Source organism: Babylonia areolata, chromosome 6 (genome assembly GCF_041734735.1).
Source record: "Babylonia areolata isolate BAREFJ2019XMU chromosome 6, ASM4173473v1, whole genome shotgun sequence".
In the NCBI taxonomy this organism is placed as follows: domain Eukaryota; kingdom Metazoa; phylum Mollusca; class Gastropoda; order Neogastropoda; family Buccinidae; genus Babylonia; species Babylonia areolata.
In genome coordinates, this window is record NC_134881.1 from 25,341,417 (window position 1) to 25,413,505 (window position 72,089).

The 72,089-nt window shown below is 39.7% G+C and overlaps 3 protein-coding genes across 6 annotated transcripts in view; 1 reads left to right on the forward strand and 2 right to left on the reverse strand.

The window, feature by feature from the left end:
- Positions 1-2,954: 2,954 nt before the first annotated feature.
- Positions 2,955-8,087, reverse strand: LOC143283333 (ubiquitin-like FUBI-ribosomal protein eS30 fusion protein). Its single transcript, XM_076589533.1, has 5 exons — positions 8,017-8,087; positions 6,690-6,775; positions 5,405-5,543; positions 3,987-4,042; positions 2,955-3,123 (listed from the first exon to the last, which is right to left on the reverse strand). Exons 2-5 carry the CDS (start codon positions 6,762-6,764, stop codon positions 2,998-3,000), a joined length of 396 nt encoding a protein of 131 aa, XP_076445648.1. The 5' UTR covers positions 6,765-6,775; positions 8,017-8,087; the 3' UTR covers positions 2,955-2,997.
- A 1,444-nt stretch (positions 8,088-9,531) lies between these two features.
- LOC143282868 (USP6 N-terminal-like protein) lies at positions 9,532-53,748 on the forward strand. 3 transcript variants are annotated; one of them, XM_076588728.1, is made up of 14 exons: positions 9,532-9,562; positions 11,384-11,448; positions 13,575-13,654; positions 28,452-28,537; positions 29,251-29,293; positions 30,161-30,241; positions 31,380-31,487; positions 33,068-33,177; positions 34,674-34,788; positions 35,913-35,967; positions 36,643-36,737; positions 38,076-38,141; positions 39,433-39,532; positions 40,205-53,748. In XM_076588728.1, exons 2-14 carry the CDS (start codon positions 11,445-11,447, stop codon positions 41,251-41,253), a joined length of 1,992 nt encoding a protein of 663 aa, XP_076444843.1. In that variant the 5' UTR covers positions 9,532-9,562; positions 11,384-11,444; the 3' UTR covers positions 41,254-53,748. The 3 variants fall into 3 exon arrangements, with proteins under 3 accessions (XP_076444843.1, XP_076444844.1, XP_076444845.1); XM_076588729.1 differs by lacking the exon at positions 9,532-9,562 and adding an exon at positions 9,642-9,724; XM_076588730.1 differs by lacking the exons at positions 9,532-9,562; positions 11,384-11,448; positions 13,575-13,654 and adding an exon at positions 26,362-26,494.
- Positions 53,749-60,141: 6,393 nt separating this feature from the next.
- Positions 60,142-72,089, reverse strand: part of LOC143282869 (SH3 domain-containing kinase-binding protein 1-like) — a 46,611-nt gene continuing 34,663 nt past the window's right edge. For both annotated transcript variants that reach the window (XM_076588732.1, XM_076588731.1), the window contains exon 14: positions 60,142-69,418. In XM_076588732.1, coding sequence (XP_076444847.1) covers positions 69,153-69,418 — 266 coding nt within the window. In that variant the 3' untranslated portion in view covers positions 60,142-69,152. The remainder of the gene's footprint in view (positions 69,419-72,089) is intronic.

Here is a 72,089-nt window from a genome sequence, read left to right on the forward strand (position 1 = left end):
TGAAATTAATCTTTTCACTTTTAAGTAGTTTTAGACAGATTGTAATAAAACGAGTGTAATTCTCATCGTTCACATAAGCGCTAAAAGTGTATGCACGATTGTTTGTTACTGTTAACAATCTTTTCATGCTGTAAAAATCATTATACACAGATAAAACTTTCATTTAGATATATATATATAATTACAAGAAAAATACTTAAAAAGAGTAAGTTTGGAACTTGGCTAATTAGACTGACATTCAAATTACAGTGTAAGTGTGTGTGTGTGTGAATGTTATATATATAAATATAATTACAAGAAAAATAATTAAAAAGAGTAAGTTTGGAACTTGGCTAATTAGACTGACATTCAAATTACAGTGTGTGTGTGTGTGTGTGTGTGTTGTATTCTTTTGTCATGGTATGACAATTATATACATAAGGGCTGATCAACAATAATTTAATTTCGAGTTTTGCTCCTTCCTACTCAGTCCAAAAGGGTATCAAATCATGTTCAATTTACATTGTCAATAGCCTATCTAAAAGCAATGCTTTGTTCACCACTTTGACTCTCTCTGTCCCTTCATCACACAGAGACACAATTTGTTTTTTTGTTGTCGTTTTTTTCTTATGTGCTTAATCGGTAAACAAGTTAAATCAAAGTGGAATAAAATCATTGAATTTTGTTCATCAACTAAACTGACACAGGAACAGTTTATAGTTCTAAGAGTTTTTAATCAATTTTGTTTTTGTTGTTGTTTGATCTTTTTTCATTGATGCATAATTTTGTTCCTTTGTAGACCTATATTAGTTAATTTGTTTGTTAGCCACAAGTCATTAACAAACTGCAATGGCATCACAGTCTCCGTTTACTTAAAGAAAATGCAGCAAATTACGTATACCTAAGACCGACAGAACAAGAAAACATGCTTTGATTTTGTCATTTCCACCTTATGTTTGCTAATTATATACAGTACGCTCCGCCAATACCGGCCACCGGTTGTGCCAGACATCGCTTGTACCGTTGTAGTAAAGAAAAAATGTCCAAAGGCCTTCGATGTGACTAAAAACTTATCGGATATACATCGCTTATACCGACCATGTTTTCATGTTTTTCCCGTTCCCAGGAGCACCAAACTCTGGATATACCGGACATCGTGTATACATAGATGCCTTCTCCGGGAGTCTTCTCTCTGGATATAGTGTCATTCATGTCAGACATCTCTGATGGCGTCTAGTTCCGTCCACAAGAGTACCTAATAATTCTGGAAGATTATCAAATACCACTTGCAGTGAAATTCCACTTCGTGATTTGTCAAAAACAACAACAAAAATGACAGACTACTCTCCGCAAAGCTCGCCGAATCATGACAAGGCCAAAACATAGGATACTCCTTCTACCCTCGCCCAACCCCTTCTCCCCCTCCTCTTATGATCTCATCCCCTTGCCATACTCCTTAAGGCCTTCACTTTCTCCTCCACCCTCTTCTCCTCTTCCTAATTTGTCTCGTTGCCATCCGACATCTTCCCCTTCACCTCCTATTCATCCCCACCCCACTTTCTACCCAAGATTTCGTATACCGGTGGCTTCTGTCCACTCAAACTCATGACTAGTGGAGAAGGTCCTGCGTACATGACTCTGTGCAACAGTTACACTAACGGCAACCATTTGTGACCGAATTCCATCAGTTGTCTCGTACAATTGCTAAATTCCCGCATCAGTTAGGACTGCATCGTTCTTGATCTCGGGCAAGATGTGCAAAGGATGAAGAATGAGGACAAAGGCGGCGGACTTCAGTTTTGACTGAGAAACTGGCCTGTTGCTCCATCTTATGTTCCGTGTTCAGGGCCCAAAGCCCTCTTCAGTTAGTGTAGTAGACCCAATTTCAATTAACTAAAATGGTGTGCATGCCCACAGCTCTCTTAACTATATCGGACCGAATTACCTTGTTCAGTAAATGTCACGAAAAATATACATGTCCGGAGCCCTCTTTACTGAGTATATTGGGCGGATAGGACCTAATTTATATTCCGTTTAATGACTAATTCAACAAAAATAGAGCCTACATGTCCAGAGGCCTCAACTGGTATTTGACCTAATTTGCATTTAGTTTTATGAATGACTTAACTAAACATACATGTCCAGAGCTCTCTTTACTGAGTATATTGAACCTAATCTGTTTCTTGTTTATCAATGTTGTTATAAATATGTACTGCACATATTCATCCCATCTTTTAGAACTTGTCTTTATAAACATAGAACTATACAAAATGCATGCAGGTCCAATGCTGAGTTAAGTATAAAGAACACTTTATAGCCAGTATTTATTATGACAAAAGAAAGAAACCACCTTAGTTACTTTCAATGACATTTTGATACTTATGTGCATCTTGTGACCCCTTGTGTCAATGTCACCTTAAAAGTGATAGTCAACAGAATGCCCATGCAAGGCCATGAAACATGTTGGTGTAAGTGAGGTTGAGGTGTCCCCAGCCAAGTATAAATTTTCTACACCACAACCTGTTTGTTCAGGACACTCAGATTTATCTGATCAGTTAACATTCCAGTTTCTTCTGCAGGCTTGATACTTTAATTTGTGGGAATCTGTATCAACAGGTGAGAAGCTGTAAACCTTACCTATCCAATTTTCCATTGGCCGTTTTATGAGTGACTGTGTGAGAAACTGTTAGCAAGATACCAACTGTTACCTGTCACCATATCAAGCAAGGACCAATGCCAGCCCTTGACACTACCCATTCCTTTGGTTTTTTTAATCAGCAGGAACCACATGTGAGATAACTAATGAAGGCTTTGCCTCTAAAGTTCAACCAAAGTCTACCATTTACAATGTTTATTCCATCACAACATATAAAATAAAATAAACATGACAATCAATCAAGATGGACACAAACACCACAACACATAATCAAAGTGGAAAGACAGTACCCAAACAAAATCAACTTAACGCCACAAGGCAGACTTCAATTCTTTATTGAAAATCCTACTGAGGAAATAAGTCTATGAGCGGGCATTGGGTCCCTTCTTGCGGCCAAAGGTGGCCACGACATTCACAAAGCGACGGTTGTACTGGATGCGTCGCTTGGCACGCCCGGTCTTCTTCTTCTTTTTCTCCTGGGCCTCCACCTGTTCATAAAAAAACAACAGATCATCATCAGTAACTCAGAAGTCTCATTTTGCTTTCCTCTCTCACAAACACACGAAGACTGAAGAACAAGAAAACAAAGGCCATAAGCATTGGGCATTTTAAGAGATCAACTTTGTTCCTTCACAAATGCACATATTATTATCTGATTTTAAAGCAATAATGCTAAATGTTCCCCCCTTGAACTTGCACACAGGTAAATCCTTTCGGACGGGGTGACAAATTAAGAAACTTTTAATGTTATTAAATTGAATGAGACCATGAAAATTACTTGTGCTGTGAACTGACCATTTGTATACATGCCATTCCACTCCTCTTTACAGAAATTAAAGTTAAAAAACAAGTAAGAAGTTGGCAGATTACAATATCACATATGGAAGGATTATCTGACTTGTTTCAGTTATGTGCCTCATGAAAACACACACACACACACCACAAGGAAGGGCTGTCACAAAATATGTACCGAAAAAAGACACTAAACACACACACAAATCCACAGAGGCTGAGTGGATTACAATAAACTAGCACTAAAAAACAGTAATCAAAAGTTTGTTGAAAAAAATCATATAAATTACCACCGAGACACAAGATAATAACAGTCTGTATTTTTTCTCTCTCCACATTTCCTAACCAGCATCAAACATAAATGGGTCTTCGGACATTGTCCAGCTGACCTGCTGTGATTCCACAAGAAGGCCTTATCACCAAAATTTATAAGGCTGAATATTTCAAAACATGCTGTTTTTCTATTTTGTTGTCACTGTTGTTATGCTTTTTTCAATAAAAGAAATTATTCATTACTTTCTTTCTTTTATCAAACACCTGTTCAACCTCATCAACATACCTTGGGTGTTTGGCCTCTCACTTTGCCGGCACGTGCCAGGGAACCGTGCACCTTGCCTGTAAGAGAAGACATTCTGTAACCACTGTTGCTTATCCAAACAAAACAAAAAAATCCTACTCTTTAGTTGAGCAGCATTCAGGGTCAAATGCCAGACATTCCCACCACGCACAACACCTGCCAGCGAATCAGATTTCGCAGTACTTCTGGCCCCATTGCAAATGCTGGGCACTGCCTTAGTTCCATGTTAGTGTGAGGCGTACATTTATTATACTGACCCTTCCCTTTTATCATGCTTTCATAGACTCCACACATTTCCTGCAGTGATCATATTTAGAGTACAGGAACTTAAATAAATAAATGGCTTTCCTGCTTATGGTCACTAAGTGCAGCTTGGAACTGTTTTACACATTTCTTATTTACTCTAAAAACATTAGCTTTTCCATAGAATGAAGGGGTGAGTGTCGTCTGTGTGCATGTGTGTGTGTGTATATCTTTTGATTAATGTGTGTTCATGTTTGTGTGTGTTTCCCATTCCCATCCTGCTCGCACTGCCAGTGTGCCAGAGTATATTCATTTGCTGACAATGTGCTGTCAGGAAAAATATTGCAACTCAGACATGCTAATTTTTCAGTAAAAATTGACAATTTTTTTGTAATAAGTCCCTGTTTTCTTTACGGGGAATTTAATTCAAATTTAATGATTTCCTGCGATCATGTTTCAGCCTACCCTTCCCTTTTTCTTTATAATTTAACCAATGCCGCAAAAAACGCCATGTAAGAAAGCATATTGTGTTTGGAGTCATTGCAAAGCTTATATTCCGCTCTTTAGAGTGAGCTACTTCTCATTTTGTTATTTCCAATCCACCAAGTAAAAATGATGTGCAAAAGCAGCATACCTCATTTAACGCTGAAAAAGTGAACAGCGATAGCTCTGAGCACTGCCTGCTCATCTGCCACATTCATTTATATCCATACCCTTTTTCCTGGGTTACAGAACTTCCACAGGGCAAATTAAACTGCCTGTGCTGAACACTTGTGTAACAGCTTGTTCTTGAATTAAGTAGGGGCACAAAGAAAACACTATTCAGTGGCAATCACTAAATCAGTGCAGGCAAGCTTAATTCATCACCAGTTTTGTACACTTCACTTTCATCAGCTGGGGCACTTATCCAAACAAATTTATTCACTGATTCAGTCATAAATTACTGATTTAAATATATATATTCTTTCTAAATCAATGACACATGAACATACTAAACTTCACCAAAAAAATGAAGATTTCTTTCTTTTCTATTAATAACACATTAACTATGTAGGCTTCCCCCCAAAAAAGAAAACCGGAAAGCATAACTGAATGCAGCAGGGTAAAACAAAAACAAAAATGCAGGTGTAATAAATGAAGAAGAAACGTTAACTGACCTCCCAGCATGCGGACCTCCACATGCAGAGAGTTGAGGCTGTCAAAGTCAGACAGACTGGTGGTGTCTTCCAGGGGCTGGCCTTGGAAATACACGGCCAGCTCCTCTGCTGACACATTCTCCTGCTCTTCAATCAGAGCCTGTCAGAAAACAAAAAAATTCCAAGTTTACATTAAAGCTTTAGCTAGCTGCCACATTCTCTAGCTCTGCAGTCAGAGCCTGTCAGTAAACAGAAAAAAAGTTACAATTAACATAAAAAAGCTTCAACTAATGAACAACAAATATCCACATTCTCCTGCTCTTCAATCATAGCCAGTAACAAAACAGAAATGGATAGAAGTTAACCTAACAGTTTTAACGAACACACACCAGGTTATCTACTACCTACCTTGTCAAGAGGAACATTAATATCATTCTTCATCTTCCGAATGAAACACTTGTTAACAGGCAGGAAACACACACATACACTTTCTTCCCACTCACCCTCTTAGTCTTACTCTACAAGTTCAGCCCCAGTAGTCAGAAAGTTTCAGAGTAAAAACCTTCATAAAAAAATCAATATGAATACACAGCTAACATTAAGTTATTGCAGAATTTGAGAAAAAACAGAAACAAAACCTGGTCTATCACTACTGTATGCCCTGCTGTATGTATAAGTATGACACTATCTGATTTTTCCCAGTTATTCATATCTTGAAGATAATGGGAAACAACTCAAGTTGGTGCAACACGCTAACACGACAATCCAAAGATATGAATTGTATCCCTTCAACTAGTTCAAATGCCTTCTCTCACCAGTTCATGCATGAGAGACTGAATGTTGTTAAACCTTTGTTCAGCTGGTTATTTGTCATTTCTACTTTGTAGCACTCATCACACAGAATGCTAGAAAGAAAATTCCACTTTGTTAATCACACACCTGTACCAGTTCTGTGAGCAAAACTGATAGTAATGTCCAAATTTTCATTTATAGTTTGTTCATAGCTACTGACACTTTAGTAAAGTAGAAATTACAAATTAACCTTATATTCAGGTATGTCTACCTAATCTAATTTCCTCCTATTCATCTGGGAGACTATCCTACCTTAAACTTCATTAAACCAGCTGAATTCAGACTAATCACAATCACTAGCAGTAGTACCCATACAAATTTTCATGATTTTTTTTAATTTTTATAAGAACATGTGACTGTCATAAGTTCTAAATATTAAACATGTCACCTTTTCCATACAGTGATTGACTATGATCGAGAAAAAAACCCAACAACAAGACAACACTTTACTGACCTTAACATCTTGAACAGTTTCTGTTCCTTCAAGGTTCAATGTATAAAGTTGCTGAGCTTGCACAAACAGCTGCATGATTGCTGGTTCTGAAAACAAAGTATACACACACACACAAACATATATTACATCAATACATGTCACAACTGAACTACAACCGAAATTTCACAGACAAGATGATTAACTCTAATAGCTTAAAGCAATGTCTCACTTCATTCCTTTCTTTTAAAAGTTTAACCAACCTCAGGAAATTTTCAAAGAAGGTTTGCATTTTATTCCCACTTCCAGCGATTTGAGCTTCTTAATTATCAAACAATAAGGCTAGGAGATGAAATGATTAACAAATAGTAAAGAGTGCTGACTCTCTCCATTGACAAAGTACACAACTTCAAGTCAGTACTGCTTATGCTACTGATTCAGCTAGCACACAGGTAATTAAAAGTACATTGGAACAAACCCAGACACTTCCTCAAAAAGGAAGCGTCGGGCTTGTCCTTATACCAATCATTTGACATGTGCACACAGCAGCAAAGACAGAAGAAATGTGCAAACACAAATATTGAAATAAGCTTTTATTCAAGACTGGCATAGCCTCTTTAATCCTGAACAAGCCACACAGAACACATGGACAATCCAGAACAAACACATGGTTGCCTAGTGGTTTTTCCAACTGGAAATCTGAGTTTGTTAACCTGCTATAATGGGACTGACATTGTGGGCTGAAGACCAGGACGAGGAGAATGTGGTTTTGAACCCCTATCACGACATTATATAAATTTACGTTCAGTAGCTATTGGTTGAGCGATTGTTATAAATTTGTGCCTGAAGTGAAGCACCCTTCCCCAATGATGCAGCCAGGCTGCGAGGGTTGCACAGGCTAAAGACCCAAAAGGACTGAGATTGTCTTATCATCAGCAATAAAGATTCGACAAAGTTACTATTTTGCAAATTAAAGAAAAAAAGAAAAGAAAAAATTTTCATTTGGTGTACACTTGTGGACAATATCCACATTTCTTCCCCTCCACTCCTCTATGTAACTAACGGAGTGAACGTCCACGCCTTGTTATATTGTGAACACTGTTCATTCCGTCTTGAGGGGGAAAACTGTGGATCTACTGGCAACAAGTGAATATGACGGTATAAATACTGCAGACAAGAACAAAATGGCACGGCTTACTGTGTTCCGATTCGGTTTCTTTTTTCCCGCTGCCTATTCAGTTTAGCCGCCCAAAACTTTTAACAAAACTATGAATTATGATGTCAAAAAAGTATGAAACATGCAATCAGTTAGCTTAACACAATCTATAACCACAAAAAACCACAAAAATACCTTAACACTTCGCACTGCACGTGTGGACCAACTGCACGGAAGTTCGTAAAGAAAGAAAGCGCATTGAACTATGGGTAGTCATTCGGCGCTCAAATGTATTTTTGCACAAATCCAATAAAAGAACAAATTGCAATGATAGGAAACAAATGTCCACGATCTCTGGTAGCAGTCATACTATAAGTGGTGTTGCTAGCAGCAGCAGCACCAGCTGTCTATGTGGTGGTAGTTGGAACTTTTTTGGCCAATGGTCAGCATGTTGACCCTGGACATGTCTCAAAAAAGAACTTGAATAGGCCCCACTGACCATTTCCAAGCTCGGTTTAGGCTGTACGAAGTGGACGTTATTGAACACAATATGCTATTAATCTTAGTTGCATTAGTAACGTATCCTAACTTATACAATGATATGCTTTGGACGAACACATTTCACCCGGTTAATTACGTTCAGTTACTCAAGGAGGCGTCACTGCGTCAGTCCACCGCGGGGACAACCTGAATCCCCGGATACCCCGGCAGTCAGTAATAGTCGCCGCGGCCGCCGGGCTACACTGACATAACTGAGTAGATGCCTGACCAACAGCGTAATGCAACGCGCTTAGTCAGGCCAGGAGGGAAAATACCGAAAAAGAAATGAAGTAAAATAAGACATAAAAGTAACTGAATAGATATGCCGTAATTAAATCAGATGAATTGTTGAAAAAGGTAAAAAAAAAAAAAAAGAAAAAAAAAAGGATAAATGACATAAAAATGCAATAATATTAATGACCATAATGAAGCAATTGATAAATAAATAAACATGAAAACAAGTGTAAATGAACTCAAGTTGACACACTGACTGGCACACTGGCACACTGACACCGTGACACACACACAGACACACCGGCACAGACACACACACACACACTGACACACACTGTGACACACGCGTGCGCCCACTCCCCCTCCACACACACACATTTCTACAAATCACAGCTTCCACAGAACATCAGCATAGTATAGTATACTGAGTATACTGTGCCGGAGTCACTAGTATAGTATAGTATAGTATAGTATAGTATAGTATAGTATAGTGAGTCAGTATTACACATTATCACAAATGTTCCTGTTCAGTAATGGGCAACCAACACACGTGCGCACCCCGCGCGCGTACACACAGACACAGACACACGCACACACCCACATCTACACACTCAGTCCGTATCACCGAGGATCATGGCACACGCGGGCACATTCCTACATCAGTTCCGTCGTTCCTACAATACCCACAAACCCACAACTTTGACATACACACACCCTACCCCCAACACACACACACACACACACACACACACACACACACACACACACACATAAAGACAGTCGCATGCGAACGTGTGCAATTGTCTCTGTTGTGGTCATAAGACATAAATTTTTGCTTCCGCTGTAAAGGGAAAGAATCGCGAAAATAAAGATAAAAAGTCCAGGGGAAATAACTGCGATATTGACATTTCTGTGGATAATGCCCCACATTTGGTCACGTGACCTGTAGGTGTTCGCTGGAGTACAGGTGGGTCTGATATTGGGTTATTTCTTTCACATCTTTCTTTAGCTGTCACGAAGGTGTCGGTAGTTAGATAGTGTAGACTTTCTACAGCAGTGTTTTGCCAGTCATGCTGGTATTTGCTTATCCAAAAACCTTTGTTAGTTGTCATTCCAATGGCAGTTTTTTGTAAGTTTGCATGAAAAATCTTTTTCAAAACAATGTTACAGTATCACGATTGCGATGCTTTGTGAGGTTGTAACCTGTGTTTCCCGTGAATATGCTGTTGATCTCGAACGGTAGGAAATTTTAATTTGCAGATAACACAAACTGAGCGCTGTGATGTACTGCAGACTCTAACAAAAAGACTGTTAAACGTACGCACTCAGTTTTTAGAACACTACTGCTTGTTTCAGCCGAACTCAGACCTCACCTGAAAGTGAAATTGTCTCACCGATTAAACGTTCTTCGGAATATTACATTCTATTTCTTTGATGCTGTACTGACAGAATAAAATTCGAGGCTAAGTATTGTTTTTTTTTTATTCTCATGTTGTAGTGTGGGATGTAGGTTGCAAGAATAACTTTCTCAACTCCCCGCCATTCGCTTTACAGTTAAATTGTTGGTCATGTTGGCATTTTCTCGAAGGTCTCAAACTCAAAGTATTTTAGTTATTTCAACCGTTAGATTTGTTACATTTGACTTTCCGAGAGTATTTTATAGATGTGGAAGAAAAGTTTTGATTTGTATAACTTTCACACAAACCATAAATTGCTTTGATGCAGTATAGTGGATAGACTGACTCACTGAGTGTGACAGTGGTATGGTTTGTCATTATGCAGTATTTTAGTTTTTGCTATTTTGAATCTGGTACAGTGCTTTTTTCAGCTGAACTCAGACATCCCATGAAAGTGAATTATGTTGCATTGATTAAACACTGTATTGTTATAATCTTGCATTCTCATTATTTAATTCTATAAAACTTCACCAAATTAACTTTGGGGTTCAGTCTGGTTTGTTGTAACTTTTATTGATGTGCTGATTTGAGGGTAATACTAGTACTAGTAGCCAAGAATAAAGAACTTTCTTTGTTCATTTCTTACTAGTCTGTCATTGCAACATAATACATCTTCAGATTTTAGATGAAATCTATACTGACTTATTGTCAAGTTGATAGTTGACAGTCAACTACCTGTAGTGTAAAAACATGTGATAGTAATCTAGTTTTTCTACTAGTAGTACAGTAGTATACAGCGGAGGACACATGGTTATGAGGCTATGAGTAAGTCTGAAAGATGATGTTCCTGCTTCATCTCCAAACGTACCTAATAGTGTAATATATTTATAAACTATGAGGCTACGAGTAAGTCTGAAAGATGATGTTCCTGCTTCATCTCCAAACATACCTAATATATGTAATGTAATATATTTAATAATTTATAAATCTCATTATCAAGATCCAGATTAGGTCTGCCTTCAAAGTTGATCATCATATTAACTTACTCTGGTCTGGATGACCAGATTTCTCCCCTTTTCATCCAAAAAAGATCGCCATCTGATGTAGAGTGGGTGTGTTTGAATGGCTCATGCCAAAGCTTTTGTAGTTTGAGTTCACGTGTTCTTTGTCTTCATTGAGCTTTTCAATGTGAGAACTTCATAATATTTTTTTGATGATGTCAGCAGTGGTGAAGCCCTTCCACCCCTGACCTTCCATACCAACCTTTCCAACCTCCCCTCCCACCAAGCAGCCTCCCCGCACCCCCTCTAAATAAAAGCCAAATAATTGTATAGATACAATTGAATTGCATGAAACATGAGTGATATTTATGATGTAATTTTTATTTCCAGCATTATGGTGTGAAGATACACTCTTGAAGAACGTGGGAGAGAATGTCACTGCAAATTCAACATGAGTGAGTATATTTATTATTTTAAACTTGAATGGATGTGAGCAGCCAGTGCAAATTAATTCATGGTGCAATGTACATAATTTTTCCTGTAACAGTATCAGTTCTGCGGACTTCTTCCTAATGTCGAGAAATGAATTGAATATAAACTGTCTCTGCTGTGTTTTAAATCCCTGAATGGTCTTGCTTCTTCCTATCTTAATGATCTTCTACATCTGTACACTCCATCGTGACAGTTGCGCTCCTCATCTGACATTCACCTTCTCTGTATCCCACACTTTAATACCAAGACTGCGGGCCAACACTCATTCTCTTTCCAGGCCCTGTCCTCATGGAATAAGCTCCCTCTTTCCCTGTGCAGTTCGGTTTCTCTGTCATCCTTCAGATCTTCTCTTAAAACTACTCTTCACATCCTGATTGGCATCTCTATTTCATTCCTCTCCAGTTTGTGTGTCTCTTCTGCATGTGCGTCTGCTGTGTGCGTGATAAGAGAATGGCAAAATCGTGGTGGAAGTGGTGACTGTCCCTTGATCATTGATGCCTGTGCTGTTTCGTCCCAGTATACTTGTCCTATATGTATTTTTGTTTTTGTGAGCACTTAGGGCTTTGGTAAGATAAAGCGCCATAAAAAATGATAAATGCCCATTATTATTATGTATCACCAATACTTTTTCCAGTCGATTACTGTAAGTTGGTCTGGATAGACAGCAGTTCCTGACACATTTCTGGATTGGTATCGGTGCATCTTGCGTAAGTCAGTGATGCTGCATTTAAAAATCCATCGAAAATGATGTGTCTCAAGGTACAAGAATACTTTATCTCTAAAGGAGAAATTATCGACATGTTTGCAGACAAAAAGGCGACATATGTAGATCACAGTGTGGAACGAATGGGTTGTCAGATTTGTGTTTGTGCTTGTGACTGTTGACCGATTTTTAGTGAAATTATATGCACAGATGTCGCACTAAGAAGCCTTCAGTTGTCAGAAGATTGGTAGATGTGTGGGTTCCAGTTGAGCCAGAAGCCAAGTTGGTAGTGTGTAGGTCAGCTGCCTGGGAATTGCATTGTATCATTTTCATCACATGAGATATATATTGTGAAATTTAGGCTGTTCTCCCTGGGGAGAGTGTCACTATAGTGCTTCCACCTTCTTTCAATTTTTGTTTTCCTGTCTTTATGTTTGTTTAATTTACCATCAAAGTGGATTTTTCTAGGTGATTTTGCCAGGGACAACTGTTTTGTTGCCTTGGGTTCTTTTACATGTGTGAGCATAAGCACACACACACACACTCACACTCATGTGAGCACATGCATGCACACAGAACACACACACACATAATAATGTACACACACACACACATGTACACACACACAGACACACACACACACACAGACACACACACACAAACACACACACACACACACACACACAGAGTGCATCTCTAAAATCACTACATTTCTTCAAAGACACTTTTAAGTCTCTTGGTCTCTTTTCTTTTCTCACTGCTGTCCAACATCAGTTTTGCTGCACCTCTGACTCAACTGCCATTAGTGCTGCTAGCAAATTGGTGTTACAGGTACCAGCGCCACCAGAATTGCTACTATTGCTACTACTTCTGTTTCATTCAGAATTGATGAGGAGACATCATACATTTACAGTATGAAGAAAAAGTTTGGTTGATGAAAAAACTAATTTACAGCCAGCTTGGCCCAGAGCTTGGATTCTTATGTTTTCAGGACATCCTTCAGTATCACTACTTTGTTGCAAGCATATATATAGCATTGGATTTTATATGAAATTTTAGAATGGACAAAAGTTAACATGAAACTGAATTATTCTGCTGTTTGATTGGTTTTCCATTAAATTAATAAGAATTGAAAGAATTTCTAATAACAGTTTTGAAACTTCTGTGTAAATTGTGATATGTTCTCATCAGTTTGTACACCTTACTTATTTAAGACAAATTTTGTTTTGAAACATCTGATTACAGTGTTGGAATTTTTGTGTAAATAATGAAACGTTTTCAGCAGTTTGTACATCTTATTTAAAAAACGAAAACAAAAAAAAACTTGATATTTTGTTTGAGATCAGTATTCTGATAAGAATTTTGTTTTGTTCCATGGGGTATCAGCCAGCAGTACATTGACAGAATTGGAAGAAATTCAGAGAGCAGCCAAAGAGAGGGCGGACATTGTTGCCAAATACGACAAGGTCAGTAATGCTGCATTCAGTGACCTTTTCCTCTGTGTGTGTCTGCATGGAACCTGTGTGCAAATGTTGCAGTGTATATCAAACACTAGAGGGTGGAGAGCAGCAGGACAATGACACTGACAGTTACAATAAAAACAAATGTACAACGCTGTTCAGTACAACAGAACATGGCAAAATGTTGAGTGTTGTATAAACCAGTTTCGGTTTGGTTTTTTGTATGCTTGTTTTCGTTTGTTTTGTTAATGTTTTTTTTTTTATTGATTGTATTAATTTCCATTAAGATTTAAATCTATACAATTGATTATCAACACAAAACTGGTTGCATAGTGATGCCTTATTTATATCTTTTTAATTGGTATTATTTTTTGCAGTCAGTTCTAAAGCAGTTGCTGATGTTAGAAATCCCTACTGCTTCATTTAAATCCATATCATATGTCTGAAAAACTCAAGTAAACACATTATTTTTTGTTACACGTAACTGCCAAACTGTACAGAATGGTTACTCACTTACTGGATAAAGACAGTGAGAAGGAATTATTGTGATAAAGCACACAAGATGGGTAGGTGTTCCTGTAATGTAAGTTATTGGTTTCTGTGGCATAGTTTGTTCTTGCAGTGTAAGTTATTGCTTTCTGTGGCATAGTTTTTTCTTACAGGACACTTTTTTTTGCTTTTTGGTGTGTTTTTTTGTGGCGTTGTGTGTTCTTGCAGTGTAATTTACTGGTTTCTGTGGTGAAGTGTGTTTTTACAGTGTAAGGTATTGGTTTCCGTGGCGAAGTGTAGTCTTACACTGTAAGTTACTGGTTTCTGTGGTGAAGCGTGTTCTTTCTTCTTTGTGATTTGCAGTCTTGACATGATTCTATGACCTAACATTTAAATTAATCATGTTTTGCAGAAAAAATACAGAGAATATGCAACTGATACAAGATTTTTATGCATGGTTTTAATTATTAAAACTGAGCTTTGGTTCCTGAATCAGCTAATGTTTTCAACCTTTGACAAACCTTTATTAAGTTCCTGATGTTGCACTATGTCTGAAATTTGGAACCCATAATTTATATTTGTCGTTGTGTTCAACTTAAAGGAAATGAGATCAGAAAAAGGAGATGTGTGGAGCTTTTAGAGCTATGCCAAGCATCTGTCCCATGTTTTTTACACCTGTGAAGACATGTTTCTCATATGACAAGCATCTATCCTGTTTTTTTGTTTTTTTCTTACACCTGTGGGTGACATATTTCTCATATGCCAAGCATCTATCCTGTGGGTTTTTTTTTTTTTTTTTTTTTTTTTTTTTTTTTTATACACCAATTGGTGACATGTTTCACATATGCCAAGCATCTATCCTGTGGTTGTTGGTTGTTGTTTTTTTACACCTGTTGGTGACAACTTTCTCATATGCCATGCATCTGTCCTGTGGGTTTGGTGTTTTTTTTTACACCCGTTGGTGACATGTTTCTCATATGCCAAGCATCTGTCCTGTGGTTGTTGGTTGTTGTTTTTTTACACCCGTTGGTGACATGTTTCTCATATGCCAAGCATCTATCCTGTGGGTTTGTTGTTTTTTTTACACCCGTTGGTGACATGTTTCTCATATGCCAAGCATCTATCCTGTGGGTTTTTTTGTTTTTTTTTTACACCTGTTGGTGACATGTTTCTCATATGCCAAGCATCTGTCCTGTGGTTGTTGGTTGTTTTTTTTTTTACACCCGTTGGTGACATGTTTCTCATATGCCATGCATCTATCCTGTGGGTTTTTTGGTTTTTGACACTTGTGGGTGACATGTTTCTAAGCTGCCATGCATCTGTCCCATGCGTTTGTTACACCTGTGGGTGACACACTCCTCTGTTGGTCCACTCATACACATATTATCTTGCAGGTGCTTGGCACAGTCATCTTGTTTGTCACTCTGGTTGGTATTTTTAGTCACCATTAGTCATTACTATGAAACACAAAATATGAAGCACATGTATGATGTGACAAAGCATACTTTTACATTGTGTATCCTGATCATATGAAAATAATTCATAATGTTATTATTGTGCATCAGTGCTTTTTTAAATCAGTTAAATGCTGTGAAATTATTGCAGGTCTGAAATTACACAATACTAATAAGTTCACAGTAACAAGTAACATACTTTATATTACTTTCCAAGCATTGATATATGGCAAAATAATACTCCTCTGCAGCAAATCAGCCTATTCCATATCTTAATACCTGTTCTGATATTGCCTTCACTCTCTCCCTTTCTCTCAGTTTCCCATCTTTCTTTCTCTCAGCCACTTTTGTGTATCTGGGTGCATGCGAGCATACATGTGTGTGTGTGTGTGTGTGTGTGTGTGTGTGTGTGTGTGTGTGTAGCTTGAAATATGTTGGGGGATGGGACAATCTGGAATTGACACTTTTGTACCAGTGAGAAATGCACAAAGTCTTGGACACTAACCCCCTCAAACACCCCTACCTCCTATTAATGCAACGGTTTAAGAAAAGCATGTTGTTTTTCACATTGAAATTGCAGTCATGGACAGCCAAAGCTGAAAACAAGGTTTTGTTAAATTAAAAAAGAAAAAAAAAGGAAGAATAGGTGGGAAAGGTTTTGCAAAGTGAGTAAGTGTTTCCAAACACATTGTTTGGAAAGTCAGTGATTGTTGTTAAACGTCATCTCATGCATTACAGAAAAAAGAAGAAGAATACAATGAGAATATTTGTTGACCTCGGATGTGTGTTTAAATAAGGATGTATCAAGTGGTTTCTTTCCTTCCTGCTGTCACAACAGATACAATATGAACACTAAAGTATAAAGTATCTGTTCAATGTTTCTTCTCTTGCTTTTTGTTCTGTTTATTAGAAATCAGCTTGTTTAAATATATTAACTTACTTTAACTGGCTTAAATATGTTAACTGAAATTTTAACTAATTTTTTCATATTTGATTGATACTATGAAAAAAGCAGTTTGTAAGTTTGTATACACCAAAATTGTGACAAGAGAATAATTTGTGTATGAATAGTGTGTGTAGGAGTTGCACATTGAAAGTGCAAATCGAAAGTAAACTTTAGTAAATGAATGATTATAAACAGAGGTTTCATACTGATGTTGATGGTGAAAAAAAAGAAGAAAAAAGCCTTTGACCATATTTGCAAGCAAAAAGTTCTGTCATGCTGAGCAAGTTGGTGTACAGCAGTCATGCTAAAGGGGAGAAGCACTGCTATTTTCTAAGGCAGGCTGCACCACTTGCATGCCCTTTAGAGTCCTGGTCTTCTGTCATGAGGATGTTGGACATGGTAATGAGCCAAATGAATTGAATACACCATGATACAGGATGTTAAATTCAGGCTGTGCAAATCTCTACAACAATGTTTGTGAACGTCAGCCAAATGAATTTTTCACACAGTGCAGTAGGATGTAACATTCAGGCTGTACAGATCAAAACAACAATGTCTGTGAACAACTTGCATCCTACCAAACATGACTTGATAAAATCTGAACAGTTGTGGATTTTAAAACCTGTGACCAGCCCCCACAATGACTGGTCATGAGAGGACAATTCAAGACTCTTCAAATAAATGTTCAGTGACTGATTTTTTAATATATTTCAAGACAGTACCTGTCATTCAGATGAGACGATAAACCAAGGTCCCGTGCATAGCATGCACTTTGCACACATAAAAGAACTCGTGGTAACAAAGGACTTTCCCTGACAAAACTATATAGAAAAATCCTCTTTGATAGAAAACAAATACATTTGCAGGCAGAAAAAAAAGGGGTGGCGCTGCATTGCAGCCACACACTCTCCCTGTGGAGGTGGAGAACAGCCCAAATTTCACATAGAAACCTGTTGTGACAAAGGAGTAAAACAATACACTACAATACTTCCAGTGTGGTGGAAGGGAAAGGGTGCCAGATATGTCTGGCTGCTTAAGTGTTGCTCCTGCCTTATCTACATTCCTTGCTCAAACAGAACAAACCTGCTTGTGTTCAGACTTTTTAATGAAAGCATGAATGAAGAATCACAGAAAAAAGATGGCATCTATTATCTGTTTTTGGGTGGTTAAGGGTACATACCCTCTTCTTCACACCAGATTTAATGGTATGTAGAGCTGCCTCAGATGTTTCTGATTTATAACCACCTTGAATGAACCATTCATTGGGTAACAAGACATAGATTCAGATGTCAATGGACAGTGAATGGACCACTGCTCAGATGTTTCTGATTAATTTATCTCCCATTTGCAGCACACTCTTTGCACTCTGAAAAAGAACTTATGGCAACATAAATGCCAAAATTCAGTTTAAGAAAATCACTCTGACAGGTACACAAATGTATATGCATGCACTCAAGGCCAGACTATCATGTTGGGTATTGCTAATGGCCAGGCTTCCGCCCAGCAGATGTGCTGTAGGGTAATGGATTTGTCCAAATGCAGAGATTTCTCCTTTAAACTGGCACATGGAAGGCCTTCTCTCCAGCACCCAGAATATAATATGATACAATACAATACAATACAATACAATACAATACAATACAATACAATACATCTTTATTCATCCATCATTCATCAGCGGGTACATTTACAGCTATATATTGAAAGATACAGTGCTTTGTAAATGCACAGCAGACTGATACTTCCATTATCTGGTAAAGGTGCTCACATCTTAGCAGTCTGGCTGAGATATCATCTAAAGCAATTCTGCACAAATGCTCAGATTTAAATATAATGTCCAGTGCAATAATGTTTCACACTTGAGGGGCTCTGATTTAAAGGTACATGTCCAGTGCAATGATGTTTCACACTTGAGGGGCAAACCTTCCTTTCACAAGTGCATAAAACAGTATTACAACCACTAGCCACATGCTTCTTTCTAAATGGAGCTTTGCCAGAAGGCCCTCTTCATCTGCCAAGAGAACACCATTGCAGGCAGGTTGGCGGAAAGTGGTGCAATCAGGGGTTAAGTGTTGTCAAGACAGAGGGTTCATCACCTTATCACAAGTAGGGGCCCCAAGTAGGGCGCCCTGTCATGGGAGAGAGAATGTCAAAAGGCTACAGAGATCACTGCCTGAGAGAGTGGGGGAAGGGGAAGTGGGTGTGGAGGGTGGGGTTGGAGAGAGTCTGTACTATACCCTCTGTGTGTTTGTGGGCAGAGGGGAGGGTGTGTGTGTGTGTGTGGGGGGGGGGATGTTCACACATATATGTATACTTGTGTGTGTTCATGTATGAACTGTATGTACATTATTTAAGAACAGTTCTTGTGCATGTGTGTATCTGCTTCAGTGCATACTGCACGGTGTATGTGTAGACAAGAGTGTGTGTACATTGTGTGTGAGGGGGAGAGGTGAGTGGAGGAGAGAGTTGTCACACACACACTCAGTATTGGCTGTGATAATGTGAGGACTGTAAAGCATTCTGTCTGTGGTGTTATCCACAAACGCGTGTTGCCATTACATGGACCAGAGACAGGTGGTGCCATTGGTGATGGGCCATGTACCATTGATTGCCCACCAGATCTTTGGCTGGCTGTGTGGAGCCCTTGGTGCCTGGTGTACCTTCACACATTTGGTGGCAATTTGAGAGTTAAGACAGTGAATGGGGGCAGAATGGCTTGAGGTTCTGATGTTCTGTAGTGTATAACCTTAGACTTTTAATTTTGTGAGCTTAAGTGCCTTGATAAGACTGTGGTACTTAAAAAAAAATTATAGTAGTAGTTTCGTAGGTCAGGGCCTTAGGACAGATGGTTCTCGTGTTTGAAATATTACATTGTGAAATAATGAGTATAATGAGTATAATATAGGGGGCAGATATCCCTTTCTGTGGAAAAAAAAAATATTAGTAGAGCATTACATTTACAGTTCAGACTTGCCTTGAAATTGGAAGGTAGGCTGTGTTTATAGTGCTTGTATTTCAGGCTTGAGGTTTGCAATTAATTCATGGAAATGAGTAGGGGAATGGTGGAACTATCACTTACACAGAGCTATCCTTTACTTTTAAGGTGTTTGGTCAAGGTTGGGGCCTTTGACATTTGTTCACACTGTGTGCACATACAAAGACATTGCAGTTCATTGCCTGCACAAATGCTGAAATGCATGCACACATGTGCGCGCGCGCGCGCGCGCGCACACACACACACACACACACACACTCTGTCTCTGTCTCTCTTCTAATTTATTTCCCCCTCTTTCTCCCCATTTTTACTGTAGAAAAAAGAAAAAAAAGTGAAATGCAAACTTCAAATTATTTAGTAATTTACAGAGTAGTGAGCTGTTGATTGACACAGAATGTTCTTCTTTTATGGGTGCTGTGCATGCTCTGTGAAATAATAACTGAATCAGAATCTCAGGACTTCTGATATGATAGATCACCAAGAAACAGTGTGAGGTTATTTCACCATTTATTTTTGTGCTAAGAATAACATAGCTTACAATTACAGTGTATCCTTGTTTCCCTTTCATGTAGTTTTACACTGAACAGTTAGTCAGTTATTTTTCCTGTTTTTTGTAACACAAAGTGCAAAGCCATAATTTCTTTATGAATTATAGCTCTGAGATTAAAAGGGGAAGGGAAATACCCTAAAGTGTATTGCTTGTATTGCTTCACACACATATGCACATGAGGATTGAGTACATGTATGCACAATACTCGGATACAAGCACATGTACAGGCACACACATGCATGCACATATGTGCGCATATGCATACACAGAGACACAGACACACTTACATTCATGCACCGACACATACCCAGAAACACACCCACCATCCCCTTCCCAGTGCATGCTCATTTTGACACAAATGTGTGTGCAGACAGATACCGGTAACCCAGACACACCCACACACACTGACACACACACACACACACACACACACACACACACACACCCATCCACACACACTCACCCACATCCACACACACATACAGTCCTCAACACACACACACACACACACACACACACACACACACACACACACAACAGAACAATAAAATCACAAACAAATTGCTTCCTTCCGTGGGCTGTCCAGCGTTTTGTGTAGCAGGACGATAGAAATGTCAACATAGTGATGTGAATGTCGAAACAAGTGTTTTCCGATTGAGTCATGTTCAGTGCTTCACCCATTAGGGATACCGCCTATCATCATAGGCCCCGCAGACAGTGACCCTGAAATGTCAGAGGATGGGGATAAACAGACACGCTCCTGGCTGTCTCTCCCGTCCCTTGGATGTTTGTGGTGTCACTTTCCATAGTTTCCTGTGCTTTGTTCTCTCTCTGTCTCTGTCTCTGTCTCTCTCTCTCTCTCTGTCTTTCTCTGTCTTTGACTCTCTCTGTCCATCTCTGTCCATCTCTCTCTCTTTTCTCTCTCTCACTCTCTGTCCATCTCCTCTCTCTGTCTGTCCATCTCTCTCTCTCTCTCATTCTTTCTGATATTTTTTCTTTGTTTCTTTTTGAATTCCCCCCTCACCCCCCTCTCTCTCTTCTCATGTCTGTCTTCCTTTTTTTATTTATTTATTTTTTTATTCATGTCTTTCTGCCTATCTGTTTTGTTTTTGAAACTAGGATATCAGAATTTGAAAGATTAGGTAGAAGGAGATATCAGAATTCAAGAGATAAGGTCTCAGAATATGAAAGATAAGGTAGATCTCCAAAGAGATAAGTATATGGTCTGTGGGTGTGGATGTGTGTGGGGGATGGGAAGTGTGTGTGTGTGTGTGTGTGTGTGTGTGTGTGTGTGTGAGAGAGAGAGAACTCAGAACTGTTTTAATGTCAATAGCTTATCAGCCCTAATGACATGGGGGTACAATCAAAACAACAACAAAATAGTTCTAAAAAAATATGGAACGACTATTCTAAAAAAAAAAGATGGAATGGCTATTTAAAACATACCATTTTTGAACGACAATTCAAAACATACCATTTTTGAAATCCATTGATAAGGAATCTACATAATTTCGACCATCCAGTTTACGAAGTCAGTTTCTTAAAGAACAACAGTGAGTGATGTTTTTTTTTTCTCGAAAATTATATGCTTCGGCAATATACTTTGCCAAAGACTGGATTGAATTTTCCTGATGTATGTTAAGTACACTGTGAGAGAGAGAGACAGAGACAGACACACAGAGAGAGAGGTGACTCAGCAAAGCATTGGGGAAGGAAAAGGCATAGTAGCATTTTGATGGTATCAGGGTCAGCTTTACAGCTGAGTGGAATATGGAAACCTCATTATTTTGTTTACATATCCCGATATATAAATATGTTGTTTTGGTTTGTTTGGGTCAGAAAATTGTGGTCAGATGAGGGCTGCTGATCATAGTGTGTGTGTGTGTGTGTGTGTGTGTGTGTGTGTGTGTGTGTTCTTTCTTTAATTTAACGTCTTTTCACTTTGAGTGATATTAGATGTGTGTGTGTGTGTGCGTGTGTGTGTGTGTGTGAATGCATGTACATTCTCATAGTAACACAATATTCTTAGAAGTGACAACTGTGTAAATGGAAGGGAGTGCTGCGCCCTCTTTATGGGTAGGACATTTTTTCGGTCCCCACCTGTGAAGTTTGGAATGTGGTGTGCGTTTGTGTGGCAAGTCTTTGTTTACCCCCCCGGACTACAGTTTGCTTGACTTCATGTTGACTGCACTTTGCTTGACTTCATGTTGACAACACTTTGCTTGACTTCATGTTGACTGTGACTTCATGTTGACTGCACTTCGCTTGACTTCATGTTGACTGCACTTTGCTTGACTTCATGTTGACTTTGACTTCATGCTGACTACACTTTGCTTGACTTCGTGTTGACTACACTTTGCTTGACTTCATGTTGACTTTGACTTCATGTTGACTACACTTTGCTTGACTTCATGTTGACTACACTTTGCTTGACTTCATGTTGACTATGATTTCATGTTTACTACACTTTGCTTGACTTCATGTTGACTACACTTTGCTTGACTTCATGTTGACTATGACTTCATGTTGACTGCACTTTGCTTGACTTCATGTTGACTGCACTTTGCTTGACTTCATGTTGACTGCACTTTGCTTGACTTCATGTTGACTGTTGACTGCACTTTGCTTGACTTCATGTTGACTGCACTTTGCTTGACTTCATCAGTTCATGTTGACTGCACTTTGCTTCCAACCTTTTCTTCAACCGCGTGACGGTTGTTCATGAGAATGACTGCTGTCAGTGAAGGGCTTGTCACCTCACTGAGATGAGGCTTGAGCTATAGGTCACTATGTCACTCACATTTCTGTATTTGGATTTAATCCTCTCATGATTGTATACTTTTGTTCAGTAAAAAAAAAAAAAAAAAAAAAAAAAAAAAAAAAAAAATCAAGAACACCACCCATTTGAAAGTACAGGACAAATTGTAAATACACCTAAGAGTTATATCACGCTGATTTCATTTCATCAAAGATCAGCATTGAAGTGGTTAATTACCTAAGGTATGCCCACTCTTCTCTGCTGTGATCAAGCTGTGAGGTGTTTCAGGGATAGCTGATTAATCTGATTAAAAAGATTTAATCTCCACCTTTTGGTGTTTTGAGCGTGCTTATTCATGTGTGTGTGTTTTTTTCCTCCCTGCTGGTTGGGTTCTGTGGATGTTTTTTACTTTGGGTCAGGCTGGGTTTGTTTGGCTTGGATAAGAAACACAGTTCAACAAGAGGAAAAAGAGAGACTAAAATAGTAAAAAAAGAGAGCTTGCACATCCATATAGACAGATACACACATAAAAAAAACCACACAAACACACAAGCACACACACACACGCGCGCACACACTCACAGAAATTACGATTTCAAAATGCCTCTGCGATGTGTGTGTGTGTGTGTGTGTGTGTGTACACAGATAGATAGATAGATAGATAGATAGAGGGAGAGAGAGGTGCGGGATGAAAAAGATACAAATATAAAGAGATGAAGAAAGAAAGAAGCATATGAATTATAACAGTATTCAATCGAGACATTCAGCCTTCACAAACCAAACACATGAGACTGTTTTAAGCTGAAAAGCAGAAACCAAAGCATGTTTTGTTAATGATGTGTCAAGGAAGGCTGATATAATAACCGGTGTGCAGTGACACCTTTTGCCTTTGATTATCATTAGCTAGAAGACTGCAGTGTTCTGGTGGACAGAATGTTCCACTCGTTTCCCTTACTTCATTATGACATTCTTGCTTGTGACTCAACATTCCATAACAGATTCACTTACTTATTGTTGTTTCTTTTCTTTTTCCTTTGCAAGCATTTTCACTTTTCCTCAGCTCCTAATCTCTCCTGCTTGTCCTATCACATAATTGTAATTATGCTGAGAAGGCGTTCGGTTACACTGCTGGTCAGGCATCTGCATAGCAGATGTGGTATAGTGTATATATGGATTTGTCCGAATACAGTGACACCTCTTTGAATAACTGAAATGAACTATGCTAAGACACTTCACACCATTTTCTTTCCTCAGAAAGAAAAAAAAAAAAGAAAAGAAAAGTGGAACATGGTCTACATCAGTCTTTCATTTTTAGATCTGCTTCTGAAAGCAAGAACAGTTCAGCCAACAGAAATATAAGCACAAATGGGGTTTGCTAAGGATTTACTATGGGCTCGCGCGCGCGCGCGCACACACACACACACACACACACACACACACACACCGGCGCGCGCACCACATCACACATCAATGTCTGTGTACACCAGATGTTCACATTTCTGATCAGTCAGATACAGCACTTTCACTGATTCTGACGTCATCTTTGTTTTGATGCTGTTGGGGCCAGATCTGTTCTAGTTTAATCAAGTAAATAAAGCAAACTAAAACAGTCAACAAAACCTGTGTCATGCAGCATGGGGCGTGTGTGTGTGTGTTTGTGTGTGTGTGTGCGTGGTTATTCTTCTGGACATGTGTATGCAGTTGATGTTGTTGTGTATGTGTTATTCTGTGTGTGTGTGTGTGTGTGTGTGTGTGTGTGTGTGTGTGTGTGTGTGTGTGTTTGAAGGTTATTCATCAAAGAACTATGCATGCAGTTTGTGGTGCGTGAGGTTGCACGAAGTGGTTGGAGCATGTCATTACTGTCACCATGTAGGATAAGCTGACAGCATCTTGATGACATGTTTTACGAAACGATCCCATCTGCCATCCAACCACCATATCGTTAGCTGGCTGACATACCACACTATAACCAGCCAGTGAACCCTCCAGTTAACCAGCTAACGATATTTCTTGCAAAGAGAGAGTGATAAGTCTCTTCTCATTATACTGACAAATAGAATCAATTGGGGAAAAAAAGTAGGATCAATTGGAAAAGAATAGGATCAATTGGAAAAGCAGCCGTTTGGGTCTGATTGATCAATGATTTACAGACTCACTGGTGTGTGTGTGTGTGTGTGTGTTTGTGTGTGTGTGTTCTGGAAAAAAAATAGTATAATTAGACAACTTTTTTCCAGTCTTTTGTTGTTATATTTACTGTACTTTATTCACCTCTTATTGTTTGAAACTGGGTGTGGTTATGTGCCAGTTGTTGGTAATCTGTTTTGCATCACATTTGCTTGCTCCTCTGTGTGTGTGTGTGTGTGTGTGTGTGTGTGTGTGTGTGTGTGTGTGTTGGATGAGGATGTGTGCATGTGTGTGTGTTGGTTCATGTGTGTTCAATTCTAAGTTGTGTGACTGCAAGAAAGGGCATTCCAGTGTGTGTGTGGGATAATTAAATGGAAGGGAAGTCTACTGCCTAGTCCTTCATGATGATAGGAAATGGGTGGTGATGTGTTTCTCAGTGTTAGTCACTTGGCCTCTTGACAATGACTAGTCCTTACTGAAGCTTCCCCATGTCAGAGTGAGTAAAACGGAGAGAAGAAGGATCTGAATAATCCCATTAAAGGCGGATTCTTAACTGGGGTCTTATCCTGTTTGGATGTGATTACATTTCCGCAATGTCATTTTCACATCATTCGCTGTTCACGCTTGAGATCTCTTGTTGTATTGATATTGATGCTCACACCTCATCATAATTATTATCAGTGGATGATACCACTTTCTTTCTTATATTGTTTTGCTATAAGGAAACAAATGTGTGAATGATATTGTTTAACAGAGTGTACTTGTTTGTTTTTCATTGTTTTTTGTGTTTTGTGATTGTTTAAACCTTTGGGGATTTCTGTCTAATGTAGAATGGAGAGTGAGGGATAGAAGAAGAGAGTTGACATTGTATTTGACAATATTCCAACTTCATTGAAAGATTATTGAAAGATTCAGTGAATAATAGTACTAATAATGATAATAGATATTGGTGATCATATTGGTAATAGTGATGATAATAGGAATAAAGATATTTAAAGAAGAAGATCAAGGTTAATGATGAACACATGGATGCATTGTGATCCCATTTCCCAGGCGTTGTATATTTATGCATATGTGTAACATTATTTTCTTTTGATCATGCAGTGAATACTGTGTGCTCAACTAATAAGCAAAGCCAATGATAACACATGCATATCTTTGGAATGTGTTGTCTGAAGTAATTTGTTGCTCTCATGGACACACACACATAGAGAGATGAACTTGGGCACATGCACTTGACAAACACAGCCACTTGCACTCAAGCATGCATGGATTTGTGTACATTTTTATCCTGAAAACTTTCCTGTTGTTTACACAATGGCACACTTCCAGTTCATTGTTCTTCTTCTTCGTTTGTGGGCTGCAGCTCCCACATTCACTCTTATGTACACGAGTGGGCTTTTACATGTATGACCGTTTTTACCTAGCCATGTAAGCAGCCTTACTCCGTTTTTTGGGGTGTGCGCATACTGGGTATGTTCTTGTTTTCATAACCCACCGAACACTGACATGGATTACAGGATCTTAAATGTGAGTATTTGATCATCTGCTTGCGTATACACACGAAGGGGGTTCAGGCATAAGCAGATTTGCACATATGTTGACCAGGGAGATGGGAAAAATCTTCACCCTTTACCTGCCAAGCGCCGTTAACGAGATTTGAACCCGGGACTCTCAGATTGAAAGTCCAAAGCTTTAACCACTCAGCTAATTTGTCTGTATGTTCATTGTTCAGTGTGTTTGGTTTTCAAAACACAGTTCAGTGACACATCATATGGTTTAGTTTATTGACCGCCTGAGAAAAGTTTCGCCACACCATAAAACGAAACTTGAGGTAGCCGACAATGTGCTGCTGACAGATCTGTGGAAAAACAGCTCACTCATGCACACTTTGTTAACACAGGCACATGGGAGCAACAGACACAGAGGAGGTGTTTATTGTACTGTACCTTTTTAAAGATTACATTGTGTAATTTTGTTTTCTCTGTTCCTGCGCCAAGCTAGGGTTTGTCAGCCTGGGTGTTGTGGCCTTGTGTGCCTGGTGGGCTGTAGACAGTAAAGTAATGTGTGGTGATAATGCATTGTGTGACATTGTATTATATTTTGCATTGCATTAGTCTTAGTCGTAACATTTTCCTATGAGAAATTCAGGCTGTTCAGGAAGAATATGTGGCTATTGTGTAGTGACACTCATCTTTTTCCCTTTTTTTTCTTCTGCCTGCAAATTTAATTTTCTTATCAACCGTTTTTTTTTGTACTGAATTTTGCCAGGGACAACCCTTTTGTTGTGATGGGTTGATTTACATGCACTAAATGCATGCTACATTCGTGACCTCGCGTATTTAAAATGACTAGCTTCCAGACCACCATTCGGAGGTCTAGTGGAGGGGGAGAAATTGCTGGTGAGTGTGGGATTTGTTCCGGTGTACTTAGATTCTCTCTCTTCCTAGGTGGACACTTTACCACTAGGCTGTCACTCCATAGTGATGCACACATACACTTGCGCTCTGTCGCACACACAGATTATCATTCTCATGGTTGTGCACGTGTGCGTAATCACCACCACATATACAATACAGTAGATACAGTATGATATAGTACAACATAATTCAATACAATGTGTATGCAAAATTACTTTATTATCACAGCAGAGAATGGGAGTATTTGTGTGTTCTCATGAATGTATATTAAGAATCGTGTGTGAACAAGAGCATACAAAACACACACATTATGAAAAAGAAAAGAGAAGATATGGGCATCGTAGAAGAAAACGTACTTCACTTTTGAATAGCTATATTCAGTAGATTCACACAGTTCCTTTCTGTCTCTCACAACACACATGCACGCACACGCACGTATACACATGTGTATGCACGTGCACGCTCTCACACACATACACAAACACACATTTTTATTGTGTGTTGTTTGAAAAAGATAACTAAAACTTGAGGCAGTAGTACTGTCAGAGGTTCATTCAGCATTGGGTGTGGAGGGCGGGAATTCACGTGGGGTAACTTACAGTGTGGGAAGGAAGGAATGGGAGGTATGCAGTGGTGGGCACTGGGAGGATAGGGGAGGGGTTGGAGCATTGGCAAAAGGGGGTGCAGGAAGTGGGGAATGGGGGGTGGGGGGACAGTGAGGACATGTATATGATATCATTATGATATGAATACTTAAGTTATAATTTATATTGTGCTTATCCTTTGTCGCAGTCCAAGCTCTAAGCACTTTACAAATACGGGGTCATTTGCATAACAGGCTGCCTACCTGGGTAGAGATGACTGATGGCTGTCATTGGGCACTCATTCATTTATGGCTGTAGTGATTTGTCCAGATGATTTCAGATTTCCTTTAAAAAAAAATTTGAAAATTTTTTTTTTTTTGGTTAGCTTTGTAAATTCATGTCAGTTAATGTTAATGACCAGCTGCTGTGATAGTAAATATTCTTTAACATTAAGATGATAACATTGATTGTTCTTTGTCACAGGGTCGAGAGGAAGGGGCGCAGATAGACCCATGGGAGGACCCTGGCTTTGAGGTCTATCATGTCACCGACAGATATGGCTTTATCCAGTAAGTGATGATCTTCTTCTTCTTCTTCTCATTGGGTTATTTTCAGTTCACAACTAAGTGATTTAGATACATGTGTAATGATATATAATGCATTCATTCATTCCCATCACATGTTAATTGTGTCTGACTGTCTTTCTGCTTTGCTTCTTTCTTTCCTGGTCAGTCTTATGATTGATTTTGCCCTGCTTAATGAATTTATTGTTCATTGTATTAATACTATAGTGATAGCACTGTTAGCAGAATTGTGAGGAAAGTTTCACGAAAGGCAAATTTCTGTGCATTTACAGACAATAAAGTTATATATTTATTGTTGCTGTAGTGTCGGGAAAGGTGACAGTGATACAGAAAGTAACAGCTAAGATAGAATGTGTAGTTCATATATATATATATATTCAAATATATATATATTCAAATATTCAAATTACATTATCTGTGTGGGAGCTTAATCATGGATATAATCTTGTATGCTTCAATGTTGTGTGATTGTGATGAAATAACAGACTCTCACTCACTCATTTGTAACTTACAACAACTTGATAAATATTCAAACACACATCTTTCAAGGCTGTGGTGCTTGCTTGTGTGATGTAAATATTTTCTTCTAATTCTTACGTCACATGCACAGGGTCTGGAAGATGTTAGGAGTGTGTGTGTTGGGAGGGGGGGTTGGACGGGGGGAGGCATTGACAGTGAGGTGTGTGGTGGTGTTGCAGTGATCAGCCCCTGCCTGCCGTGCCGGATGCTGTGGAGGCCAAGGTAAGTCGTTCTGTTGACATCTTACACCCACCCCCTCCCTCTTTCCACCCTGTAGTTTCTCCAGTCTTCTGCTTCCAAGCATATGCAGAATTTAAGGATTCCCTTATTAACCCACTTGCTTCAAAATGTCAACAGCATTGTGACAAGAGATGTAGCAATGTTTATGTTTTTTTTATGCCTTACGACAAAGAGGAGAAAGCTGTCAGTCCTGGATCAAAGACATGTTTCTAAATTACGCTTAGCTTGTCATTTAGTTTGGTTGTATTAGCTGTTTATTCTTTCTGGATTTTGTTGTTCATCCAACTCCAGGTTTGATTTTCACATGTGTGTGTGCACAACACTTGCAACCATATGTATGCGGGTTGGTGGCCTTACATTAAAACAGTTCTGAGTTCTGCTTACATGTATGTACAAGGTTTGTCTTTCATCCCTAGTTTGGTTCAGAGCTATGCTTGCGTGTGAAAATTGTGAGTGAAAGTGTTTTGGTTTGTCTCTGCACAGGATTCAGTGCTGTTTAAATAGATGGAATACATTTTAACATATAAATGCATACAATTTTTTTTTTTTTATCATTATGATACATGTGCAGCTTACATTTTGCGTGAGTCTCTATCATACTTGAGAATCATACACTGAGCTATATCACACACACACACACACACACACACACACACACACACACAGAGTTGACCCCAGATAAGTTGACCCCCGGAGGACCTCCCCAAAAAGATTCGACTTACGCTGCGGTCAACTTATCCGATGTGTGGAAAGTCAATCTTTGTTAACATAAGACAACCTTTTAGTTACTTGAAAAAAAGATGTGATAAATTTCACTGTTTTGCATTGGTGTGTGTGTGTGTGTTACAGCAAAATGCACTGGAGCTGGAGCGGACAAAAAAATGGGTTAAGATGACAAAGAGTTGGGACAAGTATTACCCAGGGGAAAAGGTAGGATGGCTTTGTTGGTTTGTGCATTTCAAGAAAGAATTTTCTTTTTTTCATCTTTATATTTATTTATTTAGTGCCATTTGTGTATGAGAGTATAAAGTTATTATTTCATCAAGTTTACAAGGTTGAAAAGTTTGTGGTTTTGCATCACTCTGCAGTATTATTAAGACAAGACTGTTTAGTTCACATATTGTGAATATTTATTTTATGAATTGGATCATGAAAAAAAGACTCTTGAGACAAAGTTATTATCAACTGTTTGACAAAAAGTTAAAGCATTTATTGAAAATTCACACTAGTTTTTGGCTGTATAAGTACTCTTGTGTCTCAGGATCTTGTATGACTCATGATGTAGGTTGAACAATGCACATACTGCAAGACCACTGCATGTGCCAAAGGTTTTCACCCTTTTATATCATAGATATGACTACCGTGGTATGTATTTTATGGCATCCGTATGACAGTGGGCAGTGTGTTATAGTCCATTGTCCTAGTGTATTCATCATCTGTTGCTGTGACAAACAGTGGAAGCATTTATTATTGTGTACTTTATTCGTCATCCTGCAATAGTATACTGAACAGTGAACTGCATCAGTATGTTATGGTTGTTCTGATATGAAATAAACTATCAGGACTCATCACTGTTGTATGACAATCATTTTGTACTGTGGGATATATCATGCTGAATAGTGCATGTTAACTGGAAACAAACACACGCATGCACGCCACGCATGCAGGCATGCAAACAAGATACAAGTATGAGAGTGACTACACTGAGAAACACAAAAAAGTCCAGCATAATAATGTGTGCACTCTCACAGGTACAATTTCAAATACATTTTGAAAGAAAGAGACATGTAATGATGTAGTCATTTCTCTCTCTTTTTATTTTATTTTAAAGTTAAATGCTGACTGCAACAAATAAGAGAAAAATGGTTAATAATTTTATCACTGTTCATGTTTACTCTTCATGTTTGTAGCTGTTACCTCTCTCTCTCCTTTAACTATCTTTTTCAAGTTAAATGCTGACTGCAACAAATCACAGAAAAGTAATTCATGATTTTATCACTTCTTATGTTCACTTTTTGTGTTTGTAGCTGTTGACAGACAAATTCCTGAGGAATTCCTTTGGTTTCAGTTGGTACGACGCGTGTACAAGGGTATACCTGACAGCTTGCGAGGTGAAGTATGGACACGCTTACTCAACCTGAACAAGATCAAGAATGAACAAGAAGGCGTGTACATGGTAAGTCATACAGTATTAACATTAAAAGTATTAATCTGTTTAATCATATCTATGGGTAGGTGTGTGTAAGGCTGTTAAACACAGTAAGTACTTTTATGTCTATGTGTTGTAAATGTGAATAATGTATAATTGCCTGCTTGGGGATGTTTTATCGATAGTGTGGCAGGATGGGTCAGGCACTGGACTTGTGATCCAGTGTTGATCAGTGATCAGGGTTTGAGGCCCATTTCAGCCTGGTGTTGTGTCCTTGGGAAAGGCACTTTGCTCCAGTTTTCCTCGCTCCACACAGGTGTGAATGGGAACCTGACTCCTGCTGGGGAAGGTTCAAACTGAAGGAGAGGATTGGGCCCTGCCTTCCCATGCCAAGCCCTTGACACAGTGGGTATGAGTTCACTGCCTTCCCATGCCAAGCCCTAGACACAGTGGGTATGAGTTCACTGCCTTCCCATGCCAAGCCCTAGACACAGTGGATATGAGTTCACTGCCTTCCTGTGCCAAGCCCTAGACACAGTGGATATGAGTTCACTGCCTTCCTGTGCCAAGCCCTAGACACAGTGGATATGAGTTCACTGCCTTCCTGTGCCAAGCCCTAGACACAGTGGATATCAGTTCACTGCCTTCCTGTGCCAAGCCCTATACACAGTGGATATCAGTTCACTGCCTTCCTGTGCCAAGCTCTAGACACAGTGGATATGAGTTCACTGCCTTCCTATGCCAAGCCCTAGACACAGTGGATATGAATTCACTGCCTTCCTGTGCCAAGCCCTAGACACAGTGGATATGAATTCACTGCCTTCCTGTGCCAAGCCCTAGACACAGTGGATATGAATTCACTGCCTTCCTGTGCCAAGCCCTAGACACAGTGGATATGAATTCACTGCCTTCCTGTGCCAAGCTCTAGACACAGTGGATATGAATTCACTGCCTTCATGTACCAAGCTCTAGACACTGGATATGAATTCACTGCCTTCCTGTGCCAAGCTCTAGACACTGTGGATATGAGTTCACTGCCTTCCTGTGCCAAGCTCTAGACACTGTGGATATGAGTTCACTGCCTTCCTGTGCCAAGCTCTAGACACTGTGGATATGAATTCACTGCCTTCCTGTGCCAAGCTCTAGACACTGGATATGAGTTCACTGCCTTCCTATGCCAAGCTCTAGACACAGTGGATATGAATTCACTGCCTTCCTATGCCAAGCCCTAGACACTGTGGATATGAATTCACTGCCTTCCTATGCCAAGCTCTAGACACTGTGGATATGAATTCACTGCCTTCCTATGCCAAGCTCTAGACACAGTGGATATGAATTCACTGCCTTCCTATGCCAAGCCCTAGACACTGTGGATATGAATTGACTGCCCCGATGGCCACTAAAGGCTGTGGGACCTTTGATACCCCCCTCCGCACCCCCCCCCCCCCTTTTTGTTGTTGAAAATTATTGTAAATTGTGTAATTCACTAGTGGCTGAAGAACTGTTAAAATATGTGTCAAATGTGTACAATCAGTTAATTCATTCAGTGGTGTGTGCCTGATATCTGTTAGCAGTGTGTTAACAAGGAAAGTTGTCCTATTTTTCAGAAAATGCGGAACAGGGCTCGATCAAAGTCCACGGCCATACGACAGATCGACCTGGATGTCAACCGGACATATCGCAATCACATCATGTTCAGGGAGCGTTACGGTGTCAAGTAAGCTAAAGAAATGTATTTCAGCATCTTTTCACACATGTGATAGTGGACGTTGGTGTGTGTGTGTGTGTACAGTCTTCAGTTTTGTCTTTTCACTTGAAGTTGTATGAGACCCATAAAATAAGGATGTATGTAGAATAGTGTTAGCATTCGTCTGTGTGTGTGTGTGTGTTTGTACAGTCTTCAGTTTTGTCTTTTCACTTCAAGTGGAATGAGACCCATAAAATAAGGATGTATGTAGAATAGTGTTAGCATTCGTCTGTGTGTGTGTGTGTGTGTGTGTGTGTGTGTACAGTCTTCAGTTTTGTTTTTTCACTTAAAGTGGTATGAGACCCACAAAATAAGGATGTATATAGAATAGTGTTAGCATTTATCAAGTTGCATAGTTTTCTGCTGCTGCTTTCTTAGCCTGTCTAGGAATCACTACAGAAACATGTTTGGAACAGAAATTGATATCACCTCTGTAAAGTTGTAACTGATATTTAAAAAAAAAAGTAAGGGACTCTTTTTTCCAGTCCTTCAGAAAGAGAGAGAGAGAGAGATTGATTGATTGATTGATTAATGATTGACTGATTTATTGATGAGTCAAGACACCAAAGAAAATGACTGTCACTGAATAATACATTCTCAAGCACACTGTAAAAATCAGGGCTTTGCCAAACCAGTTATTTGATTGTTTATCAAATCTTGTATGAGTGGACAGAAATCAATTAGTTTTTGTTGTTGTTTTGTTTTGTTTTTGTTTGTTTTTGACTCACTTGTGTAAACAAAGTGAGTGTGTGTTTTAACTCGGTGTTCGGTTGTGTGTGTGTGTGTCTGTATGTCTGTGTGTCCGTGGTAAACTTTAACATTGACATTTTCTCTGCAAATACTTTGTCAGTTGACACCAAATTAGGCATAAAAATAGGAAAAATTCAGTTCTTACCAGTCATCTTGTTTAAAACAATATTGCACCTCTGGGATGGGCACACAAAAAAAAAAAAAAAATGAAGCCTAATAATATGCAAACTGCATTTACTGTTATATTTATATTTTTTGTATTCTCTAAACTTGGCACTTTGATCTGATATTCTGACCCAACAACAAGAGCAGTCATTATTATCATTTTTTGTTCAAACAGGAACTTCTTTTGCTAAGCATGGAAGTTTTATTTATTTTGCAAATGTTTTGGTGCAGATAGTAAAAAAATGGAAATTACTCTGTAATTAATGCTAGGGGAGTTAATTTGCTTTAAACTGATCTTTCTCATCTTAAATATTACATTTTGAAATTATACTCAATACATAAAAAGCTTGGATTTTTTTTTTAAGTGCATCACAAGTGAGTCTTGAAGGCCTTGCCTCACTTGTTGTTTTTGCTTCCCCCATAACTATTGACTTTTCTGCACATGACCAGCCGTAGACATTTGGTGATGACATTTCAGACAGAAATCAGTGTGTTTCTAGTGTTGATGCTGACAAGAACAGGGTGGTGACTGGTTCCATTGTGTTGTGCAGACAGCAGGCTCTGTTCCACGTGTTGGCAGCTTACTCTGTGTACAACACAGAGGTGGGGTACTGTCAGGGAATGAGTGAAATTGCTGCTTTGTTGCTGATGTATCTGAATGAAGAGGTGGGTACTGCTGCACTTGTCACTGTGTGTGTGTGTGTGTGTGTGTGTGTGTGTGAACAAGCCTCCAATATTTTCTCCCCTTCAACTAGACCTTGAGTGGTGGTCTGGACACTAGTCATTCAGATGAGACGATAAACCGAGGTCCCGTGTGCAGCATGCACTTAGCGCATGTAAAAGAACCCACAGCAACAAAAGGGTTGTTCCTGACAAAATTCTCTAGAAAAACCCACTTCGATAAGAAAAACAAATAAAAACTGCACGCAGGAAAAAATACAAAAAAATGGGTGGCGCTGTAGTGTAGCGACGCGCTCTCCCTGGGGAGAGCAGCCCGAATTTCACACAGAGAAATCTGTTGTGATAAAAAGAAATACAAATACAAAATACAAATGTGTGTGTGTGCGCGTGTGCCTGCGTGCATGTCTGTGTGTGCATGCATGTGTGTGCATGCATGTGTGTGTGTGTGTGTTTGTAAGCGTGCGTGCATGCGTGTGTGTGTGCACGTATGTGCTTGTTTTAGCATTAACGGATGGGAATTAATATAGTCTTAAAATATCTGATGACATCATTTTTGTCGCCTGATGGACTTTGATATCCCAGTCATTTACTTGCTTTTAGTGTGCGTCTCATCTTCCAGTACAGTGTGGAATCTGATCACGCCTTAGGTATGGTCACCATTTGTTGATTTAATCAAAGTTGATATTCCTTTTTCTGTAGCTGTTCAGTTCTGTTGACACACCATTTTGCTTGCAACTGAATCTCCAGACTTAGAAGTTTCATCTGCTGGACATTCACACGTGAATATTGCAGTTACAGTGAACGGCATGAATATTGCATAAGCTGTAATCGGCATGAATATTCCTTTGACAATGATGTGTGTCTGTATGTGCTTGTGTGTGTTTGTATGTGCTTGTGTGTGTGTGTGTTTGTGTGTGTGTGTGTGCATATGAATGCATGTGTGTGGAGGTGGGCTGGTAGGAATGTCGAAGAAATGGGGAATCCTTTCGGATGTTGATCATGATTTTTTTCTCTGAAGCTGTAGGGGTGGGTTTCACTGATTGAGGGCGTGTTTGTGAACTTGTGAATATGTGCGATCACTTCACTGGTGTCCATTGGTGATGTTTCAGGATGCTTTCTGGGGAATGTCCCAGTTGTTCATCAGTGACAAGCACACCTTGCATGGTGAGTCAACAGCTGGTTTGTTTCACTTCAGCATTGTTGTTGTTGTGTGCGTTGACCCTGTGGTGGGTGGATGAGTGTTGGTGGTCTTCCATGCTGTGTTGTGTGCCCTTCCTTTGAAGCTTTCTCAAATATTATTATGATAATAGTGATAATGATAATAATAATAATAAAACAAAAAACACATTGTTTTATACATAACACTACATCAGCGATACATATACACACCAAAATGTGATGAGCCAATTATACACACATACATGAGCACAGTGCATACATTACATACATATATACACATACGTTTGAACATACATATGTACATAGGAGCCCAGGAAAGCTCATACCAGCCCACCTCCACACACATGCATTCATATGCGCACACACACACACACACACACACACACACACACACACACACACACACAGACACACACACACACACACAAGCACATACAAACACACACAAACACATGAACACACACCAAATGCATATATCCATTCACATACATACATGTATACATGTATGTGTACACACACATAATCAAGCACATCACACGCACAGGAGTATACACCCTTTCTTGATGATCTGGTTCTATTTTTATCTTGTTATATATTTTTATGTATGACATTTCAATGCATTTGTGCAGTGAAAGCTTATGATGTGTTTGTGATTTCCAGGATTTTTTATTCCCGGTTTCCCCAAACTGATGAGATTTCAAGAGCACCATGATAATGTGCTGAAGAAATACTTGCCCAAGATTCGGCGTCATTTTGTGAGTACTACTGTGCATTGCACAAAGCTTGCCTTGTTTCTGTCTCCATCGTGATTTTTACTGTTGCATGTGTCCGGTTACATTTTGGACATCTCTTTTGTAAAGTGTGGTTTACAAAGACACCCCACCACCCCTCTTTTTTTGTTTTTATAGTCTTTGTTGTATTTCATCTGTTGAGTTATGCTGATGGGAATCTTTTATGGACTGCAAGGTGATACTTTATCCCCCTCACTTGACCCATGTGCCTTACAATACGGCTGAAATCGGTCTGATTGAAGTTGTGGATCATATCATGGTTGATGTTTGAACTAGGAAGTATGACATTTGGAAGGAAACAGTGAACACACAAATAATCCAGTTTCATGCATGCGAGCTTGAATTGTTTACAGAATGAGTCACAGAAACTGTCAAAAGTTTGAACTTCGTTATGGTAATGATTCCTGGTAGAACAAGGAAATTTCTGCATTCTTCCACAGAAACTGGAAGGCTGCCAGGCATTACTGTTTGAAGTGTCTGTCAGTGGGTTTTATCAGCATGGCAGCAGGTTTCCTTGAAAATGATTAAGAATGAATTCAAGAAAGCTGAGATCTACAGAGCCAACGAACCAGCGGATGACACAAATGAAGTAGTAAGTTCCCATGGTGATGACAGAGCCTCATCATCAACCAGTGCAGAAGATAAAAAACATGGTTGACACAACCGTCGATCTGCGTTTGTCAGACATTCTGAGGTATAAGATTTTCAGTTGATGACAATGTTTGTGAATGTGTGTATGTGCCATGCTTGCATGCATACTGACAGCCCAACCATGGATGTTGTCTGTCTGATCTTGCCCCACATTGTTTGAATGTTGATCTTTTTCACTTTTGATCTTTGCTTTTGTTTTATATTTTTTCACGCACCTTTAATGTGCTGCACCTTATGTTTTGTTAAAATCATATATATTTTTTTAAATGTGGAGGTTATGCCTTATAATATGAAGTGCCTCATAGTCCCTAAAATATGGTATATTAATTACATTCTAAAAGAGAATATAAACTATATGTAAACAAATCCATGTGAGATTGACTTTATTACACCAGCAGTCGTCAGTCATGGGGTTGATTAGATGTTATGGATGGAAACAGTAGAAATTAGGGAAATGAGAATCACCAAGACAGACAGAGACGGGAGGAATGGATGATTAAAAAGCAGTCAACATTGAATAACGGCCTATGAATTTATTCCGGAAACTCTGAACTCATATCAGTGAAGATTGTTTGCATTTTTTCCTCCACTGTTTGTTTTTTGTTTGTTTATTCTATGTGCCTAAAATTGTGACCTTTGTGCTGTTTTCAGGAGAAACACGAAATCTACTCCAGTTTTTATACGATCAAGTGGTTCCTGCAGTGTTTCCTGGACAGGGTAAGCAGCAGTTCGGATCTCTGTGATTGCAAAGAAATAACAGCCATTTGTTACGCTATGCAGTATTTGTCCCCATGCACCCCTCCATTTATGTATGTTAATTTAGATTAGTTGTTCAGGTTAAATCTGATGAAACTGAAATTTCAAACTTTTTTTTTTTTCAAACTGGGCCTGTGAAGTTTGGTGCACATCACACCACTGACACCATTATAGAGGGTTCTGTAGATTCATCTTCAAAACACAAGAAACAGAGAGCAAAATTGCTTTTGTTTGTGTCTGGTCAAATCATGTTGCTTTGCTGACCGACCATTAAAGTCAATTTTAGGGCTGTTATGTTTGGTCACTCAGTCTTTGTCATAAAAGTATGAAGTTGGATAATGATTATGGAGAGTGGTTTGTTGTTGTTGTTTTTATTTGTTTGTTTTTTAAAGAGAGAAAGAGAAGTGGTCAAGTTAAAAGAAAATTATCAGAAATATTTTCTCACAGAAATGAAATTAACTAGTTATGCAGCAGTCAGTAGATCATTTGTGACAGATCTCAGAATCTGAGGTCGATGAAAATGTTATGCTGGTGCCATTCATCAGTTTCGAAAGAAGACACTTCACTCTGATTTTCCTCACACCACCCAGGTGTCAATGGGCACCTGACTTCCGTCCCGGAAGGTTAAAACAGCGGAAGGAGAGGATTAGGCCCAGCCTTTCTTTGCTGAGTCCTACACACAGTGGATATGAATTTATGGTCACTATGGCAGTGAAAGGCTGTGGGACCTTGAACCTGTAGGTTTTTATTTATTTTAAGAAGTGTTTGATTTGGTGTGATATATGATATGATATGGATACTTATATAGTGCCTATCCTCGGTCGGAGACCAAGCTCTAAGAGCTTTACAAACTTGAGGTCATTTGCTCAACAGGCTGCCTACCAGGTTAGAGCCAACTGACGGCTGCCATTGGGCACTCATCATTCATTTCCTGTGTCATACAATCAGATTTCAGGCATGCATAAATACACAGACATGCAACATTTTACATGTACAACCGTTTTGTTTATCTACCCCACCATGTAGGCAGCCATGCTCCGTTTTCGGGGGTGTGCATTCTGGGTATGTTCTTGTTTCCATAACCCACTGAATGCTGGCATGGATTACAGGATATTTATTGTGCATATGTGATCTTCTGCGTGAGTATACACAGGTGCTGATACCGAGATTCGAACCCAGGACCTTCAGATTGAAAGTCCAACGCTTTCACCACTGGGCTAGTGTTGATGAAGTAAATGGTTGCTGGTTTCAGACGCCGTTCCACCTGACCCTGCGGCTGTGGGACATATACATGCTGGAGGGTGACAGGCTGCTGGTGGCCATGTCATACAGCATTGTCAAGATGCATCGCCGTAAGTCGTCTTTCTCTCAGATCCTTATATTTATGGGTTTTTGGTTTTTTGTTGTTGTTTTTTTATTCAAAGAGGGCTTTGCTAGATTTTACTTCTCCTTTTTTTTTCACTCACGAATGAAGCGCATGTATTGTTTATTTTTTATTTTTTATTTTATTTTATTTTTTTTTAAAAAGAGGGCTTCGTTGTTTCACCTTTTTTGTTTTGTTTTTGACAATTGAAGTGTTTGTGTGCACCTTTTGATCAATCTTTTTTAATTAAGAGGGCTTGAATTATATATATATATATATATATATATATATATATATATATATATATATATCTGTGTGTGTATATGTATATATATCTATATCTATATCTATTTCTCTCTCTGTATCTATCAATCTATAAATACACACACACACACACACACACACACACACACACACACACACACACACACACAAATACATATATTTTGATACGTATATATATATTGTGTTTGTGTGTGTATATATATATATATATATATATATATAAGAAATTAAGAGGGCCAAATAAGGTACTGTTTAAACCAAATTAAGAGGGCGTGGCTTTGCTGGTTTTGTTTGTTTTGTTTTTGTTTTTTGTTTTTTAATGAATTTAGTGCTGGTGTCTTTTGTGTTTATGACGAAACAGTTATTTCTTTTCCAGGACGTCTGCTGAAGATGCCGATGGAGGAGCTGTCTGAGTTCCTGCAGCAGTCTCTGGAGAAGGACTTCCACTACGAGGACGACGTGGTCATTGAGCAGCTGCAGGTCTGCCAGGAAGAATTGCGCAAAGCCAAGATGGACCTGCCCCCCCCTGCCCGCGGCAACGAGAAGCCCACCCTCCCCTTCGGCCTGGACATCCAGCCCAGCGTCGAGCAGCTGATTGGCCGCCGCACCACGGAGTCCATCGATGAGCACTTCCGCCGGAACCCCCGCGGCGGCAAGGCAGCCTATCTGCGCAAGAAGAACATGAACAGTTTGGGCACCCCCGAGCTGTCGCGGAGCCGGGGCGACACCCGCTCCCTGCAGTCCTCCCGCCTGTCAGACTACTCCATCGATGACCGGTCGTCATACTACGACACGGCCGCCAACTCCCGCCTGTCCCTGGCCGACCAGTCCAGAGCCTCCATCCCCAGCTCGCGTACCTCCTTCGCAGACACCTCGGAAATCGGCAGCATGACCTTGACCTACGGGGGCGTTCCTGGCTTCCCTGAGGATGTGAATGGCGCGGATGTGACCACCCCCACCACTCCCACTCCGGGTGGCGTCACCACCCCGACACCCATGACGGCATCCTCCACATTTCACCATGAGGACGAGACGATGGACACTGGCACCGGTGCTCGGTCCCCGGTCTCCGTCAACTCTGACTACGACAATGTGAATGGAATGTACGACGAGGGTCCAGCCATCATCATCAACAACCCCATCCCCATCAGCAAGTCGGACAGCTTTGTGGACAGTAGGACGGTGGAGGCCGAAATGGTGGTCACCAACGGCCACGACGGCCTCATGTCCTCGCGCATGAAAGCCACGAGGACTGAGAACGATATACAGCAGGCACGTTTCTATGACGCCTCGGAGGTGAGCGAGCGTGAGCAGTTGAACGGGGTGACGGTGGAAAGACACATCTCCCATCAGGTGGCGAGCTCCACCACCACTCACACGAGGACTGTGTACACTCGGGAGGTGGAGAAAACCTCCCTCATGTGACAGCACTGTCTCCTTTCACATCGTCGTCTCTTGTGTCTCCTTTTCCCCCCCTTTGAATAAATTATTGGTACACCAGATGTACAGACTGCACATCTACTGTGTCATCCAGGTATGCATGGAGTGCTGTTTTTCATAAACCATGTGCATGATGTTTGTGTTTTTCTTTTACCTTGGATTTATTGTTAGACAGGCCTTAAACTCTGGCATACTTTCTGATGACGTGTCCTCCACTTTTCAATGTCTTGCCAAGTCAGTGTTCCTGTCTTCACGCAGTGAACACTTTTCTCCTATTGAGCGCTCAATATAATCAGCATTTCCTTCACAGAAGTGAGGTCGGTTGATAATTTCAAGCAGTGAGTAGATTTCCAACTCTCCATTTTTCATCTTTCTTGCTAACATGGTATACATGGACATAGAAATACTGCAGAATATAAATGTTGTTTGCATTTATTGATGCTTAGCCCCTTGCATGTGGCTGAGCTGTGAACAAGATGAATTCATTTCATTTACTTACAAACTAGCCATTTCCTGAATGTTCACATAATGAACCACTTAGATTTACATCAGTAACCAAAGCTACAGAATCTCATTTTTAATGCATGTTGTAATTAATTTAAAGCAAAATTGAAGAAGTGCATCATTTCAGGGACATATGGAAGCAATCTGAATAATTCTTTAGTCTTTAACTGACAAGACGGTAGCACAATCTTATGAAGAAGGGCATTGATTGCATCATAGTCTCATGAAGAAGACCTTTGACTGCATCAGTTTCATGAAGAAGAGCATTGATTGCATCACAGTCTCATGAAGAAGACCTTTGACTGCATCAGTCTCATGAAGAAGAGCATTGATTGCATCACGGTCTTGTGAAGAAGACCTTTGATTGCAACAGGGATAAAGGAGTGGTCTTTATAATGTGAATCATGATAAGGCAAAGGAAGATAATCTAAGGTAAAAGAAAATCATCTGAAGAGTAATGTGGTGTGGACCGGAACAGAGCATTAGGAAACAATCTCAAAATGAATATCAAACAAGGTATAAATTTTAACAAAGCATTATTTTATGTGGGAAAAATACTTAAGAAAAATATACATTAAGAAGAATCTCTTTGTTTTTCAGGGAAAGGTTGTATGGTCCAGCTCATCTGTATTCAGTATGTCTTATCGGTTAAGTAATGGCATTAAATTAACTTTTCATTGACTTCTTGAAAGACTTAACGTGTTTAGACAGTTGTGCAGGAAATCTGTAACAACTTAGAAATTTGTGTCATTCTCAGCATTGGAGTTTATAAACTGTTCCAAAGTGTGGTGAAGCCAAGATAGCCATCTATTCCTTGTATGAAACATGGTCTGATTCAGAAGTTGTACGATTTTTTTGGGGGGACGTAATGATATAATTGCAGATGCGACAGTTTTGTGGGCAGGTAGGTGAAAAAAATACAGGATCACTTCACATATATCAGTCTGAAGTGTGATCAGCATTTAAGATGGCCAGCTCAATGCTCATGGCTTTTATCAACCATTGTTGTTGTTTTCCCACAAATTTTACCATTATAAAATCCACTGTGCCATACCATAAGAAATGAAATGGTTCATACTTCTTGTAGTTAAGGTTTTTATTGACTGGTGTATGCCACCATTGGGACCATCTGTCAGGCAAGGCTTGATTTTCATACATTTTAACAAATTAAACATCAATTTTTTTTTGTGTATCATATACACAGGATATTTTAGAATGAGTGTGGGTTATAATATCACTTAAGAATTAGCATGTTTGAATTATAAAGATTTCTTGTTAACTGTGAACAGAGGAAAAAGGATTTTGAAGTCCTTGGATCACTTAGCCACAAAAAGAGAAAACTATTAAAAAAAAAAAAAGCAAAAAAAAAAAAAAGCACTGGTTATAAAGATTCAGAAGATCTACTTTTTTTTTTTCTTCTTTTCTTTTCCAAAGTTAAACTTGAAGATGTTTTGAAAGGGGAAGATGGTATTGGTAAGAATACTTCTGCTGTCATTTTTATTCTGGTCTTGTAGAGTGAATTGAAATCTTAATAGAGCTTGTTGTTTACTGCATTTCAGTAATTCTTGAGATCTGGGAGTGGATTTTGATTCATACAGTGTTGGATGAAAAGCCTGCTTCCAAACAGCATGTGCTATGATAAACATGACTTGTCATATTTTCTGAACACTGTTGGTCATCAGCTAATGAGGCCATTTTATTTTGACATTAAACACAATTGCCCAAACTTTCTATGATGCTCTTTGTGGGTTTTTAAAAAAAAAATTTTTTTTTTTTTTTTACTCACATGTATAAACAGAGTACGTCTATGTAATCACCCAGCCTGGGTTCCATGAGTGATCTAAGAGTTAAGAATTTTCCAAAGTCTTTGAAACTTGTGTAGACATTGGAAGATTCTTAATGCTGAGCAAACTTTCTGCTGCTGAGATTGGGCATAAATACAATGCAGTCTCAGTTGTCTGTGTGTCCTCCATGTGTGTGTGTGTGTGTGTGAAAGGTTTTTGACATACTCTCGACGACCACAAGAAGTGTTGTGCTGTCGAATGAGACCTTTCCACTGACCCCCTTTACCATCACATGATGAGCTGGGTGAGAGGTCAAGGTTCAAGGTCATCAGTTGGCAAACTCGGAGAAAGCGTGATAGAATTGATATATCACACCCAATAAAGATTTTTCATCAAACTTTGAACAGTGACTGTTTACAGTGACAGTATCAAGTCTATTTAAATTCAAAGTCAGAAGTCAATGAGTAAGGTCGCAACAAAGCATGCTAATGTGAAAAGCTTGCCAGGTGCATGAGATATAAGATCTTGCATTCATTTGTCATCATTTGTGTTTGATCATAGGGAGAGCGAAAACCTTCTGGAGAGTCAAGGTCATGGGGCAAAATGACAATATAAAGAAGTGTGAGGATTTTTGTTTGTTTGTTTGTTTTAATTTAATTTTCAAACCTTGCACAGTAATTGGTTAGGGCGAAACCGTAAACCTTTTCATATGTCACAGTCAGGGCAATAGTCGTGAAACGTCAAGGTCACAGCAGTGTACGATTTTAAGTGTCCTGTTGCAAGATCATTTGATTTGCAATGTCCTATTTTCCTGTTCTGTATTTCCTGTTTGTAGGATTACGGGGGTATGGCACGTGAGTCTAACAGCCTTTTCCTCTCTTCTAATTGCCTTGTTTCCTTTTCCTCTCTTTTTATTGCCTTGTTTTTTTGTTTTTTTTCTTTGTAAATCTCTTCTGATAGTCTCTCTCTTTTTCATGTTTTTTTTTCTCTTTTTTTTCAGTATTTCTTTTTTACTAAAAAAAAACAAAACGAAAAAATCTGCTGGGCTCTAAGCGACATTGGTCTGAAATAAAAAGGTCTTGATAAGCATGATGATAGTTTACTGCTTGAACCATAAACACTATCCCAAAGAAAACAGAAAAATATTCTGGAGGTTTGACTAATACTTAAGATACTTATTTAAAAAAAACAAAAACAAACAAAAACCCACAAAAACACCACCATTTGTTTAAAAGCTAGTATCAAATAAGAACATAGTGATACTTTGTTTACACTTTTGAATTTAATACTTTTTTCGTGTGTGTGTGTGCACTTCATACTCTGGAAAAAAAAAATACTCACAATGCGTGGAGTGGACTGTGGTTTGGTGTTGTGCTGTGTTTCTTACTTTCATACAGAAAAAACAAAAGGGGAGGTGGAGACGGAAGTTGGGTGTAACGTGTTACACATCGTAACGGGCCAGCATGCCTGGTCATCGTGTGCATGGGTGTACATAGATTATTTTCACATAGACTTGTTGATGATTATATTATGCAAATTTATATGGGTTCACTATGCTGTGCACTGGATGTTAGTTGTATATAATTGACACTGTGTGCTCCTTGTATATGTAGCTTTTTTTTATAATCTTTTTTTATGATGAATTTCTTGTGTGTGTGTGAGTGTGTGTGTGTGTGTGTGTGTGTGTGAGTGTGTGTGTGTGTGTGTGTGTGGTTGCTGTGTGTGTGTGGTTGCTGTGTTTGAGTGTTGTCAGTGAGTAGTTGTGTCGTGAAGGGCAGTCACCGGCACCAAATGGTGTGCGCATGACTCCTCGAGTTCCCAAGTTGTCAACACTTGTACAGTTAAGGCTTGAATGCGTGAGTGGTGGTAGAGGATTTTGATTTTTTTTTTTTTTAAATAATGTTTTCAATCCTCTACTAAATGTCCACAAGTCCCATATATCACCCCTCCCGTTTTTTCTGTCATTTTTTTTCTCTCTCTTTTTTTTTTTTTTTTTTTTTTTTGTTATGTTTGCTGATGACACAGGAGGAGAATTATCATAGACTGTGCCATGCATGGGAATTCTGTTTGTGTCAGTTTTGCATTCAGGATGGGGGAAGTAAAGAGGTTTTTTTCAGTTTTGGAGAATTATTGGTGAAATGATATTTCCAGGTTGTATTTTTGGAAAGTTCTTCAACCAGATCAAGGCTGTAGATGCACATTGGTGAGATTACGTTTTTTCCCTAGGTTTTGCAATGTTAGTCACTTTTATTCACTCACAATCATTCAGAACTAAAAGAAAGTGTGGGCATCTGAGCTGTTGAAAATTGACTTTAAGGTTGATCAGATCTGACCTGACCACACAAGGTTTTACCAAGGACTAACACTGGGTTGGGTCACGGCCAAAAGTGTTCATTGTTTAAGCATTGGTAGTGACCTCTCTTACTGCTTCTGTGTTTTTGTCTGTCTGTCTCCTTCCTCAATCCCCTTATTAAAAAAAAAAATTAAAGACTTCAAATATTTTTTTTTCTCTCCAGTATACGACCAACATCAGCTTGCTGATAACTGTCGTCGTTGATGTATTTTTGGGTTTCCATTAACCTATCAAACACTGACATGGATTATAGGATCTTTAACTTGCATATATATGATCTTTTGCATTTGTTTCTGGACACAAAGGGGGTTCAGACACCAGCAGGTCTGTATAATGTTGACTTGAGAGATTGGAAAAATCTGGAAAAAAAATCCGCCCTTCATCCACAAGGTGCACAGAACCAGAGACTGAATTTGGGCAAGAATCTGGTGCTGTAACCATTCGGCTGCCACACCTGGTTATGTTTTTCAGGACAGTGTGTCGAGAGATGTATCTATTATTTAACGTAGATGTCAGAAGTGACAGTTCTACATTGCCCCTTGCAGCACAACAAGGATAGAGAAATTGCACAGAGGGATCCATTTTTCAATGAAGATGTCAGATCAGAACGAATTTAACCCTCTTCTTGCAGCAAGACTGGAGATAGTTAATGATGATACAATGATAAAAGTTCTGAACAAAGATTTCAGATAGGTAGTTAGTGGAGTTCAGTGACCTACTGGCTGATTCCCTTACAGTCAATCTGTTCAAGGCTTGTCTGGTTTTGAAGTTTGGATTGCTCTAGGGGGTGAGTCTCAGTGTCAGATATGAACTTCACTGGTGTTTTGAATCGAAGCAAGACAAGCACGCAGCCTGCACATGCCTGAGTTTTTGCTTTAGCCCTGTTGGGAGTATTTTGGTTTTGTTGAATACAGGCTCTTTTAACATTGCTGATGTCACTTAATCATTGTCAGCAGTTGTTCTAAAATAATATCATGTTCAAGATCAGCATCACTGCCTGAATCAAATAGTTTGATACTTGATGTGCAGTGAAACATTACCTTTCTGTTACTGTCATCCCAACCAAAATGGGAAAAGAAAAAGAAAAGATTGCAGAGTCTTAATTGAAGCATGGTCAATCTTTGCAAAATCGCACAGAATTTTGCTTTTATTTCTTCTTCTTCTTCTTCTTCTTCATCTTCTCATTTTTTGCTTTCCTGAATGTTAATGATTAGTTGATCAGAATTTCTTGGACATGAACAAGAGATAAAGTATGAAATCAGCCATTGACTAAATATATATATATTTATATACCATTATGTTGAGAGAGAGAGAGAGTGAGAGTGAGAAGGAGAGAGAGAGACAGCACACAGCTTACTTTTATTGTTCAAAAGGCAAGTTAAAAACTGCTTCAGAAGAGGAAATTGTTAGCTTCGCTTGACTTTGTTTTTTTGATGTACTAATATCACTGCCAGATAAAATGGAACTGCACCTTGATCATGTAACTGACGTACACAGGTGAGTGTGAGCTCTGTATCATTTATTTGCACTGTTCACAGAATTGACAGTGATACTTGTTTAACTGTTGTGAGGAGAAACCAAGGAGAAGCCGACTTTGTTGCAGACGGGTGCTAAAAGGAGATTTTGTATGAAGCTGGGGTTCAGCAAGACTTGTAGAACCAGAAGAAGAAGCAGACAGAACAGTGAAACAAAACATAACAATGAAGAAACAACAAACAAACAAGTTTGTATTCGTGAATCAGAATGAAGGAATTCATGAGTTTAGGAGTAATCAGGTGCTTCAGTCCAATCCATCATCACCTTAGCAAACAGTGCGTTCTCTCCTTTACACACACACACTCACACACACACACACACACACACACACACACACACCACATCTCATCTCATCTCATCTCATCTCATAAATCTTAGGAAAATCTTTTTTTTTTTTTTTTTTTTTTTTTTTCTACAAAGTTTAACACCTGAAAATAATTAGATAAAAGAAGAATGCTCATCCTTTTGGCAACTACCTGCAAGAAACGGATAAAGGGTTTTTCTCTAACGTGTTCTGATCATACCTGTACATAAAGATGTGTGCAATTTTTGTACAGATTACGATTTTTCTGGACATATTGTGGAATTGTTGAGGACAAGAAGGGTGTATATCCTCCCCACACCCCACCTCTCAGAGTGTGTCCCATGGAGTGTAAAAGCATGCACTGTACAGACGTTGCATCATTCTCACCTGCCATACATTTGATGTTGTCGCTGTGTCTGATTTTGCAGCTGTTGTGGGTTATGTAGATAAGTGACCAGTGTGCGTGTGTGTCTTTGTAAACTGTGTGCAGGTGACCCTCAGTCTGCGTGTGTGTCTTTGTAAACTGTGTGCAAGTGACCCTCAGTCTGCGTGTGTGTCTTTGTAAACTGTGTGCAAGTGACCCTATGTCTGCGTGTGTGTCTTTGTAAACTGTGTGCAAGTGACCCTCAGTCTGCGTGTGTGTCTTTGTAAACTGTGTGCAAGTGACCCTATGTCTGCGTGTGTGTCTTTGTAAACTGTGTGCAAGTGACCCTCAGTCTGCGTGTGTGTCTTTGTAAACTGTGTGCAAGTGACCCTCAGTCTGCGTGTGTGTCTTTGTAAACTGTGTGCAAGTGACCCTCAGTCTGCGTGTGTGTCTTTGTAAACTGTGTGCAAGTGACCCTCGGTCTGCGTGTGTGTCTTTGTAAACTGTGTGCAAGTGACCCTCAGTCTGCGTGTGTGTCTTTGTAAACAGTGTGCAAGTGACCCTTGGTCTGCGTGTGTGTCTTTGTAAACAGTGTGCAAGTGACCCTCAGTCTGCGTGTGTGTCTTTGTAAACAGTGTGCAAGTGACCCTTGGTCTGCGTGTGTGTCCTTGTAAACTGTGTGCAAGTGACCCTCGGTCTGCGTGTGTGTCTTTGTAAACAGTGTGCAAGTGACCCTCGGTCTGCGTGTGTGTCTTTGTAAACTGTGTGCAAGTGACCCTCGGTCTGCGTGTGTGTCTTTGTAAACAGTGTGCAAGTGACCTTCAGTGTGCGTGTGCATCCTAGTAAACTGTGTGCGAGTGACCTTCAGTGTGTGTGTGCATCATTGTAAACCATGTGCAGGTGATCCTATGTCTGCGTGTCCGTCTTTGTAAACTGTGTGCAAGTGACCCTCAGTCTGCATGTGCGTCTTTGTATACTGCGTGCAAGTGACTCTCCGTCTGCGTGTGCGTCCTTGTAAACTGTGTGCAAGTGACCCTTGGTCTGCGTGTGGGTCTTTGTAAACTGTGTGCAAGTGACCTTCAGTGTGTGTGTGTCTTTGTAAACTGTGTGCAAGTGACCTTCAGTGTGTGTGTGCATCATTGTAAACCATGTGCAGGTGATCCTATGTCTGCGTGTCCGTCTTTGTAAACTGTGTGCAAGTGACCCTCAGTCTGCATGTGCGTCTTTGTATACTGCGCGCAAGTGACTCTCCGTCTGCGTGTGCGTCCTTGTAAACTGTGTGCAAGTGACCCTTGGTCTGCGTGTGGGTCTTTGTAAACTGTGTGCAAGTGACCTTCAGTGTGTGTGTGTCTTTGTAAACTGTGTGCAAGTGACCTTCAGTGTGTGTGTGTGTCCTTGTAAACTGTGTGCAAGTGACCCTCGGTCTGCGTGTGTGTCTTTGTAAACTGTGTGCGAGTGACCCTCGGTCTGCGTGTGTGTCTTTGTAAACTGTGTGCGAGTGACCCTCGGTCTGCGTGTGTGTCTTTGTAAACTGTGTGCAAGTGACCCTCGGTCTGCGTGTGTGTCTTTGTAAACTGTGTGCGAGTGACCCTCGGTCTGCGTGTGTGTCTTTGTAAACTGTGTGCGAGTGACCCTCGGTCTGCGTGTGTGTCTTTGTAAACTGTGTGCGAGTGACCCAATGACAGCGTGTGCGTCCTTGTAAACTGTGTGCAAGTGACCTTCAGTGTGTATGTGCATCATTGTAAACCATGTGCAAGTGACCCTATGTCTGCGTGTCCATCTTTGTAAACTGTGTGCAAGTGACCCTTGGTCTGCGTGTGCGTCCTTGTAAACTGTGTGCAAGTGACCCTCGGTCTGCGTTTGGGTCTTTGTAAACTGTGTGCAAGTGACCTTCAGTGTGTGTGTGTGTCCTTGTAAACTGTGTGCGAGTGACCTTCAGTGTGTGTGTGTGTCCTTGTAAACTGTGTGCGCAAGTGATCCTCTGTCTGCGTGTGTGTCTTTGTAAACTGTGTGCAAGTGACCTTCAGTGTGCGTGTGCATCCTAGTAAACTGTGTGCGAGTGACCCAATGACAGCGTGTGCGTCCTTGTAAACTGTGTGCAAGTGACCTTCAGTGTGTGTGTGCATCATTGTAAACCATGTGCAGGTGATCCTATGTCTGCGTGTCCGTCTTTGTAAACTGTGTGCAAGTGACCCTCAGTCTGCATGTGCGTCTTTGTATACTGTGTGCAAGTGACTCTCCGTCTGCGTGTGCGTCCTTGTAAACTGTGTGCAAGTGACCCTTGGTCTGCGTGTGGGTCTTTGTAAACTGTGTGCAAGTGACCTTCAGTGTGTGTGTGTGTCCTTGTAAACTGTGTGCAAGCATGCATGACTGGCCTGTGTGGGTGGTGGTGGGTGTGCGTGCTTGCATGCATGCACATGATTTTGTCTGTGCAGTCTTTCTTGCTGTTGTTTGGGCCACACCTTGTACCAAGCAAACCACCCCAGCACATCTGCAGATACATTAGGTACTCTTTTTTTTTCTTACTTGATTGAAATGTAAAAACTCTTTTTGTATTTATTGTTATGTGTGTGTGTGTGTGTATGTGTGTGTGTGTGTGTAATGCGTTGCTCATGAGATATGACTTCTTGAGTGCTTTGTTGTGCAAGGTAGAACATGAAAAGTACAAGGAACTGCATAGAAACGTGTATGTATGTCAACTGCATGGGTGTTCACCTTTTTTCTCTCTCTAAGTATGTGTGTGTGTGTGCCTCATGCATGCCCATGTGTGCATGTGTGCTTGCGTGTGTGTGTGTGTGTGTGTAGTTCAGCTCTTTACTGGCAATGGGTCCATTCCCCAGTGTTTCCCGTTTTTCATTCTTATCTCAGAGATCAGGTCCATTAAGGATGTGTGGACCCCAAAGTCTGATATTATTCAAATTTATACTAAGTACCGGTAAATGATCTGTCCTATTTACGTCAGTGACAGTGAGAAGGGGAGAAGAGATACTTTGTCAGGCAAGTTATGTGTTCACTGTTGTGTGTGTGTGGTGTGTGTGTGCACTTGCACATGTGTAAGTGTTTTATGTGTGTGTTTTGTATGTGTGAGGTGTGTGCGTGCGTGTGTGTGTGTGTGTGTGTGTACATACTTCTTAGGGTGACTGCGTGTTATGAGCATTGAAAAATATTCCTTCCCCATCTTTTTCTTTTTTTCCCAAAAAAACAAAACAAAAAACCCAACTTTCTGCACAGTTTTACAGGCAGTGGTTTGGTACATTTTACATTTGTAGAGATGTCTTGAGTTATAGATTGTCTAATTTCAGGAATACTTAACCACAATTTTATTTTTTCATTGTTTTCCTCAAACAGCGACTCCTGCTACTAACATGTTCGTTTCTTTGTGCAATATATAAACCTGTGTTTCTGGAGTTAGACTGAAAATGCTGTTCTGGCTTCGATGATGGGGTTTTGATGAATGAAGGATTATCAAGGACAAAGGTCAACATTTATGCTGCGTTTGTCAGGATGCACAAATATGCTTTTTGTACGTTTGAGAGATTGAGAATGTACTGTTTTGCAAAATATGTTGCTTGGTAACTTTTCCCAATCGGATTTTTATATATTTTAAATCTTTTTGATTTTTTTTTTTTTTTTTTGCCTGCTCTGTTGTGAGCTTGTTTCCTTTTGTCTGTTACTATCTCCTGCCTATGATTCGTTACAAAGGAAGGAAACGGCGCTTTGTGGCTTGATGTTTTCAGTTGAGTAACATAAATTGAAGCATTGTTTGAAACTGAAAAGGATCTGTTTTTAAAAGAAGACAAAGACTGGATGGTGTGGCATGTGTGCATGTGTGTGAATTACTGTGCATTTCAAAAATGGAATGTGCTTGCTTACATTGAGAATATACCCCTGAGATTAAAAAGAGAAAAACTATTGTATGTAGATCAAGATCTGATTGAAAGAAACAACTGAATTTTTAAAGTTTTCACCTGAGATCTCAGTATAAGAAACATGCTCCATTTGTTTTTTGCTGAAACACTGCTTGTAGAGAAAAACAGTTGCATTTAAGGACACATTTTAATGTGGGAGAATAATATCGCTAGCCTAAGTCATTAAATTAGATAACGAGTGTTGAGCCAGTAATGAGTGTTCATGCTGCCAGTTGTTTTGGTCTTTACATCGCAGACTCCAGATTGAGATCACACATGCACACACACACGCGTGAGCACACATGCACACACATACAGGCACATTGGTGCATGCATACATGAATGCAACACACACACACACACACACACACACACACACAGAAAGACTACCCTGAACATACTGAAAATCTTACTGATGCACACAGCTGAGATGGTTATTTAGGGTGGGGGCAGGATTCAGAACTGACAGGGGAAGGGTGGAAACCCCCTCAGCTGTTTCTTTTGTATCAGTACGTGAGGAATGGTAGATTTATTACTGTAGTCATTGGTGAGTAATTACTTTTGATAAGCTCTACCTTTTACTCTTCACCATTATTGAACAGATTATCTGATAGTAACTGTTTGTTCCTTTGTATTGATGTCTGTTTTATTGATATGATTTTTTTCCTGTGTGTATGATTTACCTACCTGTATTTCCCACATTTTGAGTGTTTTAGTTACAGTGTTTTCATTTGTTAAGGGGCTTCCATTATGTTCGATTTGATGGTGTCATTTGTTTTCCATTGATTTGTTTAGTTAACGGGGGTTTTTTTTGCAGTTGATTGTCATGCAAGTTTGATTTGATTTTTTGTTTCTTTTATTTTTTTGGTCTGCAAGTGTGACAGTTTGATAAAGTGTGTGTGGTGTGTGTGTGTGTGTGTGTGTGTTCTGAGAGATATTACATAATTGGTGTATGCTTGAATCTGCTAAAAAACAACATAAAAAAATCTATGGTGATAACCTGTTCTGTGTATTTTCCATCACAGAGAAACATAACTGGCTATTGGTTTCTCTCTGTCCTCTGTTCATTTTAGAGTTTGTACTTTTGTCATGTTCCGGTGGAACGGAAGAACAGTTTTATGTATTACATGTCTCAAGAAGAAGCAGCAGCAACAGTCATGATTTGTTAGTGATGTGTTTGCACTTTCTCAAACAAGATGCACTTGTGAAGTGTACTTTTTTTTTAATGTAGTCTACCATTGGATGGGTGTACATTCAGTGATTCACATGTTATTGTTATGCTTATGGTTTATTTTCAAGAACACACACACACACACACACACACACACACTTTTCCCCACTTCATGTAGCCTTTGTCTCCTTTTTTATCTTCTCTTTTTACATCGAGACTGTGTATGAATGAATGAATAATGAAATGACTGGTATTTTAACACATTAAAAAAAAGAAAAAAAAAAGTACATCCATCTAAGCAAGATTCAGCAAACCTGCTTGGGGATTTCAGGAGAAATTATTGCTCTCTTTTTGTGAATGGAGAAGGGGGTGGAGTAGCTGAATTCAGCCAACATGTTCTGTGGTTGGAAACACTCACAGCCTTATACCCAATACAGTATTTGTCTTGTGCTTACTTCAGATCGGTTAGATTACATAGGTTATTCCTTAGTGGTGTTTGCAAAATATGCAAAATTCAGCATTTGAAATTACAAAGCAATGTAATGCTTTTTCTTTTTTTTTCATCAGTTAGCCAAACAACATTTGAAGAAAGTTGCAGGTAGCTTATGCTTCACATCAAAGGTATTGGAAAAAACCCAAAGCTAAACGCTTCATCCCTCTTTTGCCACAGGTAATCTACCAGTGTGAAAGTGTGTTCATGTTGAGTCTGTTCTGTTCAGCTTCTAGGTGGAGACAGTAGATTACAGATTTGTGTTTTATTCTTCGTGAATAGCCAAATAAATTTGTTCTCCGTTCTCTTATCATTGTTGCATCAGTCATATTGAATGAAAGTGTGTGGTACTTTTTCACTAGCGAGTGTGGGCAGCGTTACTGGAATGAGTCTATGTGTGTAATGATAATGTTTCAGTGTCTCAAGGAGTTGTTGCTGTGTTCGGACAAATCCATAATTATAAGCTACATCATATCCCCCAGGCAGCAGCATGAGCCAGTGTGCTTAGTTAGGCACTGAGAGCATGCATGTACCTGTTAGAGTGGATTCTTTTCTGCAAAATGTTGCCAGAGGACAACACATGTGTGATCATGGGTTCTTTTTCACTGTGCTGAGTATGTGCTGCACAAGGGACCGCAGTTTATCACCTCATCTTAATGAACACACACTCAAGTGTGATTTTATGTCTTGGGAGAAGAGTGAAACTGGGATTCGAGCCCAGACCCTGTATGTGCAGATAAGCATCATACCATCCTGCCTCCTTTCATGATGATGATAATGATGATGATGATGATATTCATGTTGCCACTGTTTAAGTATTGTAACTTGTTCTGTGGGATGTTGTGATTGAATGTGAAGTCTATACTGTCTCAGTCTAAGAAGAATGATGTTCCCTTCCCCATTCACAGCCAGTCTGAGGCTTGTTTTGTTGCAGCACAGGCAACCCACAGGGATTATCACATTACCATAGATTGTCAGGGGCACACCTCGCAGTTCTGATACTGTCAACACAGGATACCATCCACTAATCCTCCCTTACTAACACCAACATCAGTAACTGATTAGTTGCTGATACAGCATACACAGGATACCAGCCACTAACCCTTCCTTACTAACACCAATAACTGCTGAGTTGCTGGTATCCCATCCACTAATCCTCCCTTACTAACACCAATAACTGTTGAGTTGCTGATTCAGCATACACAGGATACCATCCACTAATCCTCCCTTACTGACACCATCAGCTGCGTAGTTGCTGAGCCAGACTGAGTGAGCATTTCTTCAGGAACGGAGACTGCCACCACATCCTGTGCCCCCACAAAACTTTGGACTCTGCTGACTGTCAGGAACTCGAAACATTTTTAGTCAAGTACTTATTTTAGGTTTGGTCTCTTCTTCCTATCTGTCCAGGAATTTGCTGGCTGTTGGCAGGGAAATAAAAAAGATCACTATGAGAGTAGAGATGAAAGGCCACAGAATTTGGGACAATCTTTTAAATATTAATGGGTTGGAGAAAGGTGATAAGGATACTCCCAAAGCAATCTGTTCAGGGTTGAGTGGTTATGACAGGGCACTTTCTGCCAAAGCAAATTAGTTCAGAATACAGAAAAAAAATGTCTCACTTTATCTGCAATCACTGCTTTTTTTTTTTTTTTGTCTGCTTCTTGTCACAGTGGAGCTTGTCAGCAATAGCATGATGAAATTCGCCAGACTGATTTGACTGTCACAATTCTGCAGTTGTGGTGCAACAAAGACATAGATCTATTTGAGCATTATTAATAAAACTGTTTGAGTGTTTTCCACTTTGACCAGTTACATTTTTATATCTTTTTATGGGTTTTCACAGTGATCAGTATCGATGGCAGCAAAACTAAATTAAGAGGGATTCACCAAACCTGACCAAACTCCTAACATGTTTCTCAGAAAGAGTTACATCATGTCTCGTTAGGTTTGATATATGTGGCTTGAATGAACAGTAGAAATGATGACCCGACACACACAAACAGGCCCACTCACTTCCCCAAACACACTTGCATACGAAAAGCAAAGAAGCACTGACAGCATGGATTATTTAATTCATAAGGTACAAATTTATATCAATTATATACACATATATGGAGGCTGCTGAATTAATTACGAAAGCAATATATCAGTGGAAGCAGGAATAATGTTTCATTTCTGTATTTGTAATGGTTTGTTATCACATACAGAGAGAAGTAAAGTAATGAAGTTTTAATACTAAGAGATTTACACTACATTGACAGAACCCCCCACCCATTTCCAGCAAAGAAAATGTATGAACAAGAAAATTATATGCTTATACATAATACTTTATACAGACATCTAATAAACTGCTATTGGAATGTACATACATGAATAATAATCTGGATATGGCAACAAAAGGATCTGGAAGTAATCCATTGCAAGAGATGACAAACTGCTGAGCTGGAATCAAATGTTGAGATGACAAACTGCTTAGCTAGAATCAAATTTGAAGTTTTTAGAAAGAGAAAGTGCCAGTCAATGATTCTGGAGGAAAGAACATTTTTGCTGGCAAAATGCCCCATCAATCTGATTATTAATAAACAAGACACATGAACAAGTCACAGGAGACAATCTGGCAAGAACAATTTAAAGTCAGACTTGACTATGATAACTACTAAAAACGTTGCATAATCACAGATTTTTGTTTTTGCCAATTCCACATCACTTGTAACTACTTTAGAGTCAGTTGTTCGCTTTTGCTTTGATACATAAATCTTACCACTTCTTTTGGTTTCTTTCGTTAAAAAGTGGGCAGACAATATATCTTCATTAATCCATCAAGAAATTACTGCAGGATAGGTGTCGGTTTATGTCGCGTTCTGTCTGTTGGTGGTGCTGAAACTCAAACCTAACTAACAATGAAACCCAGCCTAAAATGCCAGTTCAGCCAAGAATGCACATCATCTCTGACAATCTTCCTTCCACTGGATGCGGCTGCACTCTACTGTTTGCATCTTGGAGGATCTTTCTTGGGACTCAGCTTCTGAATTGAACTGATTGCAAACAACTGTGGATAAAGGATGACTTTTTAGAAAGAAAAAGGAAACCTCTCACATGTGTCAAAACACCTTGAGCTGTGAATAATGTAAGTTCTCCCTAACCCGTTACATTCCCACTCCTCTCGAGAACCCAGTACATTTCCATGACATCTGCTGATAAAAGCAAAATGTGAAGAAAGGTTTCTCATACCAGTATTTATAACAAGGGCATTAAGATGCTGACAACAGGGGACTCACCGAAGGTGTTTGTTCCATAAAATCCAGTCACACTCACAAACATTCTCGTTTTAGCACATTCTCTCTCACAAGTCTGAGAACCACCCAACAGAGGTGAAGCAGCTTGCAGAAGAAAAAGCAGGACTTTCAAACCATGCATAACTCGGATGGAAGACAGAAACTTGAGCGTTGGCAAAACTGTTCAAGATACTCAGTTCACACTGATTCACAGTGTGTATAATGGATTCCAACATTGCTGGAATGATTGTTGGTCTCTGTCCTGGTGTTGCTGACACAGTCTGTCTGTGGACACCAGCCACATCTGTCAGTGCAGCGTATCGCTAACATGGCAGTGACTTCTGGTGAATTCACTTTTGGCTTAGAATCCATCTGAACACACACAGCCATGATTTAATCATCAGGGCTGTCTTGCTGTGAAAACATGCACTGGATAAATCTCTATTCAATCATGGCACTGATAATGCTTGACAACTGACTAAAACTGAACCCCCTCTCCCCCGCACCCCTCTCCCATAAAAGAAAAAAGTTAATTTCAATTAGTTGCCATCTACTGTCAGTTGAACTTCAGCTGTTTGAAAAACAAACAACAAATTATTGCTAATATTGCAAACATCCTCCTAAACTTTAATGAGTCCCAGATAAAGACCAGCAGCAGTTTTCAACCCCTCTCTACCTGTCAGCATAGAATGCAAGGGGAGAAAGTTACCAGTAATTTATAGGATCCTCAAAACCACCTGGAAAAGCCAGCATGCAACAACTGATCCACATTCAGTGGCTTGTCAAGTTTAGCATTTCACATACCTCACGACAAATGTAACAGATACTTTCTTATTAACACAGAATATTATCTGACCTTTTTCCCCCAAAAAATTAAGTCAAGGTGTGTTGTGAACCTGGTGTTTTAGCAACTTGGACAAGGAAACAATCCTTCAAAAGCCATTATCAAATCTTAAAATCAATGAAATCAGCTTACTCTGTATACCCTCTCCCTCTCTCTCTCACACACAAAGCTGTACTGATAAAAAACAAAACAAAAAAAACAACAGTGTGCTGGAGACAACCTGTGAACATTCAGTTGTGCAAAAAGTAGGTCTTGAACATTCACCGGGTCAGCTCCTTCAACTGCTGATAACACAAATGGATGAAAAACATTCACACAAATAGATTTCCTCATCCTCAACTGAGAAGACTATTGCCTTCCTTAAACTCTCCCCACACACATGCATAATAGTCAGTTGTGTCCGACTGACCCTCAGAACAGCAGAGGAGACAACTGCTAGACGATAATTGTTGAGAGTGTGTCGCCCAAGTTACATCCCCACTCTCTTGGCCAAGAGGGCTTTAGGATGCTTGGCATTGGGATGGTCCCCAAAGGCTAGCCAGCTTGCAGGGCTTCAGCTCTAAGTGACTGCAATCTTCCTACACTCCTACACACATGACAGCTCTGGAAAAACTGCCATCCAGCTTCACACTTATTTTCTCTGCAGCTGCACAAACCACTGAGCGTGCTCATTTCTCCATTTCATCACATTCATTCACTTTTACTTTCATTCTACTTTGTTCTCATAAAAGATTTTATATATATATAGATACAGATAGATATATTTTTTAAATCTATAAAGTTCCTTTGTTCTTTCTCTGACTGGTTTGGTTTTCCTTTCTACTGGGTTTTACATAGCGTCTCAGTGTCCACTTTTCATATTTTTGTGGTTTCTGTCTATCATCTCATTGAATGACACTGCTGCTAACCCGCGTGTCTACAACTTTGCAAAATCTTTTTTTTCAATTCCAGGACTCCACTGTACACAGACTTTTTAAGAAACAGCTGTATTCTGTGGACAGGCCTAAAGAACACATAACAGACCCCAGAGAGGAATCTATTCAGGGATACAGAGGGGAGGTAACCTACTTTCGGGAGATTATCGGACGTAGCTACTTTCGTTTTCTTCGCATAGGCGGATAGTAGTTTGCACAGGACAGGAATCGGACTCCCTGCCGGAGTCTGCACTGGTGGGTCATGGTAAATATGTTAGATAAACGTAATTTTAGGGGAAAAAAAAAATCCTTTTATGCTGAGAAAGTAGACACACAAAACACTGTGTGCGTGTCTACAGGATTCATATGTCTTTGCTGCTTGTAGCCCAGATGACCACACAGCCACGTCCAATAGACTGACCCCCAAAGCACTGTCTGTCTTCTCTGAGTGTAGACACAGCCACGTCCAATAGACTGACCCCCCAAAGCACTGCTGTCTTCTCTGAGTGTAGACACAGCCACGTCCAATAGACTGACCCCCAAAGCACTGCTGTCTTCTCTGAGTGTAGACACAGCCACGTCCAATAGACTGACCCCCAAAGCACTGCTGTCTTCTCTGAGTGTAGACACACAGCCACGTCCAATAGACTGACCCCCAAAGCACTGGTGTATATTCGTCTTTCCGTGTCCACAAAATGTATTTAAAAAATCTTCATCATGTGTGCTCCATTGGTAGAACCACAAAACACTATCATGTGTATTAAACCTAACCTTTCTCTGTGGTAAAACCAGCAACTGTATACCTCTTAACACCTGATGGTTAAGCATCCTTCAACTACTCAGAAATGAAGGAAACATGTAGTTTTAATGAACTAAAATGTAAATCCACAGGCACAGTTCACAAGACACCCATTGCACTTCCTCCTCTTCCCTTCTTTATAAACTGATTTTGTTTCAACTGCCGCTTTCACAAGAACAGCTTTGCTGGCCTGGGCATAATGCAAACAAGCACTTGAAACCCAGTCACGTTAAATCAAACAGACCACAAACAACTGTTTACAGGGGGGTGGGGGAGGGGTGGGGGGTGGAGGGGGGGGGGGGGGGGAGTCTGTCTCTTTGTCACATACCACACAAAACAACAACTCTGAACACTTGTAACATGCAGAGTCCCAACATAAATCGCAACAAAGCAGTATCATTAGAAATACAAGCTCAATGAGAAGAAAGATCCAAAACCGAAAATCACAGAACTGTTTCCATTTTCCAAACAGTGGAAGTCCACCACTCTGTTCAGAGCGACAAGAACCTACACAAAGTCCATCGCATGATGCACTGGTACCTGAAGCTGAACACTCTTAGTGAAATACTGCTGACTGCTTTTTTGGTTGTTTTTTATTGTTTGTTTGTTTGTTATATATATATATATATATATATATATATATATATATTTTTTTTTTTTTTTTTTTTTTTTTTTTTACAGAAAACAAATCGTAATGCCACTGATTTTGATATTAACTAAAGATTGTTTATCAAAACTATATCAAAACATAACTCTGTCAAACATTCTTATCCAGCAAAATTAAAACCAGCAAGATCACCATCTCTCCACACAAAATATAAAAGGAAATACAATACAAAACTTAAATTAAAATTAAAAAAAAAAAAGGAAGGAAAAAAACAAACCAACCAAAAGTCCAACTTTCTTGTAAAATCCTCTAGAAACAATGTTCTTCTACAAGTTCAAGCCCACAATAAACTAAAGCAAACTGGTGTTGAGGTAGAAACAGCAGAAGTATGACACAATCTATCCATGTCATGTATATCCTGGTGCTTGAACAGGGACAAAAAGTGATGCTTTCATCATGTGATACATCTTGAAATACACTGAAGATACACATATAGCACGTCATGAGAAACTGGAGCAATAACTTTCAAATGTGAACACCAGTTGAAACATGAGTATGCAAAAATTTTCTACAAAATATATGAAAGAGCATGCTTAAAGGTTATCAACAAAGCACGAATAATATGCTCTACAGATCCTTTGCACACATCACCACACACACACACACTCACACAAAAGCACAGCTGAATGTTTGATTTTACCACTGCTGGAGCAGACTTTTTAATTCCCTGTATTCTGAGTGATCACTTCTGACTGGAAAGTGCCAGCAGAAAGAAGCACTGTAAAGACTGCGTAAACACAGCTTAAAGCTGAGGGAAAAAAAAACAGAGAAATGAGCCAGATCAGATGACAGACGAAACTGTAACACTATTCTTGAAGAAGACATCATTTCAAAGCAAGAACAGGAGAAATAAGTGGAATGTTATGCAAGAAACTGAAAAATAGAATAGTGAATTACAAAGATAAAGCTTGCGTAAAAAGACTGGTTCAAACCAAGACTGCCAGAGAGAAACAGATAATCATAAAGTCAAAAGAAAAGGTGTTATACACAAAGGCAATGCAAAAATATGAGCACAGTCATGATCAGATAAGAAATATTTAAACTGAGCTTTGCTGGCATTTCATAAAGATTCCAATGCAGCTGTTCTCAAAATACAATTTAACAAAGATAAACATTAAACACATTATGCGCTAAAAACATATCCTAACTAAATGATGCTGCTGACTGGAAAATCGTCAAACAGTACACCAACTGAGAAATCATATGCATTTCACTGCAGATTCCCCCACCCTTCTTCTCATCGCCGCTCTCTATACCCATAGAAGAAAAAGGTCATGGTTGTTGAAATGAACACATTTTAAGTGTCAGCTGTGAACAAATTCAGCATGAATCATCAGAAATCCAGTTTCAGTATCAAGGAGGTGTCAAAGCGTGTGAACTGATCCATAGATGTTACACCAAATCTGCTTAAAAAAAAAAAAAAAAAACCCGAAAAAAAGAAAAAAAAAGAAGACCCCAGCAGATGCCCTCCTGGGGCCGTATTCAAGAGAACATCGTGCCTGAGGGTAAATGTGTACCTGCGGGTAATCTGCCTGAGGCAAGGCAAACTGCCTGGGGGTTAGCAATATCCAGTATTCATGAACACAAGAGTCTACCCGCAAGTCTACAAACCCAAAGGCAATTTGCCCTTACTATCTGCCAAGGGTGACTGCCCACGAAGCAGAGGTAAATATAGCTGATCCTTTTGCAGCATTTTTCTTTCTTTTTTTTTTTTTTTTTAAAGGGAAAACAGACATGCTTTACAGATAGCATGTGTTTTGCGAACTCTCTCGACAATGGTCCGAGCTGTGGTGCGATGAGAAGTGAAACTGAGAGCATGCGCAGACGGAATCGTCGGGATTTTTTAAAAAAGACGATGGGTTAGCTGTCTAAGCGAACGGCGTGTGTCTTGAATACGAAGATAACTTATCCTTGAAGGTAAACTGTACCCGTGGGTCCCAACCATGTCAAAGATAACTTGCCTGAAGGCAAAATGAATTTTGTCTTGAATACGGCCCCTGACCTTCACGTAAACCCAATGCATGGTCATGCCTTGAGAACCTTCCCTAGCTTTGTGTGAAACATCATGAAAAAATAAAAATAAAAGAAAGAAAGGAAAAGAAGAGCAGAGTAAAGAAAACCCTGAGAGCCAGCAGGGGGGCAGGAAGCAGACGACCTAAACCCTGTGCACAAGCAGGAAGTGAAGCCGTCACTGTGCATCAGTGCTTTTTGATGTGTTGTTTGATTACACAAAGTGGACAGTGTTTGCTCTTGCCAACCATATAAGCATGTCCTTCACCTATAATGTCCCCAACACAGAAAAAGAAAAACAGATGAGTTCCTTCATTTACTCCATGTTTTGTTAGTATGTTTACTGTTTCTAAACTTACAACAACAACAACAAAAAAGGAGTGTTTTTGTCGTTTCTTTTTTGATCCATGTTCTTAGGCTTTACGCTCACCAGAAAGATAGTGTAAAACAGCAAATGAAATTCCTGTTCACTTGCAACACAATGAAAAAAACCCCCACTAGTTTGGTTCAGAACATTTTACATGTCTCTTTTTGAGACTGAATTCAGATCATCTGAAAATCTTCCTATGTGAATCAGTTTGCACAAAAAGGAGTACCTGAACTGGAAAATGTTTGAACTTTTTTCAGACCATCAAACAGTTCCTTCTGTGTGCATGTTTTCCACCCTGGCAAAAAATCCTTCAGAAAAGTCAACATATTTATTTTCCAAACTATTATACTGGGAAAATGGACAAATTCAAAGTATTCCTGAATATCTTTTTTTTTTTTTAATAAGTGTACAAACCCTACATTGAGTCTTCAACACCCTCATATATGAATACATTTTGATCAGAGTCTGTAGGACAACACACAACCAAGGTTTAAATACCTGAAAATCTTTCAAACCGATTTCTTCAAAACAAGCATACGGCGTTTACTCATTTTTATAAACCATGCTTGCACACACACACACATAGAGCTGATAATGATAATTATGAATAAAAATTTTTAAAACAGAAGAAGTAAAATCCCATATGCTCTGGGCAGCAAAGCCCACACAGACAAAAACCCACTACAGCAGGAAGAATAAAACTGTACAAAATGTCAGACCACTTTCGTGATTCCAGTCCCCCATAAGAACAGCAGTTTCAAATGCGAGCAAAGCACATCTTTCACCATGCAAACAAAAAATTCCATGTTTTTGAAAAGACACTGAAGAAACATGTCGATAACAAACCAACAGTTGACAGTTGTTTAGATACATGCAGAGGAAACCCACACATGTATTACAGATGCTTTCAGGAATGGTTCATAATTACCCAAGCAGATGTCAAAAAGGAATGTGGTCAAGACGATTATGAGCAGACCGGTTTAGCACACACAGATCATCTTTTGGCCACATTAACTCACAAAGAGAATCATTTGACCACACTAATGCACACCGATCTTTTGACTGCATTGACACACAGAGAATTCTTTGACCACACCCACACACACAGAGAATCTTTTGACCACATTTAGAGAAGGAGAAATCCCTCCAACCACACTAACACACAGAGATAATCTTTTGACTGCATTAACACACAAAGAAAATCTTTTGCAGTAGTTCAATAACCGGTACTCACTGAACGAAAGATGACCGAGTTCAACAACACGGTGGCGTTAACGAAGCAACTGTTCATTTAAAATCTCTAAAATCAATCTATATACATAGCAGTTGAACAGCACTGGCAGTACAAATGATTTATGAAATCATTATCAATCAAATAATCAACTGGTTTGGGGGAAGTGAGTGGTGGTTGGGGGGCGTGGGAGTGGGGGAATCCTTTGCATTGTGGGTAGCACTGATCTCACAAGTGTCAAGCCACCTCCCCTGGCCAAAAAAACCCCAAAACAAACAAACACACAAACAAAAAATAAAATAAAAAGCACAACAAACCAAGGCAGATGAAACAATCTGATCAGCATGCACAATGACACACCTAAAACTAACACATGACAGAACCAGACTTTCATGAAGAACGTTACCAAGGGAAATGTCATTTATAAAAATAAATTTTTTTTTTTTTTAAATTGTTTTTGATCTATGCATCCAAACAATACTGTCAGCGTTGGGTATTGGGTGTCTACTTCAGACGATTTGTTTTTCTTCTTATTTATGACTTTTATTTCAGTGTGCCTTTCTTCTTGTTTTTGTTGTTGTTGACACAGTTGTTTGATTTACTCACTTCAACAGAGAACAGAGCGGGGGCACAAGTGTACGAGAAAATGCGGCTTGAGTGGTTGACTATCGATTCAACTTGTTCACCGTTCATTTTGAAATCAGCAGTAGTGGTGGGATGCTGGCAACCCTGTGCACTATATACATACATCGACAAGCAGGCCTGGGTGGAGAACAGTTTGTTAAACCTTTACATACTTTTATATTCTCATCATCATCAGTGTTAAAAAAAGCAAAAAAAAAACCAAAAAAACAAACAAACCCCAAAACCCCCCAAAAACGAACAACAGAATCTGCCTGAAACAAAAAAATTGCTTCATTAAGCAGTACCAACTCTTTTGTAAGACCAGTATATTACATTGTTTGTATAATTTTTTTTTATTAAAAAAAATCTTTGAAACCAACAGGTATTTCTATTAGGTTGACTGGTTCCCAAACTGCGTTTCAGTGGAAAATGTCCACATCAATGCACTTCAACAATATGACAATGGGATGAAATATTTAGTTACACTGTTCCACCTATAAAAGAACACACACAAAAAAAAACAAAAAAAAAAAAAAAAAAAACCAACAAAAAACTGATGATCATTCATAACATTTGCAGCAATATAAATTTCATCTGGAAATCAACTTCAGCAGAAAATGTTGATATGATTCCAGCAAAAACATCATGTGGATGGGGCAGGAATATGCAGTAATGCTAATCCACATTCACAATAAAAAATATCAAAAAAGTCTTTAAAAAAAATCATTTACTATATAGAGAAATTTCCTTTCAAGTTTCACCCGCAAACTTGACACCGCGAACATGGTCACTTGTTCTGACTGGTCTTGTTTGGAGGACAAATCTTTCACTGGTGCCTAGCTCTCAAAGGTGGTTATGGTTCTCGTTTCTGTCAGTCTGATTTACTTGAGGTTCCAACAGAGGTAAAAAAAAAAAAAAAATCCTTACTTTTCCCAAACCTTTTCCACACAAGACTGAAAACTGTACCAAACACAATGCCAAACTGATTCAAATTTTGTCTTGCTACACCACTGACAAAAGAGAATAGTGGATATTTATCCTTGTGTTATATTCAGGGTCATCTTTTTTTTCTTCTTTTTTTTTAATGCATTAAACTGTTGGATAGTCAAAAGTTTTTTGTTTTGTTTTTTAATTCCAAGCAACTAGACTCTGAAGGGAAAAACATATTTTCCACTTTTTCAGCTCTGGAAATGGTTCTTTCGTTTTTCAAAAACTTCTTCAGCTCTGGAAATGGTTCTTTCATTTTTCCAAGATTTTTTCAGTCCTGGTAATGTTTCTTTTCATTTTTCCAAGACTTCTCCAGACTTTCATGCCTCTGGGTAAACCCTTATAACTCATCTTTTCATGGTATCTCAAAAAGACACGGATAATACTGTACAAAAACTTCAGAGTAATAATCATGAAAGTAAAACATTCACAGTCTTACCATAGAAATATATCAAGAAAGTTGTGTTTTTTTTGGTGTTTTTTTGTTTTGTTTTTGTTTAGCGAATGTACAATACAATCATATAAAGATGTAAAAAAACAAAAAAGCAAATGAACAGTGTTCCAGTGAAAGTCGGATGAAAGGTATTTTGATTCAAACTGTACATCTTCAATCCACAAGGAAAGCAATTTCTGTTGGTGCAGGTCAACATCAAAACAGAAGGACTAATGCAACCAACGTACACAAGCATCTTCCACACTCTGACGTGACAGCTTGCAAGAAACCAGTCAACATGAGCAGATACAAGTCATAAGGATAGAGATGCAGTGTGTTGTTCTGAGTGATCTGTGTGTGTCTTTGTGTGTGTGTGTGTGTGTGTGTGTGTGTGTTTGTGTGTGTGTAGGCACACAGGGAGTGTGTGTTCCTTCTTTGGTTTCAAAAAGGGAATAAAAACAAGAGAGGGGAAAATAGGGGTGTGTGTGTGTGTGTGTGTGTGTGAAACAGCATGCATGTAAATGTGTAAATATAGGACATGTACATTCAAGTGTTTTGTACCCATGAATGAGCGTATCTTTCCACTGTGAGTGTTTAGGTGTGTAAGCATGTGTGTGTGTGTGTGTGTGTGTGTGTGTGTGAATCTCCGTCTATGAGTGGACCAATCTTAAAGTCGTTCTCCCCTTCTCTTTCACAGTTCAAAAGCACACAAATACATCATTCAACAGAGCAAGCAGACAATGTTCTGAATATTGTTACTTCAGGCAGCAGTCAGTAGTTGTTTTTTTCCCCCAAGCTGTACAAAATCACAAAAGATCTCACTTCTTGTTCAGGAAAAAAACATTTTGTAGGTAATGGATACACACCAGCATACATACACACACTCGCAGAGTAAACAACACACACACAAGTAAAGAGAATAAGGTTAAACATTCCAGACAGAAGATTAAGTATTTAAAACAAGATCTACAGTCTTTTGTAACAGCTACCAACAGTTATGAACCCCATTTCATGACTCTTTCCAGTCAGCTCAACTTGCACTGTATCATATTGTATTGTGTTGTATTGCTTTTTGTCACCAACAGGTTTCTCTGTGAGAAATTCGGGCTTTGGGGAGAACCCGTCACCACAGTGCAGTGCCATCCTTTTTCACCATCCGTCTATCATCTTATCGTAAAAAACTAATACTACTACTACTACTACTAATGATATTCAAATAGTGCCGAGTCTTGCGCAGAGACAAATCAAAGAGCTTTTGCACCAGTCACAGGTGGATTTTAAGGCCAGACTTGAAAGAGCTGAGTGCGGAAACCTGACAAAGTGAAAGAGGAAGTTCATTCCAATTGCATGGTCCAACGACAGAGAAAGAACAGCAGCCAACAGTGGAGTGTTTGAATCTGGGTATGCGTAAACAGAGTGGATTCAAAGCTGATCGTAGAGAGCGAGATGCGTGTGTAGAATACTATACTAACACCCAGACTGCCACTCAAGGTCTACAGAAGGGAGGAGGGATTTTACTCTTCCCTCATCTAGACCTTGAATGGTGGTCTGGGTGCATGTCTTTTGGAAGAGATTTTTTTAACTGAGGTCCTAAAAAGCATGCACTTTGCACGCGTAAAAGAACTCACAGCAACAAAAGGGTTGTCTCTGGCAACATTCTGTAGAAAAATCCACTTAATAGGAAAACGAATACAATTGTTGGTAGAAAAAAAAAGAAAAAAAAAGGGTGGCACCCGCACTATAGCGACGTGCTATCCATGCGAAGAGAAGTCTGAATTTTGCAGAGGAATCTGTTGTCACAAACAATAATACAATTCTTCTTGGTGGTCTGTCATGCCCAGTGGCGACAGCATCTCTATCTCTACCTCATTATGCATCTTTCTAGTTACCTCTTCACTTCCCTTCATGGCTATAAAGACCCTCTGGTGGTGCTGATAATGGCTGAGGACTATGAAGGGCCTCTTTTCTCTGTATTGTGAGTCACTTAACAAATTTTTGTCATGACATGGCAGTGTTCACACACAAAAAAAACATCTGTCTCTAAAGAAATTTTTTTTCCTTAAAAATCTTGTTTGAATTATGTATTGAGTGTGAAGCAGTCAATTCACAGGGCATAATCAATTAAGTAGTTTGTAAGAGAAATCCACATTTCACTAGCCCCGTGTTCCCAAGACATACACACCCATGCACTCACAAATAAAAACAATAACATCATTTACACACACGCAAGCTTTCAAACGGACAAAAGTTCTAAAGGGAAGCATAGCGCAGCTTATGAACAGTCACTAGAAATTAGAAGCATTGACTCTGATCCTATGTTCATGCTTTTTTAGCTTCACCTACTGCACGCGCGCACACACACACACACACAATCTTTACATGTATGATTTTAGCAATGCTGGGACTGTGGCCTATTTATTGCATGAGATGTAACACAACTTTACAATTCCTACCGTTTTCTTTCTCTCTTTCTTTTCCGTCTTTGTTGTTGTCTCAAAGTCCATGAAGACATTACAGAAAATTCATGCAATACCACCAAGCTTCATACTTCTGTCATCATCACAGTCATTGTGAAACCTCATATCCACAGTGTTTAACACCATTCAGATATGAGATGCGTGGCAGAAAAGGTGATAGTCACAGTCAGAAATGCACATTCTCTCCTTTTCTGATGTTTTTCTGTTGCTAAAACACGTATAACTGCATCAGCAGGTGTGTAACTATTCATTACCACCTGGATGCAGGTGTGGTGTGCACACACTCTTACGTACCAATACACAGGCACTGATCGTCACCATTTACACTTGATTAAATTATTGTCTATATTTTCATCTACACATTCATTATTCAGGAAAGAACCATACATCCACACACTTATTTTTTTCCTTCTTATCTCTGGCACACAGGCACAGACAAACATGAACTGTGCATCTTCAGTTTCAACTGCACACAACACAACATCCATACATCCTCCTCACACCTTTCTGCATGCTTCTAGCACAGCCACAGTCCCCCACCCCTCCCACACATGTGCACGTGCGCGCGCACACACACACACTGTGCATCTTATTTTTCTTTCAACTCCACACCAACCCAAAATCTATACATGCTGCTCACACCTGCTTTCTTCATGTTTCCAACACAGCCACACACACACACACACACACACACTGTGCACGTTAATTTTCAACTGCACATGAACTTACCATCCACGCATTCTGCTCACAATTTTCTTCATGTTTCTAGCACACACACCCACCCACAACCCCCCCACCCATTCCCCCCGACACCCACACACCCCTCTACACCCACATCAGACGTGGGTCTCGGCAACAATCTTCTTCACCCTCTCCATCTCCACCTGGGTGTTGAGCCGCAGCTTCTTCTCCTCGTCCACCTCCATCATCAGATCCACCAGCTTCTTGGACTGCGTGGCCTTGAACCCCTCAAAGTCCTGCCGCAGCTGCTGCAGCTCTGAGCGCAGCTCGTTGAACTCGTTCTTGCTCACCGTCTGGCTGCGCAGCTCCCGCACCTCCCGCTGAAGCTCCTCCACCAGCCGGGTCAAGGCTGCCGCCGAGTCTGTGGGCACAGCGGAGGGTCAAGGTTGAACTCACTCCGGATGAAGGGTCTCCGATTGGGGCCTTACTGTTTACTTTAACCGTTTTGACAGGCGCAATAGCCGAGTGGTTAAAGCGCTGGACTTTCACTTTCAATCTGAGGGTCCCGTGTTCGAATCAAGGTGATGGCGCCTGGTGGGTAAAGTGTGGAGATTTTTACGATCTCCCAGGTCAACATATGTGCAGACCTGCTTAGTGCCTGAACCCTCTTCGTGTGTATATGCAAGCAGAAGATCAAATACGCACGTTAAAGATCCTGTAATCCATGTCAGCATTTGGTGGGTTATGGAAACAAGAAAGTGGAGTATGGTTGCCTACATGGCAGGGTAAAAACGGTCATACACGTAAAAGCCCACTTGTGTGCAAACGAGCGAACGTGGGAGTTGCAGCCCACGAACTCAGAAGAAGAAGAAGAAGAGGAAGAACTGCAACCATTTCAGACAAAGGACCCTGATTGGGACCTTAGATAGTTTAGAATTTTTGGAGTGGCACCTAATTTGCATAATGACATTAAGAGCTAAGAGTATCTTAACTAACCTTTCCACTCTCCACCGCAGTGCATGTTGCTGTGCTCGCGAGCAGGAGAGTTGTTTTCGCAGTGACTGGTTCATGTGAACAGTGCATGTCAACAATGGCGTCTGACCCAGTTTCGTCTGACCCAGTTTCGTCTCAGTCACAAGGCAGACAATAGAATTATACAGAGGAGCCCTATCGTGGCTATTTAACATTCTGAATTTAATCTGTTTCAAACTCTTTGTGTTTTCCTGAATCCATATACAGTGCTGTCAGTGTGTGCGAATTTTGAACAAAGAACATGGACACTTCCATCATCTCTCTGTATGATAGCATAATAAGGGAGGAAGTTTTACATTTTGTGCCCAACTAACTTGTTATGTTACTGATCACTTTGGAAGTTTTCAGTTCATAAATTCTAACATTTGTTTTTTGACAATTTCATTTCTTACCTATACAAATGGGTCATCTGTGGGGAAAGTCATGGCAGCTAACTGGCAGTACTGAGAGAGTTAAAGTCGCAAAGCCTTTTATGGCCATTGGGGCAGTGAGTTCACATCCCCTTTGTCTATTGTTTGGGGGCAGTGAATTCACATCCCCTTTGTCTATTGTTTGGGGGCAGTGAGTTCACATCCCCTTTGTCTATTGTTTGGGGGCAGTGAGTTCACATCCACTTTGTCTGAACTCCCCCTTTGTCTATTGTTTGGGGGGCAGTGAGTTCACATCCCCTTTGTCTATTGTTTGGGGGCACTGAGTTCACATCCCCTTTGTCTATTGTTTGGGGGTAGTGAGTTCACATCCCCTTTGTCTATTGTTTGGGGGCAGTGAGTTCACATCCCCTTTGTCTATTGTTTGGGGGCAGTGAGTTCACATCCCCTTTGTCTATTGATTGGGGGTAGTGAGTTCACATCCCCTTTGTCTATTGTTTGGGGGTAGTGAGTTCACATCCACTTTGTCTATTGTTTTGGGGCTGTGAGTTCACATCCCCTTTGTCTATTGTTTGGGGCTAGTGAGTTCACATCCACTCTGTCTATTGTTTGGGGGCAGTGAGTTCACATCCACTCTGTCTATTGTTTGGGGGCAGTGAGTTCACACCCCCTTTGTCTATTGTTTGGGGGCAGTGAGTTCACATCCCCTTTGTCTATTGATTGGGGGCAGGGAGTTCACATCCCCTTTGTCTATTGTTTGGGGGTAGTGAGTTCACATCCCCTTTGTCTATTGTTTGGGGGTAGTGAGTTCACATCCACTCTATTGTTTGGGGGCAGTGAGTTCACATCCCCTTTGTCTATTGATTGGGGGCAGTGAGTTCACATCCCCTTTGTCTATTGTTTGGGGGCAGTGAGTTCACATCCCCTTTGTCTATTGATTGGGGGCACTGAGTTCACATCCCCTTTGTCTATTGTTTGGGGGCAGTGAGTTCACATCCCCTTTGTCTATTGATTGGGGGCAGTAAGTTCACATCCACTTTGTCTATTGTTTGGGGGCAGTGAGTTCACATCCCCTTTGTCTATTGTTTGGGGGAAGTGAGTTCACATCCCCTTTGTCTATTGTTTGGGGGTAGTGAGTTCACATCCCCTTTGTCTATTGTTTGGGGGCAGTGAGTTCACATCCCCTTTGTCTATTGTTTGGGGGCAGTGAGTTCACATCCCCTTTGTCTATTGTTTGGGGGCAGTGAGTTCACATCCCCTTTGTCTATTGTTTGGGGGTAGTGAGTTCACATCCCCTTTGTCTATTGTTTGGGGGCAGTGAGTTCACATCCCCTTTGTCTATTGTTTGGGGTAGTGAGTTCACACCCCCTTTGTCTATTGTTTGGGGGTAGTGAGTTCACATCCCCTTTGTCTATTGTTTGGGGCAGTGAGTTCACATCCCCTTTGTCTATTGTTTGGGGATAGTGAGTTCACATCCACTTTGTCTATTGATTGGGGGCAGGGAGTTCACATTTCCTTTGTCTGTTTGGGGGCAGTGAGTTCACATCCCCTTTGTCTATTGATTGGGGGCAGTAAGTTCACATCCACTTTGTCTATTGTTTGGGGGCAGTGAGTTCACATCCCCTTTGTCTATTGTTTGGGGTAGTGAGTTCACACCCCCTTTGTCTATTGTTTGGGGGTAGTGAGTTCACA

Coding starts and splice junctions, on each gene's coding strand:
- LOC143283333 (XM_076589533.1), bottom strand. CDS start 6,764: ATGCAGCTGTTTGTGCAAGCTCAGCAACTTTATACATTGAACCTTGAA. Junction 5,544..6,689: donor AAACTGTTCAAGATGTTAAG/GTCAGTAAAGTG, acceptor GTTTTCTGACAG/GCTCTGATTGAAGAGCAGGA. Junction 3,124..3,986: donor TGAGAGGCCAAACACCCAAG/GTATGTTGATGA, acceptor TTTTATGAACAG/GTGGAGGCCCAGGAGAAAAA.
- LOC143282868 (XM_076588728.1), top strand. Junction 28,538..29,250: donor GACAGATATGGCTTTATCCA/GTAAGTGATGAT, acceptor GTGGTGTTGCAG/TGATCAGCCCCTGCCTGCCG. Junction 31,488..33,067: donor AACAAGAAGGCGTGTACATG/GTAAGTCATACA, acceptor CCTATTTTTCAG/AAAATGCGGAACAGGGCTCG.